General features: G+C 39.4%; 7 protein-coding genes, 2 long non-coding RNA genes and 1 pseudogene across 12 annotated transcripts in view; 5 read left to right on the forward strand and 5 right to left on the reverse strand.

Moving 5' to 3' along the window:
- The window catches only part of LOC106428547 (cation/H(+) antiporter 4), a 17,185-nt gene extending 2,572 nt beyond the window's left edge, over positions 1-14,613 (reverse strand). Inside the window, exons 1-3 of the mRNA XM_013869300.3 lie at positions 14,284-14,613; positions 13,158-14,216; positions 1-13,072 (exon numbers count right to left, since the gene is read on the reverse strand). The exon at positions 1-13,072 is cut by the window's left edge and continues 2,572 nt beyond it. Of these exons, the coding sequence (XP_013724754.2) occupies positions 11,942-13,072; positions 13,158-14,216; positions 14,284-14,547 (2,454 nt within the window). The 5' untranslated portion in view covers positions 14,548-14,613 and the 3' untranslated portion in view covers positions 1-11,941. The remainder of the gene's footprint in view (positions 13,073-13,157; positions 14,217-14,283) is intronic.
- A 239-nt stretch (positions 14,614-14,852) lies between these two features.
- On the reverse strand, positions 14,853-16,441 carry LOC111214963 (50S ribosomal protein L9, chloroplastic-like). 3 transcript variants are annotated; one of them, XM_022717848.2, is made up of 7 exons: positions 16,178-16,441; positions 15,923-16,050; positions 15,797-15,842; positions 15,588-15,685; positions 15,466-15,513; positions 15,210-15,374; positions 14,853-15,028 (listed from the first exon to the last, which is right to left on the reverse strand). In XM_022717848.2, exons 1-6 carry the CDS (start codon positions 16,325-16,327, stop codon positions 15,254-15,256), a joined length of 591 nt encoding a protein of 196 aa, XP_022573569.1. In that variant the 5' UTR covers positions 16,328-16,441; the 3' UTR covers positions 14,853-15,028; positions 15,210-15,253. The 3 variants fall into 3 exon arrangements, with proteins under 3 accessions (XP_022573569.1, XP_022573568.1, XP_048601580.1); XM_022717847.2 differs by having other exon boundaries at positions 14,853-15,035; XM_048745623.1 differs by lacking the exon at positions 14,853-15,028 and having other exon boundaries at positions 15,209-15,374; positions 16,178-16,440.
- Positions 16,442-18,324: 1,883 nt separating this feature from the next.
- On the forward strand, positions 18,325-19,869 carry LOC106428545. The gene is made up of 2 exons (XM_048743963.1): positions 18,325-18,994; positions 19,263-19,869. The coding sequence occupies exons 1-2, from the start codon at positions 18,593-18,595 to the stop codon at positions 19,629-19,631; spliced, it is 771 nt and encodes a 256-aa protein (XP_048599920.1). The 5' UTR covers positions 18,325-18,592; the 3' UTR covers positions 19,632-19,869.
- Positions 19,870-23,729: 3,860 nt separating this feature from the next.
- Positions 23,730-25,886, forward strand: LOC106428544 (protein ALP1-like). The gene is made up of 2 exons (XM_048778949.1): positions 23,730-23,858; positions 24,687-25,886. Exons 1-2 carry the CDS (start codon positions 23,730-23,732, stop codon positions 25,884-25,886), a joined length of 1,329 nt encoding a protein of 442 aa, XP_048634906.1.
- A 754-nt stretch (positions 25,887-26,640) lies between these two features.
- Positions 26,641-29,138, reverse strand: LOC106428557 (pheophorbide a oxygenase, chloroplastic). Its single transcript, XM_013869309.3, has 7 exons — positions 28,632-29,138; positions 28,120-28,355; positions 27,920-28,046; positions 27,692-27,828; positions 27,458-27,617; positions 27,107-27,391; positions 26,641-27,002 (listed from the first exon to the last, which is right to left on the reverse strand). The coding sequence occupies exons 1-7, from the start codon at positions 29,034-29,036 to the stop codon at positions 26,748-26,750; spliced, it is 1,605 nt and encodes a 534-aa protein (XP_013724763.2). The 5' UTR covers positions 29,037-29,138; the 3' UTR covers positions 26,641-26,747.
- Positions 29,139-33,403: 4,265 nt separating this feature from the next.
- Positions 33,404-35,317, forward strand: BNAANNG03470D. Its single transcript, XM_013869295.1, has one exon. It carries the CDS (start codon positions 33,404-33,406, stop codon positions 35,315-35,317), a length of 1,914 nt encoding a protein of 637 aa, XP_013724749.1.
- A 5,176-nt stretch (positions 35,318-40,493) lies between these two features.
- Positions 40,494-43,949, reverse strand: LOC106428562 (BTB/POZ domain-containing protein At3g44820). 2 transcript variants are annotated; one of them, XM_048743377.1, is made up of 3 exons: positions 43,357-43,949; positions 42,991-43,060; positions 40,494-42,909 (listed from the first exon to the last, which is right to left on the reverse strand). In XM_048743377.1, the coding sequence occupies exon 3, from the start codon at positions 42,671-42,673 to the stop codon at positions 40,922-40,924; it is 1,752 nt and encodes a 583-aa protein (XP_048599334.1). In that variant the 5' UTR covers positions 42,674-42,909; positions 42,991-43,060; positions 43,357-43,949; the 3' UTR covers positions 40,494-40,921. The 2 variants fall into 2 exon arrangements, with proteins under 2 accessions (XP_048599334.1, XP_013724769.1); XM_013869315.3 differs by having other exon boundaries at positions 40,494-42,709; positions 43,357-43,942.
- A 2,699-nt stretch (positions 43,950-46,648) lies between these two features.
- On the forward strand, positions 46,649-50,098 carry LOC125607554. Its single transcript, XR_007338716.1, has 2 exons — positions 46,649-47,994; positions 48,059-50,098. It is a non-coding gene; the product is annotated as an uncharacterized LOC125607554 (long non-coding RNA).
- Positions 49,843-54,903, reverse strand: LOC106428536. Its single transcript, XR_001285638.3, has 2 exons — positions 50,701-54,903; positions 49,843-50,237 (listed from the first exon to the last, which is right to left on the reverse strand). It is a non-coding gene; the product is annotated as an uncharacterized LOC106428536 (long non-coding RNA).
- A 2,407-nt stretch (positions 54,904-57,310) lies between these two features.
- LOC106428540 lies at positions 57,311-59,733 on the forward strand (annotated as a pseudogene).
- Positions 59,734-60,948: the final 1,215 nt, after the last annotated feature.

Raw genomic sequence — 60,948 nt, forward strand, 5'->3', positions numbered from 1 at the left:
TTGAAGGCATCCGAGAAAGAAGAAAAAAAATACGAGAGCTAGGGAAATAGAGAGAGACAATAGAATCAATAGTTAAGGTTATGGTTCTTAAGGAAAACTTGTGAATTATATTTTGTTTTTGTAAGGAAACCATGTGAATAAAGAGAGAGAGTTTTGATATTGATTTCATTCTAAGTTTAAGCACTAAGAAAATGTTTAAAACCTAACAAGTGTCATAAGAGCAATCCAAGTTTGATTACAAGTGCTAGGAGGAGATATAGAATCAATATCGGGAAAGTTTGAAGTTGAGAAGTTTGATGGAAAAGGTGATTTTGGGTTATGGAAGTACAAGATGCTAATGCAATTGGAGCTTCTAGGGTTAGATTATATGATTCAGGAAGTTTCGATCACGCCTTCTGATACATGAAGAATAAAGACGAAGAACTGCCAGAAGTCAAAGTAGATCCGCTGAAGGAAAAAAGGCAAAGAATCTAATATGCATGAGCCTAGGAAATTTGGTTCTGCATAAGATGATGAAGGAAACTACTACGATAGGAGTTTGGAAGGCTCTGGAAAGAGATTACCAAACGAAGACACTTCCTGACATGATTTACATGAAGCAAAGGTTTGCGAGCTTCAAGATGGAAGATCACAAGAGCATGGAGGAAAACATGGATACTTTTCTTAAGCTAGTTTCAGATCTTAATTGCAAGTCTAAATATCAACATTAGCGATGAAGACCAGATAATTCAAGTTCTATCTAGCTTGCCCCAGTAATTTGATTCACTAGTTGTATGTAGGCCTGACGCAGAGGGCTTGTATGTAGAATCAAAGGGCAGATCAGATAAAAGAAGTTATGAAGGAAAATCAAATCCATGGAGAGGAAAATCTAACGGCAGGGGCATATCTAAGTCCAATCAAAGATTCTAAAAAAACAGGTTGTTTTATCTGTGGAGAAGGACACTGGAAAAGTGAATGTCCTGAAAGGAGACATTCAGAGTCTGCAAACTTACAATGGAGCCGAAGCAACTATTAGTGTTAACAGCTAGTGCACAAGACACTAACCAAGAATGGATTATGGATTATGGATTTTGGATGTTATGTTTGATTTCAAGGAATTCAATGGTGGTCCAGTGTTAATGGCTGATAACATTCAATGTGACATCAAACAAATTGGAAAAATAAAATTCAGATGGCTATGAAGTGATACTCACAGATGTTAGATACATACTGGAGGTGAATAGAAATTTAATTTCCTGTGGGATGTTAGAAAAATCAGGCTTTTTTAATAGAAAAATCAGGTTGCAAATATAAAAGAAAAAAATTCATGTGTACTTCTACAAAGATAACAAGAAGGTGATATCATAAAAATATCACGATGGAGTTTATTATCTACAAGGCACAATTGATAAGAGTAAGAAGAACATTCCTAGAGTGGAGAAAGAAATCATAAAGAAGAACTCAAAGAAGGTGACGTTTGCAAAAAGTCTGATTTAGGGAGATAGATTTGAAACAAATGACTCATCAGCTCAAGGTGGAGACTCTTTTTCAACAGCAAAAAAAAAAAAATTGAGTCTAAGGTGGGTGGAGGATAATCACCAACAAGAGCTGAAGGGAGACGACTATCACAGCCGGTAAAACAAAGCAGATCACCAAATAAGTATAACATTACAAATATCACCTTAATCAGCTTAAAGAGAAAGAATGACCTTACCAGGAAGTTGAAGTGGAAATGGGTTCGTCGGAGTAACAAAAGAGTCTCCAAAAGGGCACCGGAAACACTGGAAAACGGCATATTTAGAAATCACCATAAGATTTCATGGTCAAAATTCAATAGAGGGTAAAGCTTTGCAACTTCAAGTAGGAATAGTCAAACCTATATCAAGCAGGCTCAAAATTCAGAGAATCTCACCAGAAAGCAGCAGTACGGCGGTAATATGGATTGAATTTATCAACACCAACATGGAAAAACAGATTCACTAGCTGATTTGCCCTAGTATTTACTACTTTAGGCCATATATTAGGTCATATTTAGAGTATATTATATAATTCGAGTCTATTCTAGGTCATTTATAGGTTTAGGTACGTTTTGGAGAACTTTGGAGATTATGGAACAAGTTGAAACTTGATGAGGAGAGAACCCATAGCTGTGCAGAAAGGAGGATCGAGATATGATGTAAATATCTCTAAGAAGCAAAGGCAGAATCCTAGTAGGGATTATGCTTTAATAGTATAGATTTGCCATGAGATCCTCCAAAAGAAATAATACATATTCACACAAATCGACTGTAGAGGAAAATTACATAGATTCGTGGGTATCTTTGATAAGTCTCGTAACTGAACAGCTGGTGGGCATTCAAATAAAATATGGTTTATTGATTCCTTTTATGCTCCACACCTTTCATAGAGGACATCCCATTTTATTGCTCTTGATATTAGGTTATTCCTCATTGGTAAACAACCTGAAATAATTTGCCAAAGAAAGTGTTTTAGCTTTGGTGAACACATATTTTTCATGAGTGTTCTCACATAGCCTTTGTATCCAGGTGTAAAATGGTGCATTTCGAACTCTATAATGGTAAAGTTTTTCTAATTGATAACCAGATTGATCGTATATTTTCTGGATTGTGTAAAGTGTCATCCTTCTTTTTCCATCGTTGGTATCTGACTTAACGGATTGCTTTCTATGAGTGATGCATCTTCTGGTTCCACCAATGTCCTTAAAATCAGTGAATTTCACTTGTGAGATGTAGGTTTGATGAGCTTGTCTACAATAAGTGCATAGTCAAAAAGAGTTGATTTACTGGTTGCTGGTCTCAGGCGGTTGGCTGGGCTCCAAGGATCATTCTATACTGAGATAGACGATCATGTTCCACCCTTTTGTATAGTCGTCTGCTTATCAGAGATCTAGCTGATACAATACTATGCCAACCATACGATGACGAATATGATCGTATTGGTTCTAATGGGCTCGTGTTCCTGACGTATTAAACTTTAAATACTTTAGAAAATAGAAAGTTTGGCTTTTTGATTAATCTCCAGAACTATTTTCGTAGCATTTATGTATTAAAGTCCACAAGGGTCTTGAATCCTATAACTCCCTCCTCTTTTGAAAAACATAGTTTATTTCAAGCAATCAAGTGCATACCCCTTCCATTTCCTTTGTAACTCCACCAACATTGTGATATAATAATACTTGTTAATTTTGACGTAATTGTTTTTGGTCATCTAAAACAGGACATGACATGATTTGGCATAGCCGTTGCAACTGATTTTATAAGTAATTGCTTCCCTCCTTTTCTCAGATATTTAAATGTTAATCCATTCACCCTTTTATGCATCTTTTCATGAAAGAATCCAAAAATCTGTGTGTTTTGAACCTCCAGGATGTAAGTGTAAGATGACACAACAATAAGGTAATGCAGAAAGTAAAGCAAGAGACAAACATCTATAAGCAACCCTTAAGCTTTATTAGAAATCGCCTTATACACTCTATTACAAGTTCTGCTTAATCAGCTTTACACAGTCTGTTATACCCTAACAACTGCTACTGAAAGATTCCTAAGCTACCCGCTTGTGTTTCTCTTCCGTCGAGTACTTCAGCCACTGCTTCAGCACGACCCAGAACACTTCCAAGAGCTTCTCTCTCTTTCTATAAGATCAGCCTATGTGTCTCTGTCTCTATACAGACGATCCCATAGCTATCTTATAGTTATTCTCCATGTTCCCGAAACCCTAGCCTCCAAGGCAACATGTATGGACATCTTCCATATCAATAAGTGCAACTTTCTTTTTCTTGGAATGCACTTATTCCTCTTTCTTTAAGTCATAAACTTGCTACTCAAGTTTATTCCTCTTTCCATATCTCCAAGATACTTTCTTGCTCTCCAAGTCTACACGACTCCAGCTTAGCATCTTGACTCCACATGTTCTTCAGCACTCAACATGACGTCTGTTTCAGCAACTACGTCAGCGACTACTTGAGGGCAGACATCTTACATCTTCAATCTCCTCTTTTTAGTTTTGTGTGCCGATCAAGCACAACACTCTTCTGGTTCAGCAACCACGTTGCAACCATGTTCCTCACCTGGAAACTTTCATACCAAATGTGCTTTTCTCCCCCACAAGATGTGCACCACACTATGCTTTTCTCCCCCATGAGATATGCATACTAAGGACCAGAACATCACCATTCTCCCCCTGCTTGATTGCATACTAAGCTAAAACAAATGCTTAGATGTCAAGCCTTACAGACCCACCGTTTTTTTCTGCATGTATAATCATGACACAGTCCCTGCTGCAGCGGAATAACAAGTACTACATCACGATCTGATCCACCTGTCAAGCTACCTCTCGACCCACTTCTGTTGAGGACCAGGCTTCCGTCATGTGTCTTCTTCTTGACCATGAGCCCTTCCCCATCCGCACCGAGTGCCATCTGCACTCGTTGCTATCGTCTTGGAGTGATTTCACTATCACACCCCTGAAGATCATCTCGCACCACTTCCTGACACACTTCGATCTCCTTCCCCTTTGTGCCACAAACAACCTCGTGTCCTGGCTCCAGACTTGATGCTTCTTGATCAACCTCAAGATCACTCCTACCAGAGCTGCATCAATCTTCTGATGTCTCATCCTTGATCTCATCAAGTAAGCCACTCTTGGCTAAGGACACTTCTTCAACCCTCTTGGGCTTAGTGAACGTCTTGTTCACCTTCTTGGCCATGTTTCTGCTCTTCCTACGAGCAAAACACTCCACCTTCTTGTGTCCAACCTTCCCACATAACCAACAGCACATCCGATGTTGCTTCTTGCTTGGCCTGACACAGTTGCTGATGCACCGATCAGTCTCCTTCCTTGTACCAGTTGCACAACCATGCTTCAGAACTTCCTGTCTGACCTTCATATTCTTGCACTAATGTACTACTTTCGGCTTGTTACTCACAGCTGCGCGCTGTAGAACTTCCTGCCTTACTCCCTGTCGTATGTCCCGACGTACTTCCTGACAAGCTCCTTTGGCTCCTCTTTTTGATGTGCTCCCATGCACGAAATGTATAGCCCCTTCTGTTGTACTTCCTTAGTACTCTCAGCTCCTCGATATCCCAGTCCCCAATTCGCCTTGGCTGGTTGACCCATCGAGAGTATCTTATCCAACTCTTTGGATCCACTGTTGAGCATCCTGATCTGTTTGCGATTCTCAGCCAAATCACGTTCCAGCATCATTGCTCTCTCACGTTAATCAATAGAAACCTCCCTTAATTTGCTAACCTCCTTCTCCAGAGACTCATAATTCTCATTTACAGCAGCAAGTTCTTCAGCAAGATCTTCATACTGCTCACGGCCATGCACCAATTCGTGTTGCAACCTCAGATTCTCATTCTTGAGATTCAACCACTTGTTGAGCATCACGTGATAATCCTCAGAGTCTGTACTGACATCTGAATCCGAGGATCCACTAGATTTCTCCTTGCGTGCACCAAATGCAACCATATTCTTCATCACCTTTCCATCTTCTTCATACTCTGAATCATCAGACGACTGCAATGGAACTCCTTTTCCTTTCTTTGAGTTTGGACATTCACGTCGTGTGTGTCCAACACCTCTGCACTCAGAACAATTAAGTTCTCTTTGCTGTGCTACAGGACAGTCAGCCCTTATATGACTGTTGCGGGCACAGAAACCGTACCTGAACCAATGCTCAGCCAGATAAGCAACAACTGCCACAACTACCTCACTAGAGCTACCTGCGACCAAGGTTCATTCAAAGAAGTGCATCTCAACCACCAGAAGGAATTTTGGCATGAAACCAATTTCCACAGAATGACAGCTCAATCATTCATCACTGAAGCTTGGAATTACAAGAAAAGCTTCGTGGAGCAAGAAGTTATGAATTTTACAAGTTGGAGGTTTCCCAGCCCATCCGTTTGCGAGTATCGGCCCTTAGAAGAGAAAATCAGCCAAACCAAGAAGCGGCCCGGGCCAAACTCAATTATGGATCTCAAGAGGGATCTTTTGTGGATCCGACAAGCCAAGAATCAGGAGAAAAGGCTCAGTGAAGTTGAAGATATAACCATTTTCCCAAACCCGGTTATAAGGAGCCGATTATGGAAAGATTGCATAATCAGTTGGTCCAACCATTTCCAAATCGAGATCAGGCAACCAAGACATACCCTACACGATCCAAGAATTCCAGAAGACATTCCAGAAGAGTTTAGATGGACCAGCATGCAGAGAAACAGGCGAATCTTCATGGCCAACAACTTTCCTTTTTCGGCCATGTTCACACTAGGAGGAGTAAATGAGTTTTCACAACAACTCTTTGAAGACCAACGGCCATATTCTTTCATATGTGGACTAAGGAGTATTTCAGGAAGGCTTCCAGATCATGGGCATATCCAGAAGCTGTCTAGATACAAGGCTCAGTCAAGTTTCCTTTTGGAGAGGCTCAAATCAAGCCTAACGGCTAGATATCTTCAAGGAGCCTAGCTTATGATTTTTCTACTTAATTTTCGTGTACTTTGTTTCCTTTTGAGTCATAGGAACGTTATAGTTGTCCCAGTGTCGAGCCTATATAAGCTCAGGTCATAGTTCATTGTAAAAGACCCTTGATCATTTTTAAAGTAATAAGAAATTGTTTTCTTTTAAACAAAGTTGTGTATTCTTTGTTGTTATTTCTCTAGTTCTTTGTGTGTGATTCACTAAGACCTAAAGAAGCCACGTCCAGGGAGCCTTGTGTGATTCAAGACCATCTGTTCGTCCATTGACTGAGAGAGTCGATCTATATCCATCTATCCATTCCATCCATCGATCCAGCTTGGAAGAGATTCATATCAAGCAAGCCGGATTCCATCCTCAGTCCATTCTCCATCCACTGATCCTTGTTGAGAGAGACACACGTCCAGCAACAAAGATCCCATCATCCATCTTTCTATCCTTCTTATTTGAATTGTTTTCATTTTTGCATATCATTTAGTTTTGAATCTTAAAAGAAAATCCATAAGAATCATATTTGCTTCAGTTTATCATTTCTTATATAGTTTATTTTCTGTTCTTCATATAGAAATCATAAAACTCATAAAAAGGTTCATCCTTGTTTCAGGTATAAACTGGCCGTCCCATTACTCCATCGCAGCCGTCTAGCCAATCTTCCGTCTGTCCGTCCGTCCGATCTGTCCAAGCCGAACCAATACCAAACCTCAGTCAAGCCATCCGTGTAGTCTGAATCCCAGCCTGCAACAATGACCAACTCCTCCACACTCATAGCACTTGAGATTTCTCTCATTCTGCCATTGTCACGATCACCTCCCTGGCGACCATACTGATTCCTCCCACCAGAAGAATTCATCTTACCAAAATTCCTAACCAGCATACCAATGTCATCTTCAATCTTTTGAAACCTATCAGTATCTTTACCAGCTACAAGCACCACACTCCTTGGCGCACTGCTTGATGTAGAGACTGAACTACTGTATGTTTCCATCTCTTCTGCCTTCAGCATACCCACAAGCTTGTCAAACTTGAGCTCATCCGTGTTTGTAGTCATCTGTAAGACCACCTTGTGAGCTCCAAACTTTGCTGGAAGACAGCGTAGTAACTTCTTTACCAGCTTCTTCTCCTTGTACTTCTTCCCAAGTACAAATGCTTCATGCGCCATAGCACTGAGTTTGGCACTGAAGCTCGCCACAGAATCATTATCAGACCACCTGAGATTCTCAAACTGCGACCCAAGATGATCTAGACGTGTCCTCTTGACACTCTCATCTCCTTCAAACGTATTCAGCAGGATCTCCCACGTCTCTTTAGCCGAAGTACTCCCCTGAATCAGCTGAAACTGCTCTGCTTCAACAGCTCCAAAAATCACCGACAACGCCTTTGCATTAAATTTTGATGCATTGCGTTTTGCCTCTGACCAATCCTCTTTTGGTTTAGGCTTCTTCTCACCTCATGTGACTATGGTAGGCTCCTCCCAACCAATCTCCACAACTGTCCACACATCTTCATTGATTCCTCGAATCATCTGCTTCATGCGAGCCTTCCAATGACCATACTGGTCTGCATTCAACACGATCGCCTTCTGCACAGAAATAATCGTGTCCATCTTCACCTTAAGGATAACACCGATAACTTAAGTGCCCCGCTCTGATACCACTTGTAAGTGCAAAGATGACACCACAATTGAGTAATGCAGAAGATAAATCAAGACACAAAATAGATACAAGCAACCAACTATTGCTTTATTAGAAATCGCCTTGTAAACTCTATTACAAGTTCTGCTTAATCAGCTTTACACAGTCTGTTACACCCTAACAACTGCTACTGAAAGATTACTAAGCTACCCGCTTGTGTCTCTCTTCCGTCGAGTACTTCAGCTACTGCTTCAGCACGACCCAGAACACTTCCAAGAGCTTCTCTCTCTTTCTATAAGATCAGCCTCTGTGTCTCTGTCTCTATACAGACGACCCATAGCTATCTTATAGTTATTCTCCATGTTCCCGAAACTCTAGTCTCCAAGGCAACATGTATGGACATCTTCCATATCAATGTGCAACTTTACTTTTCTTGGAATGCACTTATTCCTCTTTCTTTAAGTCATAAACTTGCTACTCAAGTTTATTCTTCTTTCCATATCTCCAAGATACTCCCTGCTCTCCAAGTCTACACGACTCCAGCTTAGCATCTTGACTCCACATGTTCTTCACCACTCAACACGACATCTGCTTCAGCAACTACGTCAGTGACTACTTCAGGGCAGACATCTTACATCTTCACAAGACATTCGGATATTCCCAAATAAAAACCCATACTTCCTATATTTTGGATGGAATATATTTTCCATTTCTTGCTGAATTGCAACATCTATTTTGTGCCCAAACTGAATCGATGATTTTGCAAAATTGATTTGTTCACCAGACACTTTTTGGTAGTTCGTTAAGATTTGTTGAATCGTTTGACACTACTCCTTCTAAGCTTTACAGAAAAAGCTGTCATCTGCAAAAGGGAGATGAGAAATCGTCGGGCAGGCCCTAACCACTTTCAGACCTGTCAATCGTTTCTCACGCTCTGCTTTCAAAATATTGGCTATTAAAGCCTACGTACACATAATAAAGAAATAAAAAGATAGAGGATCATCCTGCCATAACCTCTTTTTGGGATTATGTGACCACGACGTTGGCCATTTATCAGCACTTTATATTGCACTGATATGATACATTTCATCCTCAACTGGATCCCTTGTGAATCGAACCCCGTTTTCGTGAGTAGTGCCTGAACAAAACTCCATTCCACCCTGTCGTAAGCTTTACTCATATTTGCTTTGATCGTCATAAATTTCTACTGAAATGATTTATTTGTCCTCAATCCATGGAATATCTCTTGCGCTATTAATATGTTATCTGATATTTATCTTTTTAAGACAAAAGCAGATTGTGTTTTCGAGATTAACTTTGGTAGGCAATTCCTTAGTCGCTTACATAGGACCTTTCATATAATCTTGTAACCCACATTACAAAGACTGATTGGACGTAAATCCGTTTGTATTTGAGTTTTTGGAATCAAACATATATTTTTCATATTCAGCCTCCCATCCAATTTCTATGTTCTCATGAAATTGTTCACCTGCTCGATAATATCCATCTAGACCATGTGACACGCATGCTAGAAAAAAGCGTTGTCAGGACTTCCTCTAGACCAAAGTCCTGGTGTTCTTACAGGATGCATCATAAGCAAAGCTTGTCAAACTTCCTCTTCTGTTCAGTAATAGTTGTCAGGACTTTGTAGAAAATTATCAAACTTAGATGGATAAATAGATGTGAAAATATCTGTAAAATAATCCACCGCCGCATTCTCCACCTCCTGATCCTTTGTTACCCACTGTCCATCATCCTTATGTAAACCAATTATCATGTTCCTAGACCTTCCTTGTTTTGTCAGTTCATGGTAAAATTTTGTATTTGAATGCCCTGCAGTATGCTAGATATTCCTACTCTTTTGTTGTCAATAATCCTCCTCATCTCTTATATGCCTCATGTAAATTTCTGGAAATTTCTAATATATCCTTTTGAATTATAGTTAGTCTTGTTTAACCTCATCTAAAGCTTTCTGTAACTCACTTATCTTCTTTTTTCCATAAGGAGGGTTATTTTTCTTCCATCTGGAAATTTCGTGTCTACAATTACTCAACTTAGTCACAAAGTCTTGTTCTGGTCGGCCAATATCTGAAAACCATCCAGGGGTAATAGATTCAAGTAGACACTCTTGTTTGATCCATCCTTTGTCAAACCGAAAAATTTCTCTCCTCCTTGTAACTTCGTCCTCAATAGTTGCTATTATCGGTATGTGGTTACATTCTACTAATCCCAAGTTTTCTGTTAAAGAGCATGGACATAAAGTATGCCAGTCCTCGTTTGCCAATGCTTTATCCAATCTGCATCTAACCATTTTGTTCCCTCTTCCTCCTTGCCATGATATCGTATTTTCCAAACCTAAAAGTTCAAGTAGACCACAATTTCTTATAATATTATTAAAACCCATAAAGGATCCGATGTTTTTGTCAGGTCTTTTTTTTGTTTTTCATAATTTCTAGTAATCTCATTCAAGTCTCATATAATAAATCAAGGTTCTGTCTTTGTAGTCCATACCTCGCCAGTCTTTCTCGTACTTGATCCCTCTTGTTTTGAACGACTTCTCCATATACAAGTCATAAATACTTTTTCCCGCAAATTTACACTTCAACTTCTATCATTCTGTTACAGGTGTATATAATGTTGTTGTTGAAATCAGTATTGTAATACAATGCCAAACCACCACTTGTTCCTTGTGGATCAACTATAACCATATAGCCAAAATGAAGTCGGAAATAATGAACAAAGTTGTAGTTTGCTTTGTCTCGGATAAAAAAAAGTCTGGTATTTTTATTGATCATTATTTTTAAGAGACTTGATTGATCATTATTTGTATTGATTGTTAAACCGGAACTAGGATAATAGATGATTCAACGGTTGATTTTATTGATTGATGTTAAGAACTGTTATATATATATATATATATATGTATATACATAGTTATGAGTAGGAGCTATGCGAGAGGGCGTGAGTTCAAAGATGTCTGAGCTTCGACGCTATGGTGTTACGGGCGTGAGTTCAGAGACGTTTGAGCTTCGATGCTACTGTTTTGGGCGTGGTGCAGAGACGTTTGCATTCGACACTATGATGGGCGGGGGTACAGAGACATACTATACTAGCGACACTACGAGTATATGTGCATATCCTTATGAGGAAATGTGTGGTGCAGAGAGTAGCTGTATGCTATTAGCGCATTGATTGTTATTTTGTGTGGTATAATAGACACCGTGTTTGTTTTATGCTAGGGCTTAAGCCTACATAGTTGTAGTGCTATGAACTGAGTCAGTGGTTTGCGGTTTAGCATCACATACCTCGCTGGACAACTCCCATGTTGCTCACCCCGCCTTTCTTTTCCCCTTTCAGGTGAGACCGACGAGCAAGAGTGATTATCGGACCGGTGCTATTGGGTTTTTGGGCTTCTATCGCTTTTATCGTTATCGGATTTTTAGGTTTTTTGGACTTTTATCGTTTATGTTAGATTTTCGGATTTATGTTATCTTTATATTTCTGACTTATGTTGTTATCAGTATTTTCAGTTTGACTTATGGTCATGTATTTAACTTGATATTATAATGCGGAGTTTATGATTCTTTCAGTATCTATTATTATGTTAACTTTGCGTTTATATTATTTCGAGGAAACCGGGTGTTACAGCTGACTTGACATGTCCTGCCAGTCGCCCGACCTCCCAAACAAGCATAATAACCTAACTGTCATCACAACTTCTGAAACAAACTTGTATGAAATATATACACTAATCAAAAACATTGTAATCATTACTTGTATATGAAGGCAACGTTATTTCTAAGCGTTGAATTTTATCATGGTTGTATATTTAAAACCTAAATCATCTGCTGTTGCTGCTGAATCACCAACACCGAAGCTTGGCATTTAAGATCTTGTGAAGCCAAGAGATCTCCAACCACGCCAAGTTCTTCGAACTCACTCCATTCCTCAAGCCCTTCCGTGAAAACACTCTTCCTTCCTTTCTCTCTTCCGACGATGAACAGATCATATTCATTTGCAATCGATTTTAACAGTGTTGATGTTTGTGAGGCGTCATCCACTACTTGCTCGGAGTAGATAATGCTGACACCTTCAAGAACATTGCTCTTCACGTCTCTGAGCAGTTCTAAATCGAGCATTCGATCCCAATCAGTTACTTGATTGGCTCTTTGTTCAGAAGAGACCAGACAAACCACTGTGATCTTTATCCGCGCGTTACGAGCCATGCGCTTGGCGAGTGTTAAGGCTTCTCTATCGTCTTTACCTCCAAGGAAAAGCATGCATACTTGGTAAGATGAGAAGTTTGCAGCCGTCTCTCGGATCGTTCTCCTACCATTGTTGCTCCGGTAGATGAAGATTCCGACAGAGCAAGGAGAGAGCTCGAGGACGCTCTTGTTCAGTTTCCGGATCATGATACTGTCGGAAACAATGGCAGATCCATCAGCAGACCAAGTCTGGTGAAAAGGAAGGATGATGAGAGACGTTGTGTTGTTCAAAGCGAGCATACATATGTCTCCATGCATCGTCTTGGGAACAGATATAGCCGTGTAAGTGCTGACGAAAACAGAGCCGAAGAAATCTTTGTGGAACTGATCAAAGGAGGCAATGACGCTCTCGGAGTTATAAGAAGTGTCCTCGCTTTTTCTTATTTGCAAACGGTGAGAGATGAAAACCGGAGAAGCTCGTCCTATGAGCTCCATCAAGTGAAGGACGTAAGTAGCTACAGGACTTTCTCTTGAAGGACAAGTAGCTTCAAGGAGGTTGATCATGGGATGAATGTCGTCGGTTCTGTAGATACACGACAGAACCCTCAACTCGGAGTTTGGTTTCATGTGAAGCATGTTCCGCTTCTCGTATCCTGCATACATCCTCGAAGGATCGTATATACGTCTCAAGATCGGAGGTATGATTGCAGAGTTCAACAAGATGTAAAGAGATAAGATGGTGAAGGTCACAGGCCTAATAGACTGTAAAATGAAGAAAAAAAAAACAACTCAACTGGTTTGTATCTCAAAAATGTTATAAACAAATGTAATATAAGTATATACTTACTCCTCTTTGGAACCCAAACGCATAAGCGCCGAACTCGAAGATGCCTTTAAAGGACATAATAAGAGAGAGAGCAAGGCAGTCATTTGCGGGCATACGGAACAACAAGGCAGGGAGTGTGGTGAGGGCGAATTTGACGACAAAGGATACAAAGACGATGATGAAGATACTTTTGAAATCTGTCCAAGAGTGTAACATAGAAGTATCAAACTCCTCGGCGCATGTAGCCACGAAGAAGGGAAGGAATGTGCCGAAAACCGCGGACTCGAACTTCTGGACGATGGCAGATCCCAAAGGCGGTCCGTGCGGAACCGCTAGGCCTAGAATAAAAGGTCCGATGAAAATAGTTTGCTTGCACCAGTCCGCAAGAACGGCTGACCCAAAGACAAGAATGATGATTAAATATATGTAGAATTTCTTCACGGGACGACCAGAAGGTGTTCTGTTGATGATAACGAACATCAGTGGCCTGAAAACGTATATGGCGAAACAAACAAAGACCACCACTGTCCCTGCACGCTTCAAAGGACGGTTTCCGACAACAACATCTCCGATGAATATGGAACCAAGCCGAGTTTTCTCTTCCCTGAGTTCCTTTAAGAAGACGAGAACCGCAGAGAGGACCGAGGTGCTGAAGTCACTGATCACAGCAGATGACATAGCGAGGCGACCAAGCTCCGAGTTCTGCAGCCTCAGCTCGAAAAGAAGGTTTCCGATTACAGGAAAGGACGAGAGGCATTGGATGGAGTAGATGATGATGATTTCGAAGAAATTCACAACCGGTTCTCCCTTTTTGGTTCCTACATCTCTTAAGATGACGAAGAAGATGAAGGAGCAAACCGTTATAGAGAGCAACACAGAGGAGAGGCCGATGGTGATGGCTTTCTTCCCTGTGTTGCGGACTAGACTCAAGTCCATTTTCACTCCCATCAAGAACCAGAACATCATGTAAGAACACGCACCAACCAGACCAAACAGAGTGTCTTTGTAGTCTTCTGTCGAAAAGAAATTCCTCGCGGGTGTATTCTCTTTCATAAACGACTTGCTGAGAAGAATTCCTGTCTGCAAACAAAACACATTTAGTCGAGCTTGAATCAAAGTAAGAAACAGTTTTTAAAGATTTACTTACAAGCATGTGGGAAGTGAAACGAATCATGCCAAGACGTTTGAATAAGAAATGGAAGAATTGCCATAGGACGGTGACGATGAGGAAAATGATCTCAACATGTGGAAACATGTAGTTCCAGAACTCAATGTTGGCTTTAGGATCTTGGAGCTTAGTGGATGGCCATATCCCGCTCGAGCTCGGATTCATGGGCAGGACGCCGCAGATTGTGTTTGCTTCTCTCCATGTGTCTCTAAGGTAAAGACTCCTATCATCTCCGAACTCCATTGTGACCCAAAAAGAAAAAAGGGTTTCTAACAAGAACAAAGATGATAGAAACAAAACAAGATCAAATGATTATGAAATTGGAAAAAAGCTACAACTGTTTTAAACAAAATGTTTTGGTTAACGGAATTGGAGTGAACCGAAACAACATCTGCTTTTTGTTTCTTTTGAATAACCAATTCTCTAATAATAGTCAAATCTTGTGGGAACAAGAGGCGGCAACATACATTTATACATTACAGATTTCTGGTTAATGGTTATTTGTTAGGTTATTACAGCTTGTTTAGTTGTTAATTTAAGCGCCCATCTACTTCAACAGACAAATGTATTACAAAATAGCTTCAAGAAAATATTTATAACATTTTCAAGATTCCAAAATATTTTTTTTTAAATAGCAAAAAAGACAAATGCAGCAAAAGATTTAACAAGAAAAACTTCACAAACTTTGATCCTGGCCAATCTCTTCCCCCCTTTCTCTATGTTCCTGCAACCTCAAAACACCAAACACAATGCAATGGCCAGTTAGCATCTGCGTTTGCCCCTAAACCCTAAAACGCTAAACTCCATTACACAACCATGTTTTCAGAGTTAACTACATATTTCAATTCAGACTGAGACGAAACTACCAAAAAGCCATATTATGAGCATGGAGAGTAGAGAAATACCTTGGGGATGCAGCAGTAGCAGTCTTTGACTATTGGAAAGGTTGTTAGTTGGCGAAAACGTTGAGCCTAACGCGAGCAGTGACATCAGGGTGAAGTTTGAGTTCGGCTATGTATTCTCCGGTTTCACGGATCTCCGGAAGAGAGACAAGGCGCTTGTCTATATCCCTGTTAAAACCTCAGCCACAGAAGTAACCATATTAGAGACAAGGCGCTTGACCCATCTGAGAAACTATCAAAATTTTCAGTGTTCTGTTACCTTTGGAGCTGCGCCTTGATGATGTCAACAAGGTCTTGTGCTGTGACACTGCCGTAAAAAGAAATATCAAGTTAAAAAGAGGCTAGAAATGATTCTGAAGGCCACGAACACTCAAGACTTACGATCCAAATATTTGTTTGCCTTTACCGCCCTTGCGTTTAACCTTGAAAGCCCCAACGGTTTCGAATACCGTAGCCAATTGTAGCGCCTCTTCTTTCACCTGAAAAAAAAAGAATATTAAAACAAGAGCTTTTCTTGATCACTCAAAAGTCAAAACACACATGATGAGCAAAGCAAAACAAAAACAATGAATGTACTCATCTCAGATTACCCTTTGCTTTTCTGCCTCTATCCTTTCGTTTGCCATCTTCATTTCCCTAGCAAAACAACAACAAGGGTTTATAAAACGCATGTAAAAGATTTTGATATACGAGTTCTGAAGTTGAATGTGAATTACTTGAGCAGAAGCGGAGTCATGAGCTGAGCCTTTCCAGTGGGCAAGAGGAAGTTTCTGAAGAAACCGGCTTTAACGTCCAGTAATTGCCCTTGCTTGCCCAAGTCCAACACATCCTCTTTCAAGATTACCTTTAACAAACAAATACAACATTCTCTTTAACCAGGAACAAAACTAGAGATATAAAAGATTAGCACTAGGCTTATTCAAATTCTCTTTCATCTAAATAAAAATCAAAATAAAAAAAAAAGACTTTACCTTGCGGAGTTTCTTGGCTTTCTTCTGGGCAACAACCTCCAAAGTAGACCTTCGCTGGGATACTTTTAGGGTTTCATTTCCGACGACATTGAAGGTGTGAGACGAACAAAGCGAGGAGCTCCACGAGAGTGACAAAGACGAAGAAGCCATTGGCGAAGCTTATTCAGTTCCCGAGCAGAGATAAGAGAAGCGCTTTCGAGTCTTATCTTCTTCTTATCGGCTTCCTCCGTAACATATGTTTTTTCTCAATGTTTCGAATTTGACCCCATAAGTTTTTGGTCTTTTGGTTTTCTTCCTTATACTTTCTTAATTAGAAAAATTGTCAAATGTGACTCAAACCTTGATTTATATTGCAAAAGTAAACCCAAACTTAAATCAAATACACAAATAATCTAAAAGACTATTGAAATTACACCAGTCCCTTGTGAACAAACAAAAAAATCGAAATTTTTTTACGTTTCTAACTCTCGTAAGTCGTCTGTCCATACGACTTTGCAGTAAGTCGTCCAGAAGACTTATTGAAAAGTCGTCTGGACTAGTTATACTTAGAAATAATTTAAAATTTTTTTAAAAAATATTTTGACAAGTGAAAAATTGAAGTCATGTAATTAACATATGTTTTAAGAGATATAAATTAAGATATAACAAAAGTTAATTGTTTTTAACATAAACAGGTTCGGACGTAAACGGGTTCGGACAAGCCCGTTTTAACATCCCAGGCACCCAACCATTCGGGTACGTATTGACAAAATTTGTAGTTATGTTATTACAAAATATAATTTACTACTTTGATAGAATAGTAATTCATCATTTCCCTTTGCAGGTTATATATGGTTTTTCTTGCTTTCACTTCCATACGATATGTTCTTCCTAATCTGATATGGGCAACGACATGTTTTTGTTTCCATGTGACGTTATGTGTAAACGCCCTTTGCTATGTGACTGTGGGAAGTTACTAAAGCGCGCGTGCATCAACGAATAAAACAGTGGCGGAGCATGGTGTTTTCTTCTTTTTGCATACAGTTCTTGTAATACTATCTAGAAACATACTTATTTATTTTGCTTGAAAACCAAAAAAAACATATTTATTTATCAAAGTAAGGCCAATTAACTACTGACTATAGACAATTGAGGAAAAAAAATTACTGACTAGACAGGCCTGTTCGTTTGCTCAGTTGAATGATCCATCTGGGTGAAGGTGAGTATTGATGTTCGTTTAGTAGACTTAATCGGTACATCCAGATGGATCAGCTGGGTGAGTTTCGAAAACTCAGCTGAATTTTTTCAAAAAAGCTGGCTGAGTCTTCACCATGCATCTAGCTGTAGCTGATTCAGTCAAAAAAAGTCAATGACCAAAATAACTCCGCTACACATAACCCTAAATTTAGTTTTAATCTCTCAGGCTCTCTCTCTCACGCTCTCTCTCTCTCTCTCTCTCTCTCTCTCTCTCTCTCTCTCTCTCTCTCTCTCTCTCTCTCTCTCTCTCTCTCTCTCTCTCTCTCTCTCTCTCTCTCTCTCTCTCTCTCTCTCTCTCTCTCTCTCTCTCTTTTGGCGGCCAATCTCTCTCTCTCTCCGGCGACCTCTCTCTCCGGCGACCCCTCTCTCCGGCGGCCCCTCTCTCCGGCGACCTCTCCCTCTCGCTCAAGTAAGATTGTGTTGTGAGTTTTCTGTTTTGTTGAATTGCTTACATATGAAATCCAATCTCTCTTTCAGGTTCTCTCTCTCAGCTCCGGCGACCTCAGCTCCGGCGACCTCAGCTCCGGCGACCTCTCTCTCTAACTCAAGTAAGAGTCTCTGAGATCTCAATGTTGTGGGTTTCTGTTTTGTTTGGAATAGTTTTATCACCTCACCATATATGAATCTCTCTCTCTCTCTCTCTCTCTCTCTCTCTCTCTCAGATTCTCTCTCTCTCTCTCAGGCTCTCTCTCTCACTCCGGCGACCTCAGCTCCGGGGACCTTAACTCCGGCGACCTCTCTCTCTAACTAAAGTAAGAGTCTTTGAGATTTAAATGTTGTGGGTTTTTCTGTTTTGTTTGGAATAGTTTTATCACCTCACCATATATGAATCTCCCTCTCTCAGGTTCTCTCTCTCACTCCAGCGACCTCAGCTCCGGCGACCTCTCTCTCTCGCTCAAGTAAGACTCTCTCGCTCAAGTAAGACTCTCAGGGATCTAAATGTTGTGGGTTTTGTAGATTGTTCTTCTTCAAGTCTGTAGTTTATAAGTCTGTACTTTGGAATCAATTATCTTCAAGTCTCTAGTTTATATCCTATAAGTTATGTTATGGGTTTTGTTTGCATCTTCAAGTCTCTAGTCTGTACATTAATAACTTTCATCTTCAAGTCTCTAGCCTGTGTCCCACCTTTCTTTTGGTGTCTAGCAGGTGCAACAAGAAGCTTTCTCATTCTATTAAAAAATGACATCCATCCCTGGATCTGATGTGAGTATATTCCACTCTAATCTTTTATTTGATCTCAGTTTTGTCAAGTGCTTTTCTTATTGTCTTGAATCTTCAAATAAGAATCTTATATGGAGTGACGAGCAAACACGGTTCTTTCTTCAACTAAGACTTGATGAGAGTCTGAAAGGAAACATAAGAAAGCAGATGGTTAATGAGGCTGGGAGACAGGTGATCATGGATAAGTTCTATGAGGCATTTGGTATAAAAATTCCATGGAGAAAATTTGGGATAAAGTACAATACTTGCAAGAAGCAGTACGACTCTTTTAAGAAGTTGACTCGGAACAGAACGGGACTTGGTTTTACTTCAACTGGATCCATCAACATGAGTGAGGACTGGTGGAATGAGCGATGCAAGGTACAAGTTCTATAATTCTCTTAACTTTACTGGTTCAGTTTTGATTGTGTTGTTGGAAAAATAATGATGTGATGATGATTCTGTGTTATGTTCAAGCAAAGAGTGATGAATATATTTCTTTGAATTTTCTTTGAATACAAAATGTAGTCATTTGTGTAGAGTACTAGTATCATCTAGACTCTTTGACTGTTACTGTGTATTTTTTTGAATGTTTCTATGTATTCAAAGTGGAAATACAGTGTTCTCACTTTGAATTTTCTTGTTTCAGGAGTGGCCTGGTGCTAGAAAATTTAAAGACAAGCCGGTAGCAAACATGGATTTGATGGAGAAGGTATATGGGACAGTTTATATTAGTGGAGGTGAAGGTTGGTCTGCTCAGCAAGGTGAAGATGTTTTAGACACAAAGCACACAGATCATGATGATGAAGATGATGCTGAATCAAGGCGTGATGTCCCTACTCAAGAAGCTGTTGGGGATGAATCAAGGCGTGGTGTCCCTACTCAAGAAACTGATGTCGCATCTGAATCAAGGAATGTTGGCCCCTCTTCTTCTAGGTCAAAGGTTAATAAAAAAAGATCAAGGGCTGTACAAGCAGGACAAGCTGTGGCTGATGTGATTAGGGAGAGTGTTGAGTAGAACTGTCAAATGGGCCGTCCAGAGCCCATTTGGGCATGACCATATGGACCATTTCAGTTATGGGCAATATTGGGTGGTCCATATTGGACAATGGTCCAAAAAATGCCCAAGACCAATAAAAACCATGTCCAAATGGTCTAGCCCATGGACACCCATTAATATGTATTTGTATTTAAGTTATATGTTTCACATTCATATTATTCATAATAATTTTTATATTTATATAAATTTCACAAAATCCATAATTTATTTATTTGTACTTATATAAATTTCACAAAATCCATAATTTATTTATTTGTGTTTAATTAAATTTTATAAAATTTGTAAATATCATTTTTTGTAAAACAAGTAATGTTTCAAATTTATTTGTGCTTAATGTTTCAAACATAACAAAGTCTGTAACTCAAACATAACAATTAACAAAGTCTCAAACTCACAGTATCAAATATAATAAAGTCTCAAAAGATAACAAAGTCTCAAACATAATGTGTTGACTTAGTGTTTCTTGATCGTCATTGGAACCGTTCTTCTAAAGTAGCTCTTGGTTTATGGTCTCTGAAGGAAAGGTGAAGAGAATCAACTGCTCACATTGAATGAAGAAACAAATCAGATCTTACTCACACAAGAAAGTTACTTTTATCAGTTTCATAAACAAGAACCGAGAACAACGTCAACAAGTACAACAAACAAACTGCTTCCATTTCATCAGAACCTAACCTAGTATTACGGATGTACAAGAAACTAATGTGTCTAAACTATCATTCGTGATCAGTTGACTTAAAGCAAATACATCATCAAAGAAACTATCAGTTCTAAAGCAAATCATCAAAAAACAGTGCTATGAGAGTTATCACTCAGTTTCAAAGTATTTAGCACTCAGTTTGATTCAGCTAAATAGGAAACAATCCAAACTTAAAGATGGGAGAGCAAACATAATCATACCTCTTTTCTCTTTCTAAGAAGTAAACTCAATCTCATCACCAATTTCTTGAAAGCCACGGAACCAGTTCCTCGCGCAGATCAAAGCTTGAACATTTGTGGGTAGTAGACAGCTTCTATACTTGTTGAGGACTCGGCTACCGATGCTAAAGGATGATTCCGACGCCACTGTTGTGATAGGGATACTGAGCACATCGCAAGCCATTGAAGACAACTCTTTGAAGCGGCTTGCATTGTCCTTCCAGTATGACACAGCATCCAAACTTCTAAAGCTGTCAATATCAACCACTGGCTCGCTCAAGTATGTGTCTAATGCTGATTTCCCACTACCACCCGTCTTTTGAGAGCAGTAAGCATAAAAGCCCTGTAAACAACAACAAAGAAATGATCAGAGTCTGAAACGGTTTAAAAGGAACGTTTCTAAAAGGCTAAAACATCAGCTCAACAACAGTAAGCACTAAAACAAGAATCATAAAGAGATAAACTTACATCATATCCTGAAGGGATGCTGTGTCGAGGAGCATGTGAAGTAGATGCTCTAGTGATGCTTGTGTCTTTCTTATATGCTCCGTAAAGCTTGACCATCTTCTCACGAATATACTCCACGTTCAATTTGGCAGTGTCAGGATCTAGAATATTGTAACAATACTCTAAAAACGCAAGCTTCAGTCGAGGATCAAGTACTGCCGCAATTGCTAATATGCCACTGAACTCTTCCCAATATTTGTTGAACTTCTCCTTCATGGCTTTCACCATTTGACAGATAACTCGATCCTCTGAATCTTCATGAGCTCTCAACCAACACTTAATCGACCATACTTGCATAAAATATAAATTTGCTGTCGGGTAAGATGAACCGGAAATGAGCTTTGTGATTTCAGCAAATGGTTCCAGTAGCTTGCATATCAGTTCTGATCTGTCCCACTCTTGCTCAGATGGAAAGCTCTTGTAGCTCTTATCAACTTCTCCAAGGTTTCTCAAGGCATTCTTAAACTCAATAGCCCTTGATAGCATCATGTGTGTTGAATTCCAGCGTGTTGTCACATCAAAAATCAGACCCGCCTTAGCCGCTTCAGCTCGGACTCCAACTGTTTCGACACAGTTCTGAAACATAATCTCTCTAGACTGAGATGCTTTCACATACTTAACGCTCTCCCTGATCTTATCTAAAGCTCCACTGATAACAGCCAAACCATCTTGCACAATTAAATTTAAGATGTGAGCTGAGCACCTCACATGAAAGAAATCACCATCGCACACCAAATTCCTTTGCAGCTTCCTCTTCAAAATAGCCTGCATAGTATCATTAGCCGATGCGTTGTCTACTGTTAGAGAAAAAACCCTTTTCTCTAACCCCCACTCCTTTAACAACTCCGTCAGCTTCAAGGCTATAGCAACACCAGAGTGTGGAGGCGGAAAAGCACAAAACGATAAAATCCTTGTCTTCAATACCCAATCATCATCTACGAAGTGGACTGTCAAGCACATGTAGCCTTCTATCGTTATGGCTCTCCACAAATCTGTTGTTAGGCAAACTCTTCCAGGGATGTTAGCCAAGACTGCCTTCAGCTTCCTTTTCTCCTTCTCATAGATCTTGTACACATCAGACGCAGCTGTGTTGCAAGACCAAAACTCTATAGTCGGATTCGCATAGGTGAAAGCTTCTCTGACCTTCTCATACTCGACAAAAGAGTAAGGAAGATTGTGCTGAATGATAGCCACAGCAATCATCTCGCGGAACACTTCCATATCCAGCTTTTTAGGAGCACTTCTAGGAGTACTTCCGGGAGTTTTTGAGCAAGTCCTCATATGGCGATTCATGGTATTAGTTCCATTTTGACGCAGATTCAAGCAATAACTCTTTTGACAGTAATTACATCTAACATCAGTTCTACCATCAGAATATTTTTCCCCTACTGTGAAGTTATTCCAGCACTTAGCACGACGTCTACTTGAACTACCACTACTGGTACCTTTTTCTGAAGAAGCAGTTTCTTGAGGCATTGGATCATCCTCATGGACCTCGTCATCATCTTCATGTTCCATGTCTTCATCTTCAACATAAAAGTTATCTTCGTCAATCAGGTTTGGAGTATCAAAGTTCATTGTCCTGTAACAATTAGACAAATGCTTAATCAGTCCACATACACATGTAATAACACAACAGATACACATAGAACAGACGTGTTACGTTCATTTAAAGCAAAGAACATGAGCTATTATTAACATGGCTGTAACATGTAAGTCTCAGGGAAATACCAACGAGCGTAAGCTTAATCCAAAGTATCTAAACCAGACAAGAAGCTTAAGCATAATCCAAATCTCAGAGAAACATGCTAAAAAGTTTAAGAATCTAACCCTCAATGAACCCTTCTTATGAGCACTGAGCAGATGAGGCCTTCAGTTTCAATCCAAAACCTTCAATAAGAAAATGTTTTGGTTTAAAGGGTTTCGATAAAACTATCAATGATCAGTGATCAAGCAAGCGATTCGATACTTACGGATGCGAAGAAGAATACTCAAGCAAGCGATTGACGAGAAGGTGAAGGAGAGAGACAAAAAAGCTCTGGAGGAGAAAACACAGTATGATAATCAAAACACAGTATGATAATCAAAACACAATATGATAATCTCGAAACTTACGGTTAATGCGAAGAAGAGAAGGAGAGAGACGACAGAGCCGAGACGAGAGTCGAGAGAGAGAGAGAGGAAGGGCCGAGACAAGAGAGAGAACTGGAGAATCGCAAGAAATTACATGTGGAGGTGATGATTGATGAACCCACAAGCATAGATCGAGCTACAAACACAGATCGTTTATGGAGGAGAAGTGGAGAATCGCCAGAACCGCGAGAATCACCAGAATCGCGAAAATTATTTTTCCCCAAATTAAAAAACCCTAATTTTTTTAATGGTTTGGGCCGCCCAGAGCCCATTCGGGCAGGACCAAATTGTCCACGGGTGAAAACGGTTTTACGCCCAATTGGACCATTTGTTATTTGGTCAAGCCCATGAACCGCCCATCACAGTTTGGACTGGTCAAGCCCATGGACGGCCCGACCATTTGACAGCTCTAGTGTTGAGTCTCGAGACAAGATTCTTTCTCACAAGAATCATCTAATAGAGAATCATCCCGAGTTTAGTTGTAGTCAACTTCGAGCCATGGAGGTTCTTCACTCCTTGTCTGCTGTAAGGATGTGGTCTCCTCTCTACAAAGCTTCAATTAACCACCTCAAAGAAGATGCTGCGAATCGTCAGACTTTCTTGTTTTATGGAGATGATGAGAACAGGGTTCTTTATTTGGAGTTTGCAACTAGTGAAAGCAGAGATCATTGAGGAGTTGTTTATGTTTTATGTCTCTGTCTTAGTTTAGTATGAACTCTAGAATGAATCATGTTTTAGTGACTGTTTATGACAATATTTTTATGAGTTTCACCCTACTGAAATGTCTATGTTTATTTTTATTTTGAAGTGGCAATACAACTCTTGTGGATAAGCAGTTTCTACGTAGCAGCTCTTATACACTTCTAGCTTAAAGTCTCCAAGATAAAATGAACAGTAAGGTATGTGGTTATAAGAGCTTTTAGTGGATTTGGGTAAACTTATTGCTTGAGAGTTTACAATCTTCTCTGCCCACATTTTCGCATATTTAAATGAATCAGACTAGAGAAAAGAAGAAAAATCTTAGTCATTTTCATAAAGGAGTTGGAGATTTAGTTGAGAGTACGTATAGTCTAGTAGAGAGATAGCAAGCTGTTGAAGGTGGAAACATGAGCACACCCAATAACTAGTGATCCCACATGACTATACGTGTCATTCTTCTATTTAGTTGGTTTCTAAAATTTTCTTATTAATTTTCTAAACACAGTTTTCATTTACATGTCTAGTGTTTTTGTATTTATCTCTGCCCACATTTTCGCATATTTAAACTCAATGATAACACGGCAGTAGCACAATAGTACTAGACTACTAGTATGAACCAATAGGAGATAAGCCACATTCTATTGTTTGTTGTCACTTATAGACGGTATAGTTCATAGAAAATTATATATATCATTGTTCAGAGTACGGTGTGAATATATGATAATTTAATTGGTTGTATGCTTGATGTGGTTTCAGGACACATTTAGGTTCTTAGTTGAAGATGACGACATGGATTTGATACTAGATGAGGAGAAACACATGTTTGCTCTTTTAGATGAAACGTATGGAGTAGCAGAAACAAATACTAACAAACAGTTAGTGAGGACAAACCGAGGTGGAGGTTGGCGTCGAGTGCAACGCTTCATGAACGATTCCGAGGTACAGTGCTATGAGATTCTTCGCATGAACCAAGCAACGTTTAATAGCTTATGTAAGATACTATCAGAGAAGTATCAGCTAGAAGAGACTTGCCATGTTTACTTAGAGGAGAGTGTAGCAATGTTTTTAGAGATGGCTGGACAAGATTTATCCGTACGGGCTTTAGCTGAGAGATATCAACATTCATCTGACACAGTGAATAGGAAGATAGATGAGGTTTTAAGTTCTTTGTTGAAACTTGCAGCAGACATTGTGAAACCTGAAAGGGATGAGTTTGCAAGTGCTAGTCCTATTCTAGTAGATGATCCGCGATATTACCCTTTTTTTAAGGTTTGCATAGGTGCTTTAGATGGAACTCATGTGCCGGTTCGTCCTCCTTCTGGGAATGTCGATCCATTCAGAGGTAGAAAAGGAGAACCAACTATGAATGTCTTAGCTATATGTAATTTCAGCATGAAATTCATATATGCTTATGTTGGGGTTCCTGGGAGAGCACATGATACAAAAGTGTTGACATATTGTGCTAAGGAAGAAGCTTCTTTTCCTCATCCTCCAGTTGGAAAGTATTATCTAGTAGACTCTGGATACCCAACTAGAACTGGTTATTTAGGACCTCACCGTAGAGCTAGATATCACCTGGATCAGTTTGTTAGAGGAGGACCACCGACAAACAGCAGAGAGTTATTCAACCGAAAACATTCTGGCTTGCGTTCGGTAATTGAAAGGACATTTGGAATATGGAAGGCTAAGTGGAGGATTCTTGATAGGAAGCACCCTAAGTATGAGCTGAATAAATGGGTGAAGATTGTGACAGCAACAATGGCTCTCCACAATTTTATAAGAGATTCAAACCATGAAGATTGTGATTTTGCACATTGGGAAAGAGTGGAAGAATATGAACATCATGGGGATGAAGATGATCATGTTGCATACGTACCAGCTGGAGATACAGTCATGGAAGCTATACGAGATTCCATTACTGAAGAGATGGTGAGAGGACGTCGACTACCATACTAGATGTAAGTTGTTTGATAAGTAGTTGTTTGATGGTGTCTTTTGAAACTTTGTAATGTGAATTGATGATCCTTTTGTGGTAAATGCTTATTCTAGTATGGGTTTGTAGTTTTGTTTCCTTTGGACCAATTGATAATGCAAACTTATTATCCTTTTATGTTTAAGTTTTTATTTACCATGATCTATTTAAAGTTTTTGAGATTATCTTATCTTTATTTATTTTTGGAATTGGTTTTGAGTTATCAATATATCAAAACCATTGTTGGATTTTAGTGTGTTAAAATTTATCATATATCAAACAATTGTTAGACTTTTATTTAAATATTTTAATCAAATTTACAAAATTATAGTCATTATTTATAATTTCATTGTCTTATCCATTAAAATAAATTTATGAAATTTAAAACAGAATTTTAAAATTATTTTTTTTGTAATTGTAATTTAGATAAGATATTAAAATTAACAGGATTAGTATAAATAATAATCATGATTTAAGAGTAAGATATAAATAAATTAAATACATGTCCATTTTAGTCATTTTGTCATCAACTGCATTTGGATGCAAATGTAAGTTCAAAAAAAATGAACAAACGAACGCAGCATCTGGATGCTTCATCTAGATGCACTTTCCAAATGTACAAACGAACAACACCCAGGTAGAGCATCTGACTGATCCATCTGGATGCACCTTCCAGATGTACAAACCAACAGGGCCATAATGATCTAGCTAAAGAATTACGCAGGGTGGTAGTAGTGATACTGTAAATTTGTATGATGATTATACATATCTATTCGATTTTACAAAGGTTTTTTCTGTAACTGATGATTTTACAAAAGCTTTTGTATGATGATGATTATACATATCTATTCGATTTCAGAATGCACGTAATCTCTGAACACGAAGTTCTTCTCTTTCTCATGTAAAGCATATGCAGAAGCAGCCGAGATTAGAGCTAAACCGGCCAGAACCAACCGAATCTGGACATCTGAAGGAACACCGGCCGTGGCGGCCAAGAAAACCGTTGTTCCGACAAGGAACTTCTTGACGATCTGGAAACCGTTGTATGCTCCTTTGCAAGAGGAACACACTTGTGTATGCTGCTCAAATCTATCCAGCATCTGTTTTTTTTAAATGGTTCAATTACCACATTCAGACATGTCAGCTCTGACACATGTATATAATAAATCAATGATGTCTAGAACGCATGGATTCAATGGCTTACCTCGCGCTTGGTTAAGACAGTGGAAGGGAGAGGTTGGTTAGCTGCAGTGGAGCCGAACCACTCAGGCTGACTCTTGCCATACCGTCTGAGCCAGTTCCTGAAAGCTAGAACGAAACGGTCTGCTTGTGTTGGAGTGAACGTGAGCTTCGTGTACTGTTTGTTCACATCGTAGTCTGGTGACTCCATTGATTTAGAGAGGAATACTTTCTCTTGTCCCTGAAGTACAATCATGTCTCCGTCGTAGACTAAGTTGGAAGTCCAGTGTTCGTACCATCTTGGTACAACCTAACAAGAAACAACATCAGAAGACTTGTGCAGACAAATGAGATTTGACATGGAACCAAGCTTTACCTGCCACCAAGCAGGTCCTGGTACAGAGAACTGGAAGAAGTTACGGGCGCTGCAAACAATGGAACGGGTCTTCCCTGGAGCCATTGGTATATTGAATGAGCAAATCCATATAACCCATTTTTGGTTACCGACAATCGGTAGCTTCGCATCTATCTCAATTCTGTACACAATCCCAACAAGTAAGGAAACTGTATGCTAATCACTTATGTGTTGTGTGTGAAACTCAAGACTCACTTGTTAAGAGAATAGCAGGGAGCAACGAATTTTGCGGTTATCTTTGGACTGTCGTCATTGGCACCTTGGAAACCCCAAGGACCACTTGACTCCACCTTGAAGGGCAATGGTTTGGCTCTGTCTCTTCTTCCTGTAACCTGCTTACAACATAGCCTATCCTGAGGATGGTTTCTTTAGAGAAAACGTAAACACATATGGGGGCTTTGAGAGAGAGAGAGAGAAACACACCTTGTGATGAGCAAAATCGATATGGGAAGGATCAGATACGTTTTCCATGAGAGTATCATACCCATAGAAAAGATCCCTTTGAATTGTCACCGTTGAAAACTCTGGTTTATCGAAGTCATCCGGCAACCTAAAAAAAAAAAAAAGAGAGTTAAAGATCAGAGCAATATTAAAGTTTCCGCACTACTTGTTTGGGTTGTTACCTAGGGGGTTGAATGGAATTGGCTCTGTCCCATCCATTTTCATCAGGCCACACAAAGAGAAGACCTTGAGACACCATTGTTGGGAACTTAATAGCGCAAGCTCTAGGAGATTTAACAGCGCGAGCTTCAGGACCTGAAGTAGCAGCCTGTGGAATCTTAGTGCAAGATCCACACCCGGCAAAAGACCATCCATGATATGAACACTGCAAGTGTCCGTTCTCATCAAGCCTTCCTTCCTACAAAACCACACAATGCATCAATCAACACATCTACTTCCATATATACACATTACAAAGCTATTCAAATATCCAGACTTAACCAGAAAGACTTTCTTTTGTGCATGTCAATAAATATATAACTGTTGTGATTCTGATGTTAATATTATATTCAAAAACATGCATGAAGCTGACTTGTTATATGAATACAATAAACAATAGTTTTATTTATCTATTCCAAACCAATAGACCTAATTAAACTACTAGTCTTTCAAGAAACAGAGGGAGAGAGATTACAGAGAGAGGAGCAAGGCGGTGAGGACAGAGGTCATCAAAGGCGGCCCATTTCTGATCGTTCCGATCGAACCAGAGGACGAGGTTTCGACCCAGGAGCTGAAACCGGGTAGGCGAATTCGGATCCAGATCTTCAACCAGAGAAACCGGATACCAGTGATCTCTCCACTTGAACTCAGACCCTTCTTCGCCGTGCTCTTCTTCGATCCGACTCTCCTCCGCCGGATCTGAAGTGGGTACTGAGGGTGGCGCCGCCACGCGAAGAGGGCTGTCGAGAAGTTTCCGTCTTTGAGGAGAAATCGAGACTCTGGACGGGAACTTCGCGGAGTTGGGAGATAAGAAGGGAATCTTTATGGATTTAGATTTGGTGAGTGTCGCTGAAGCTGAAGAGACTAAAACAACTGACATTGCTTCTTTCGTAGGAATGATTTTTGCTGAAACCTGCGAGAAGAACAAGGAAGAGATGAAGAAGAGATTGCGTGCAAGTTTTGTGTTTTACCATTTGGTGTTCTTGTCTTTTAACGCCAAACTGTTTGAACAAATGTTTAACACGTGGCAGATTTTGGCACTTGGCATATATGAATGCTAATCAGAGATCTCAGTGTTTTGTTTTTCCAACCAAATCTATGGATGGCACTGAACGACCAAATCTATGGCTTCTGCTTGTTTTCAATTTCAACATTAGCATCTGGGATTCTGGGTTTTCGGACCAGTTAAGCATCCAACAGTTTCGGATAAATGTGTAACGATATGATTTGACAGTCTTTTTCTCCAGATTTAGTTCCCTTAAATAACGTTTTCCCCAACGATATGATTTGCCAATTGTGTTATCTGTAACCTAAGTCCCGCGCACAATTCTTCTGTAGGATCAAGATTTCTTGATAGCATAACTGGTATACTAATCCTCAGCTTTAGCTCATGATTAGGTAGCCCCAATGTCTTTATACTATTAAAAAAACTCTGGTGAAAAAACGAAGTCATCTTTTGAATTCATAAGCACATCACTAAACACTTCTCCCATGTCTGAATCAATGTCAGCAATTGTGCACATCACTATACACTTCTCCACCTATATAAACATGAAAAATTGTTTAAGGAAAGATAAAAGTAAATCAGAGTAAGAACAAATAAGTGTACAGATTTTCTAGGCATTACAATAATCAAACATTTGAGGCACAGATTTTCTAGGTGTGTGAACAAAAAAATTCATCCTTTTTTAAACTCCAATCACCAAAATAGAGGCTTTGAGTCCATAATTGCTAATGATATCTCATCGTGTGGTAACCTACATATATAGAATAAAAAGAAAACTAAAAATACTCATGGTCGATTAGTTTAAGGAAAACATTCCAACAAACATGCCTGAAGTGAATTATTGACTAAAAGTTCATAATAGACACAAAAACTTCCACCTCTGCCATATTCGAATTTAGGTGTGATATCTGACACATTATAGGCATTGGAGATGCCCCAATCTTCAGCCAAAAAATATATATTCAAATATACAATTAGAAACACTACTAATATAAGATCCACCATCAATGAGAAACTGTCTAAATCTGTAAATATTTAACTTTTCAAATTTTAATCTTTCTAAACCTCAAAACACAAATCAGTGAATGTTGACTACAAACCTGAATATCATCAGCAACATCTGTTGCAAATTGACCCCATAATACAGGTGGGAGACGTTCGTCCCTAATTCAAATAGAAGATGTTAGTCTTTTAAAAATTGTATTTGATGTTGTGGTTGAATATAAGTCGTGTTTTGTCTTCGATAGATACTCAGGTTGAGAAGTTCAATAGAAATCTTGTTGGTGTCTTTTCCATTGACCGAAACAACCTCAAGATGGGTCACTTTTACTATTTGTCCGATAACATTTAGAAAATTAAAATTCAACTTTTGGTTTATGAAAATGCAACATATGCTAAAATTCAACTTCAAGATGGTATATGTCAATAGTTTTTTCTGATTAACTAGGCGACGAAGTCACTGATGCTGGATGCATTAGTCGTTATTACATAAGACATGCAGAGTGGTGGGTTACCATGTGGATGCAAGATATACTGAGATGGAGAAGGATAAACTGAGGGTTTATGTCTTGATGTAGTCGTTGAAGTAGTTGATGAGGCAGTGTGCGTCGGAGAGTAAACCAGGAGGCATGAGGAGTGGTAGAGACCATGTGGACGCAAGGTGCTGAGCTGGTGTGGGATAAACTTGAGGAGCAAGTTTATACCATGTGGAAAAAGTAAGAGATAAACTTGGTGAGCAAGTTTATGCCTTGAGGAATAAATGCATTTCAAGAAAAAGAAAGTATATTTATTGATATAGAAGTTGTCAATATCCATGTTCCTTGGAAGCTAGAGTTTCAGGAACATAAAGATCACTATAAAAGAGTTATTGAGTCGTGTGTATTCCATAAGATACCGGCTATTATTATAGATGAAGGGTGAAAATCCCTTAGGGATGTTCTTGGATCGTGCTGAAGCAAATGCTGAAGTACTGACGACAGGGAGACAAGTTTGGATAGATTAAGAGTCTTTCAGTAGTAGCTGTTAGGGTGTCAATAGGCTGTGTAAAACTGATAAGCAAGTCTTGTAATAGATTATTTAGGCGGTTTCTAATAAAGCATAGTTGGTTGCTTGTATCCGATTGTCTCTTGATTTATCTTTTGCATTACTCAATTGTGGTGTCATCTTTGCACTAACAGTTTAGAATATGTAGCATATATAAAAAAAAAATAGAATAGTGAGGAATGATACTAACCAACCAAGTAGTCCCGGTTGAAAGTTCCATCTAGTATGGTTTTGCAATTGGCCAGTCACTGCTCTTGGTAAATCTTCACAGATTCTCACACAGGTTGTTGACATGACGTTTATCTTGTAAATGTGATTCGTAGTACGATATGATCCACTTGAATGGTTCATATAGAATTTTATGAAAAAAATTGACCTGCCTTCAGCCATGAAAGAATCAAATTGGTTCACTAAATCCTTTTTCACACTTGTATGAATTTTGTAACCTTATTTAAGAATTAAGTCAACACATTCATGTTAGATCACATAGCATATAGAACTGAAGTTAGAAATAAATTCATGTTAGACCATGTTATCAATCATTGCATTCCATATATATAGGCATTACAGTGAGATAAGTAAGACATTAATGTTACTTACATTAGCATCGATGAGCACCATTTCAACGATGAGACCACTGACCGCCAAGTACTTCTTCTGAACATGTGTTTATTTAGAGTTTCTTTCTTTTTACATTAATTATATGTAGATTCAAGAACCAAGGTTTCCACATTTTTAATGTATTGGAATGTCTCTTTTCAAAACAAATACTACATAAACAACATTACAAAATTTACCGAAGTAAACAAAAAATTCAATCTAAAATAGTTTTTTTTTTACAGCCTATCTAAAATAGTTATTTTCATATATTTCTAAAGTTTAATGGCTCAAATTATAATATATGATCAGTAATAATTTTTATTATGCATGTTGTTGACCTGTTTATAGCTCAAACTGTAAGATCTAATCAGTTAATGCGGTTTTTAGTTAAAATAATGAATATTAATGATAATTATGTGTTGAAGTGTTATTTAAACAAAAAAAGTTTTATACATGTTTCAAAACTAACTAGATATAAAACATAAAGAAATTTCTCAAATTATAATATATGATCAGCAATAAATTTTATTATGCATGTTATTGATCTGCTTATAGCTCAAATTGTAATATCTAAACTACTTAACGCATTGATGAAAAATATATGTTGAAGCATTATTAAAAAAAAGATTAGTAATGTTATAAGTAGAGAAGATAGAAAGAGGAATTGGTGTGTCTTATTCATTGAGTAATATATCATTTTATATAGGATTACAATAGTGTGGAGACAAAGTCTAACTTGGAGTGAGGAACAAGTATATTTAGGACTTTCCAAATGGACATCACCACAATATTTATAACACTTACCCTTGATGTCCATTATACCAAAGTGCTTTCAAAACGCCGTAGATGCTGTTTCGTTAAAGACCTTATCAAGAAAACCCAATGGGAAAAACCATGATTAAGGAAAAAAGAGTATAGCGCGTAATGACTTTCCCTCATGTGTACATACGTCAAGATCTTTGAGATGATGTAGTCTGATAAGATGAACTAACTTCTTGAAAGTAGCAGTGGTTAGCGGCTTGGTGAATAAGTCAGAGAAATTGTCACTTAAACGAACTTGTAGGACGGACATCGACATTCTTCTGCAGTGTATGAGTCTTGATATGATTTGATATTTTTCTTCAATTCTCTTGACTTCAAAATTTTAGATCTGTTATAGACTTTCAACTTTGAAATTATAATAATTCTTTCGGGTGTCTATCATTTGTGTGTTCTTTGTTTAATGTTTAGGGTTTTTGCTCAGGGTTAGGGTTTCGTACTGATAGCGTATTATAAGTAGAGAAGATAAAAAGAGGAAGAAGTTGGCAGGACAGAAAGAAATGGATGGAGCGAGAGAAAACCCTAGCCGCTAGCGACCCAAAAGGTGATTCTCAGATCTGAAGCCCCCCATCCCCGACGTCTTCTCCGATCTGACCCTCCGGCCTTTCCAGACTCACAAGGGAGACTACCAACACTCCTTGTGTTTTCTGTCGTCTAGATCTCCTACGTATCTCTCTGGCTTCTTTGCCACGTCTACTTTTTTCATCGTTCTCTCTCTCAGTCTGTCTCTACTCCGGCCTCCCTCTAGCAAACTGCTAAGCCCCAGTGAACCCTACATCATGTCTCTATCATCGATGATTGTGCGTAAAGGTGGACCCTCCACCGTGCGTCGCAAGCTTGACTCGGAAGATGAGATCATCCGAATCCCGGACTGTGATCTTGATGCTGTGGCCGATCGCTTCCGTCTGACTCTTATTGGACGAGTTTTTAACCTTCAAGGACGAAGCATTGATGCTTTGATCCACCTTCTCCCTCGTAACAGGATCTGGAATGTTGAGGGGCGAGTCAGAGGGATCAATCTTGGCAACGGGCGTTTCCAGTTCGATTTTGACAATGAAGCTGACCTCCTTTCCGTCCTAAACAAGCGTCCTTGCCACTTCAACCAATGGAGTTTCGCACTCGAGCGATGGGAACCTTTCACCAGTGAATCTTTTCCCAATACAATTCCTTTCTGGATCAGTGTAACAGGAGTCCCAGTGCACTTCTGGAATGATCAGACTTTCATTGCAATCTCGAAGCCCTTGGGAACTTGGATCTCCCTCGATTCAAAAAGAGCAAGGATTCAAGTATCTGTCAATGTTGACATGCCCATACAATTTGAACGTCGCATCGAATTCCCAAATGGAGATATAGGAAGGGTCTCTTTCTTTTATGAGGGCCTCCACCGATCCTGCTATACCTGTCATATGATCTCTCATGATGAGAATGTTTGTCCCCAGCTTACACCGGAGGAGCGTGAACTTAAACGACAACAACGAGCAATCATTAACGCTCAAGGGGACACTCTCTCTATCCAGACGGGACACGACGGTCGGGTTCCGAACTTGAAAAGGCCTCGTTCCCCTCTCCATGAACGCAATTCGCCCCCTCCAGGGCGACAGAGGACCTCTCCATCCAACCTATCTGAGCGAGACTATCGCAGGGAAGGAAAAAGGCACACTCACTCACCTCCTCGTGATACCAGAGCGTATCGCCCTACCCAGAAAGATTATCCAAGAGATAATGATAACTTGTATCGCAACAACACTCGTAAGGAAGATGTCTGGAGACGCTTAGAAGTACCACCGCGTGCTTCTTCCGCATATGGAAAGATCAATTCCTCTCGTACTTCACGTAGAGAGAATCCTTACCCCCAAAAGAACAGAGAGAACAAGCAACCGATGCCGTACAATGGACGTTACTCAAGCAAACGACAACAGGATACACGTGAATGGCGCCCTCGTTCTCCTCCGAAGATCATCCCTTCCACTGATATGGTGCCAGTCTCTTCTCGCACTCCTCATATGGAGCAAGAAGGCCCTTCTCGTGCTGTCTCGGACTCCCAGAGAACTATCTCGGATCAATTTGGACACCTCGAATTGGGTGAAATATGCAAGGAAGATCAGCCAAAGAGCCCAATTGCTGAAACTGATGAAGAACGTCTAAGACGTATCAAGGGGAAAGGCCATATCACTGATACTCCTACCTCGCGTGAACGTGAACCAGGACGTATCCGATCTTCTACCCTCATCATCCGAGAACCAGCAACTGATACATTAGATCGCCAACCAATCAAAACTCCGCATACTGCGGCTCCTCCTCCTGATCATACGGATAAGAACCCCAATCCCCTAGACATGGAGCTTGATATCGATTTTGATCAGGAGCTGGATATTACTCTCACTGAAGAAGAGATAGCTCTGGTCGATAGCCTGGCCAAGGATGCTGAACTTGTTGAAATGGATGCTGAAATGATGGAAAACGATGACCTCCTAGACGAGATACCTGACGAGGCTGCGGAAAAAATCGACGCCATCTCACAGCTCTCTCCAACAAATGTTGAGGTTACAACTGATATGCAGGAGGATCTTTTGGCACCAACCCGAGCTCAAACCGTAACCAACCGAACAGGAGCAAATCACACCAAGCCCCTCCTACTCTGCCTCCTGCAAAAGGTTATCTCAAAAAGCATGTCCCCAAAAGCCCCGATCTGAAAGGTGCAAAAGCGGCAAAGGCATCCAAAAATCTCAGTCAGCTCTGTGGTCGTAGCTCACCTCGAAAACGTAATAATTCGGGTAATCATTCTCTTGTCATGTCCTCTGCTGTCCCTCGTAATGAGGTGTTCCCCTCTGCTATAAGCAAAAAAACTTTGTCTCTCTCAGGTTCGGTGGTGTCCCATAAACCACCCAGTAAGAGAATATGAGTGCTATAGCTTGGAATTGTCAGGGCGCCGGAGCTTACATGACCAAGAAACATCTCCGGGAATTGCATCGTTGTTTTACTCCTTCTTTTCTTTTTCTTTCAGAAACAAAAATAGTTATTCTTTTCTTCAGGATTTTCAATTTGAATTTGGTTATAATAAATTGTTTACCGTGGAACCTGAAGGGCGAAGCGGTGGACTTGCACTTTTCTATTTAGATTCTCTTGATGTTACTATTCTTTACTCCAATAATCGTATGATCGATATTGAGGCAACCATAGCAGGACATAAAGTTTATATTACCTTTGTCTATGGAGATCCGGTTATTAATTACCGAGAAAATGTATGGGAACGCTTGACCAGAATGAGTCTCACCAGGTCTGGAGCTTGGATTATGGTTGGAGATTTTAATGAAATTACCAGCAACCTAGAAAAAAAGGGTGGCCGCAAGCGTAGTGATGCCTCGTTCCTACCCTTCAGGAACATGCTCGCAAATTGCGGAATGATTGAATTCCCATACTCAGGCAACCCTCTCTCTTGGGTAGGCAATAGAAGTAATGGCAAAGTACAATGCAGACTAGATCGGGCAGTGGGAAATGAGGATTGGCACCACTGTTTTTCCCACACGAATGTGGAGTATCTTCGCCAATGGGGTTCAGACCACCGTCCCATCCTCTCTCGTTTCCTCTCGCGTAAGAAAACTGGCAGACGTGGTTTTAAATTTGACAAAAGATGCATTGGCAAAGAGGGTTTCCGTGAAACCATTCTCCATGGCTGGAATGATCCAAGCGCTTTCGACCGTGATGACCTTCATGACCGGATTGAGCTCTGCAGAAAGCACATATCTCGATGGAAGAGAGCTAACCCCTCTAACACGGCAAAGAAGATTGAAGAATTCAAAGACCAGCTCGAGCAGGCCCAACTCGATGACAATTTCTCAAATGAGGCGATCCTGAACCTTAAATAGAATCTCTGTGCCGCTTTTAGAGATGAAGAACTCTATTGGAAACAAAAGAGTCGAGCTAACTGGTTACGTGAGGGTGACCGTAATACAAAATTCTTCCACGCTACTACCAAGAAGCGGAGAGCAAGAAACCGGGTTCTTAGACTCCGACGGGCAAATGGCTCATGGGCCGATACCGATGAAGATTTGGAACAGGTGGCGACTGGGTACTTTCAAACCTTGTTCACTTCATCAAATCCCTCAGACTTTGAGGAATCACTACAGTACATTATTGCAAGAGTAACCCCGGCCATGAATGCAGCCCTTACAAGTACTCCATCTGATGATGAGATCCAACGCGCTATGTTCGACATAAACCCTGATAAAGCCCCCGGGCCAGATGGAATGACAAGTCTCTTCTTCCAGAAATATTGGGGAATTACGGCTGAGGTATTACGGAGTACTGTGAAGGACTTCTTTTTGACCGGCACCATGGATCCCGCTTAAACCAGACCAACATCTGCCTCATCCCCAAGACGGAGAGACCATCTGAAATGGCTGAATTTCGACCAATAAGTCTGTGCAATGTCTCTTATAAAGTCATCTCAAAACTCATGAGCAAGCGCCTGAAGAAATGCCTCCCGAAAATAATCTCGGAGACTCAATCGGCCTTTGTGGCTAGACGTCTGATCACAGATAATATCTCGTCGCACACGAAGCTTTCCACGCCTTGCGAACCAACCCGGGTTGCAGATCAAGGTTTGTAGCTATCAAAACGGACATGAGCAAAGCTTTCGATAGGGTTGAATGGTCCTTCCTCGAAGCGCTCCTCCTGAAACTAGGTTTCTCTACACAATGGGTATCCTGGATCAAAATCTGTATTTCATCAGTTTCTTACCAAGTCCTGCTAAATGGAGAACCAAAAGGAAAGATTACACCATCCCGTCGCATTCGACAAGGCGATCCCCTATCGCCTTTTCTATTCATTCTCCTAACGGAAGCTCTTATCTCCCAAATCCAAGGGGCAGAGAGGGAAGGAAGAATTACTGGACTCAAAATCGCCAGAAACAGCCCACAAATCTCCCACCTTTTATTTGCCGACGATAGCCTCTTTTTCTGTAGAGCAGACATACAGCAATGCTCCAAACTCGTGAGGATCATCAACACGTACGGCTTATCCTCCGGTCGGCAGCTGAATGTAAACAAGTCGTCCATCCTCTTTGGAAGTAAGGTTCCCCCGGACATCAAATCAGAGCTCAAGCGATCGCTCGGAATATCGAAAGAAGGTGGTATGGGAGTCTATCTAGGGTTGCCGGAGAAAATATGTGGCAGCAAAAAAACAGGCTTTTGCTTTCATCCAAGACCGGCTCATTAACCGTATAAACTCATGGTCTGGGAAACTCCTATCTAAAGGAGGAAAATAATTTCTAATCAAATATGTTGCTCAAGCCCTCCCTACCTATGTCATGTCATGTTTTCTGCTCCCTCTAGATATTACTAGAAAACTTACTAGTGCAATCTCCCGATTCTGGTGGAGTACTAAACAGGATAACAAAGGTCTGCACTGGATTGCCTGGAAAAGTATTTGTACCCCTCTAGAGAAGGGAGGCCTCGGCTTCCGCGATTTTTGAAACTTCAATCTCGCATTACTTGCGAAGCAACTCTGGAGACTAATCCAATATCCATCGTCTCTTCTCGCTAGAGTCTTAAAAGGCAGGTACTTCCGCCTCTCGACTCCAGTGGACGTTACTAGGGCAAGCTCGCCATCTTACGTATGGCGTAGCCTGATGGCAGCTCAACCACTCCTGAAGGCCGGCTTAAGGAGATCAATTGGGACGGGCAACAATACCATGGTCTGGTCTGATAACTGGCTCCCGGATGCCAAGCCAAGACCTGCTACTCCCTGCGGTCCTTCCTTTAACCCGAACCTTCGAGTAAGCGATCTTATTGACCCGACGTCCCATGCCTGGAACCTTACGAGGCTCCAAAGCATAATCGCAAAAGAAGATGTGCTGTTGATCATGAGCCTGCGCATCCCCCGAACTCAGCGCCTCGATAGCTACTGCTGGGCTCCCACAAAGTCCAGAGCTTACACAGTCCAGCCGGGGTATGTTCTCGCGATGGAACTCGACTCCGCACATGCCCCCCGTCTGTCTCCGAGCCTAGTACTACCTGCCTAAAAGCAAAATTCTGGACTCTTAAGACCTCGAGAAAAATTAAACACTTCATTTGGAGTGCATTATCAGATAGTGTCCCCGTTTGCAGTCGTCTCTCCGACCGTCACTGCAGTACAGACAGACACTGCCCAAGGTGTGGCGCCGACGACGAATCAGTAAACCATTTACTATTCGAATGCCCACCTTCTGCCCAGACATGGGCTCTCGCTCACATATCCCATTCTCCGGGGCTTTTCCCGAGCTCATCGACTTACAGTAACCTCAATCATCTCCTCTGGCCGGCAAAAGGACTAGGCGTCCCGTCCTCGATCCTAGATAATGTGCCATGGATTTTGTGGTTTATCTGGAAAGCCCGAAACGATAAAATTTTCAATGGAACAGACATCTCTCCGCTTGATACTGTCCAGATCGCCTTATCTGAAGCAGATAACTGGAGGCTCGCACAGATCATACATAAAGCTCATGATGATGAAGAGATTTTAACTCAAACCAGCGCACAACCCCTCGGCCCCCGTTGTTCTTTTGATGCCTCATGGCACCAAGACGACGCACTCTTTGGCGGAGGAATGGTCCTGACGGATAAGGATAGGGAAACGACCTTTGGTTCATTCACTAGTAACCGAGGCTTAACCCCCCTACACGCCGAGCTTCATGCTCTGCTGTGGGCCATGAAATCCACACTCCAACTGGACCACCTAGATATGACCTTTGAAACTGATTGTCAACAACTGGTCAAGATCATCGAAGACGAAAAAGAAGAAGACTGGCCATCCTTAATGGTCGAATTTGAAGAGTTTTACTATCTGCATTCTATGTTTAATTCTTGCTCCTTATGTTTTATTCCCCGTTCCTGCAATGTCCGTGCCGATGGCCTTGCAAAAGGCGCTCGAGCCCGTGGCGTTATCTTTTCCCATGTAAACTCTAGACTCCCTTGCTGGATGGCTCAAACCAACCACATGGAGCTTTCTTAATAAATTATGGAGTTTTTGATGCAAAAAAAAAAAGATAGAAAGAGGAATTGATGTGTATTATTGATTGAGTAATAGATCATTTATATAGGATTACAATAGCTTGGAGACAATGTCTAACTTGAAATGGAGAACAAGTATATCTATAATTTTCCATATAGACATCACCACAATATTCATAATAAGTAACATATTTTAAAAATAATTTGATTATATAAAACATACAGCTTTGTTCGAGATTCCTAAGAATCGAGTTGTTAGTTGGGGTTTATATAGTTTAACAAAAAGTTGGAGGTAAATTAGAGAGTAACTAGAGATTTATTCTGAATGTTTAATATACTAGCAGTGTTTTTAAAACCGGAGCGATCCGATAATTAAACCGGGTTCGACTATGAATCGGTTACATAGCCGGGTTGGGTCTAATAAATGGTTCGACCATGAACCGGCCACGTAACTAGATTAGATCTTAGAGTTATTAAACTGATAAAAACCATTATAACTGTCAAAAATCGATATAAACATAAAACTAGTTTATATTTATAATATTTTATGCTTTAAATTTATTTCTATTTTAATTATGTATCATATTTGCTAACATTACTTTTAAATCTATATATTACAATATATTAAACCAGATTATTGAACCAAGTTTGACCCGGTCAAACCATATTGAACCGTGGCCCAAAAATTATCCGATTCAGCTTCCGGTTCGGTTTTAAAAACACTGCATGCATACTAGGATTTAATCCTCATTACAGAAACATTTCGTTAATTTGTTTCAATAAACAAAATATTTTGTCAAACTTTTAAAATAATATTCCACTTCATACAGTTTTTGGGTAGCGTAGTTCGTTTATGAACCATTTAAATGCATCTGAACAGTATAAAAGAATCTATATTTATTGACAGAACAGCAACATGCTTGCGGATGATAAGATGACTAAGAAAGCGTTACACACAGGTAGACACAATAACACATCTACAAAGATTCCACAGAATCATATCAAATGAGACAAGAATTATACCCTCTTTTCTCTATAGATCCTAACTCTAGTTATTTACTTTTACAGTATACCCATTTTCCCAAACACCACCAAGATCACAAAGGCATGACGTGTCCGAAACCTTTGATGGTAAGAGTCTTCAAAACAATTACCTTCAGAGAAAACCGCGGCAAATACTCTTAACCGAAGAGTAATCGAGTTAGCTGAACAAAAAGAGATCCAGTTCCAAATGACCAGCTTCTGCTCCTCTTGAAACAATGAAACCCCTTCCTGAGTAAACAGAGAAGACAAGCTTCGGAGAGAGATTTATCCGAAGAATGAGAAGCTTTTACGGTGTTTGGAATGGCGGGAAGAGCGAGGCAGTGCGTGTTCAGCAGCAGCAGCAGATCTTGGAGTGCTGGACACAGATCCATGGGCTGTATCAGAGGCTCGTGGAAGAAGAAACTTGCAGCCCATCTTGACCAGCCGAGGCGAGCTCACTGAGCTAGAGGGCTTGCTCACTCTCTTCTTCATTTCCCGCTTCATATTCTGAAACTCCTCTTCCAGTTCTCCAACCCTTGACCTCATTTTCTGCATATCAACTTTTAAAACCTGGTTTTGGCGCACAACCGTCACCCACCCATCCCTCTCAACTATCTCTTGTCCTGGAACGGTCATTGCATGAGCTGTTCCGGTGTTGGTACCCCCTGCAAGTGCGGTTCTGAGATGCATTTGTTCGAAGAATAGGACTTGAAGAACAACTCTGAGGGGTAACCTGTCGTTATGGGAAGCATGAGCGCAAGCGTCTATTGAGAGTCTTTGGTAGTCCATCATGTTGCAGAGTTGTTCCTTGTCTTTATCTGATAGCCATGGATGCTCCTTGAAATAGATATCAAAGGCTCTGTATAGACCATCGTACAAGGGTCTTGAACCTTCTGGAAGAGCTGCCGCAAGAGACCGCATCTTATCAGGTTTCAGATTCACATCAGAAGCAACCTCTGCCATGTAGCTATCGACCAGCTTAGCCACTTTCCTCAAAGAGGAAGGAGACATCCCTGGATCCAACGATGGAGGCGAGAAGTCAGATAGCTCTGAGGATGACGATGATGATACAAAGTGGCGGATCATTCGTTCTACACAATCTACATTGTACAAAGTCTCTGAATCGGAATAGTTAAGTATCAGAAGATTCTCGAGCGTTGCGAGCTCCAACTGCATCCCTATCCTTCTCTCTAACTGCTTCACGCAGCTCCCATCAACTCCCAAAATGAAAGCAACACGGAGAAGACATAGCAAGAACTTGCAGAATGATCTTCCTCTCTTTTCAGGGAGAAGACTCAGAATGGTTTCAAGCAACGCAATCTGATCAACAGGAGACATAAACGAAGAAGCTGCTGCCAAACTAAAACTCACAACACTTGTTCTGCTTTTGTTGTTGTTGCTGCTGCCACTTGTTCTTCTGCTCTGCCACCGTCCCAAACCAGGCAAGTACTTTCTCGCATAATACACCATAGCACCCACTAAGCTTTCCGCGCGTATACCTTTGGTTTCCATCGTCTTGATGAGCCTTCTGAACAAATCTACACTTAGATAAGAGACATCTTCGTACCACCAATCCGAACCAGAGCTTCTCATTCGCGCTCCTGTGTTTATTCCGTTCCATAGAATGCTTCCACCAGGACTCTGCAACGTACCATACATCATCATAGGCCATCCGAACAGACTAGGGTCAGTACACACCATCGTTGAAACAGCGTTCATGAGTTTGGGTATTGTCTGAAGCTTTTCAGCAGATTTCAACACATGGCTGGAGCTTTGTAAGGCCAGGATACAGTCTTTCCAATTGCGAAGCACGTGCTTGTGCAAAAATGTTTCCACTTGGGATATCAAGTTATCTTCCCCGTACTCACTTGTCATGTCGAGGTACTCAGCTGCGCAGTGTGTGGAAACTATGTTCTTCGAGGTCAAATCTACCCGAGCCCCGTAACAGAATCTTGCAGCCGTCAGGAAAGTTTCTGACCCACCTGGGAAATCTTCGAGAACTGTTGTCCAGAGAGATTTCTTATCATCTTCATACATCCGTGCTAGCTTTCCACATTTTGACACTAGAGGAAACTGCAAATAAACCCCCCTTGTAGTTCTGTAAGAGGGTCGCTACCAACACTCATAGATACTCAATTCAAGTACATGCACAGAACTAGTTAATGAATCTATGTAGCTTAACATCTAACAGTTCCGGCATACTTAAAACCACTAGCTAGAGGGTAATCTCCATGGTTCATCTTAGAGATTCACACAAATTCTAACCGTCAAACCTAAAAAGATAAAACGGCAATTGGATACAAAACTCAGGAAGAAAGCAAAGCATCATGATGAGTAATAAAAAAGCTATATACCTTATGAAGATGGAACTTCACATCATCAACAACAACAGTTATGTCACTTGGAAGACCTGTTCTGCAAAACCTGCAAGAATTTTTGTAACAAAACTTATAAGGGAAATTCCATCTGGAGAAGATCTTTTTGTAAGATCTATTCAATTTTTGAATCCGAAACAAAAAAAAAACATCAAAAAGCCAAATGATTTCTGAATCCTTGTCTCACTGAACATCTTTAAAATGAGAATTGAGAAAAAAAGCTGCAAACTTTAAGGTGTCCGACCTACCAAGACCATAGAATTGGACAACTGAATCAATTCAAGACAGAACTACAAAGACACATACATGCAGATAAAGAAGAAAGAAAGACAAAGAGTGATTTACCAATCATTTCCTTCTCTGTGAAACTCAGAGACTTTGGCTGCAGGTGACATGCCTCTGAGAGAGATGATCCAACTTCCAGCTCAGAAATATGATCAAAATTGACAAATTTCACATCTCACATAGAAATTCAAAAGAAAATTAAAACAAAAAAAAAAAAAACCCAGAAGTTTCTCAACGGAGAATTATAATAATAAACTGAAGAGAAAATGATCACCACTAAAACTCCATCAAAGAAATAATTGGTATTCAAATCAAAAGTCACATAGAGAGAGAGACGTCAAGAAGGGGGCATTTTGTGGGCAATGGTGTATGTGTGGCCCTTTACAGCTAAAATCAACCCAAGACCGAAGAACATCCAAAAACGATTTAAAGTATAAAATTAAAATATAATAAATACTTTCTTTTTTTTCACCAAAATTGAAAACAAACAATTTCTCTCGAGTTTGGTCGAAGCTGCTGGCCTCTTTCCACTTCACTCGTCTTCACCAACCAACCCAAGAGAGTAAATGAAAGCAAAGCAATAAAGAATAGATTTTTTAGAGTAAAATCAGGGAAAGTAGATGATATATTAGTTTTATAGATCCCAAGACGAAAATGTTTTTCTTTTCACTTTTAGTTTTACGTTATGTATATTTTTCAGCAGAAATTAAAATAGAAAAGAAAACATATAGGAGGGAATTAAGGAGACAAAGAGACAAAAGCAACTGTGTGTATGAGTTTCGACATTTTTTTAAGGGATAGTCAACATTGACTTTAGAGATGTAAGACCACCTCCAATAGGTAGAATTTGGAGTTCTTAAAATATATATCATGTATGTATATATGTATAAATATTTATGGGGTTCATAAATTTTGTGGAACCCCATAGACAAAAGCTTCTAAAATCTTATTTTAAAAACTTTTGTTTATAGGGTTTCACAAAAATTGTGAATCCCACAAATACTTATACACATATAATATATATACATATATACATACATGATACATATTTTAAAAGTTCCAATGAGAAGAACTCTCATTAGAGGTGTTCTAAGGGCATTCACAATGCAGATCATTAGCATAAGGTCCTTACCAAAAAATAATAAAATATTGCATGGGTCCCGTTGTTTTTAAAAAAATAGATCTTTTAAATTGTTATATAAGAACTGATTTTCACTTGTTTCTTGCACTGATCGCGGGTCCTACTGATAAGTGGCAGCCCGCAATTGGTTCGACTTTTTATTTATTTACTTTTTATCAGACAAAAAAAAATAAAACAAAAGAAAGTTTCTTATGAAACCGGGTCGGAATTCTCAGCGATAATCATGGTCTAAAAGGGTAAAGGTTCAGGTAGACAGCATCACGTATCCAACGTGGCTTTCGATACGTTATGTTAGTGTTGGAGATATATTACATCTCTTGGATAATACTCACTAAACAAACAGAATTCAGTCCAATTGAATTCAAGTCAGCCCAATCGAAGATGAAGTCGGCACAATTTCAAATCGATTTGATAGAAAAAAATAAAAAAGACTTGTATATAAGGAGTAAGCCACCGAGGAGTCGGTTATCAAAGTCGGTAGCACAAAAGTTCTAATTGTGACATCGGGTCGGTCCAAGTTTTTATTTGCGTTTTGCGTGCCTAAGGGAGAGATATATAATTGATTCCGGTTTTGGCCTTTTGACTCAATAACTTTCAACTTGCGACCCACATAACTTCATTTTTTAACAATTTGAAAACGACCCAAACACTTTCGGATCCAACGAAAAGCAACTCCACACACGTGCGAGTCCGACCCCACCTTCCGCCGGAGGAAATTTTTTTTTTTCGCAACCCGTCAGAGTTACTTTATGTGACTGGTAACTGTTGGGGAAAAATACTCAGGTATTGAATCCTCCAAACCCCAGGCATGACACCGGCCTCTGGATCCCCGCTGGAAGGAACCCGGTTCCAGGATCTCCGCTAGAAGGAACCCCGGTTCCCCGCTGTGGAGTTTTCTGGGTCCGGTCCAAGGATCGCCCCCCTTCCTCCGGGAAATGGAAAACTTCCGATAAGGAGAACCTTCCATATTTCCGAATATGGAAGAGTTTAACCTACTCCAATCGACTAAGGCCCGCCTTAGGAAGACTATATATGGGGAATCCAAACCCTAAAGCAAGGGATCGATACTTCGAGACATAGAGATTAGAGCTAGGCGGCTAGAACTAGGGTTCTTACTCAAAATTGTTGTAGTTCCACCTCTTTGATATAATAAAACGTCTCCTTCTACTTTCGTACTCGCAAATCAATACAAATACAAGCCTTATCCATCGTTCCGTAGTACTCACAAAAATTCTACACAAAATTCCCCCAACAGTTTGGCGCTAGAAGGAGGGGAGTAATCTAAGCTACGTGATAATGGCGGTGGATGAGCATGACGAGCTACCCGAAGCTACCCAGAGAGAAGCCGAACTCCAGAGGCAAATCGACGATCTGCAAGGTCAAGTAACCGGGTTGGATCGAACTCGAGAAGAGACCAATCCCGAGCTTTCCTCGGAGTTCCAGATCCTGAAGGAAAAACTCAACGAACACTCGAAGCAACTGGAGTAGAGCGCCGAGAAGCTCAGCCAGCTCGAATCGGAGAATCTCACCCTCTAAGACGAAAACCAAGCCCTTAACACTGCAAGCAACAAGAAGCGTCGATTCCGGACTCGGGTTCGCCCCATGCCGACTCTGGAAACACCCAACTCCGAGACAGGCGCGAAGCCCCCAATTACGACGACGGGAGGAGACGCGTCTACGCAAGAAAAAGCCAAGGATGCTCAGGCCTATGACGTGGATGATAGCGACTCGGAGCCCGAGCCTAATAAGGAAATATCAGATGGAGCTGCGAGAACAGAGTCTCCTATGATCGCTCACCTTCACCAAATGTTCTCCGATAGGCTCGACGCCATGCGGTCCATGGTAAGAGAGACTCCCGGGGGTAGCTCCCTCCATCCGGAAGAGCAACCCTGATTCCTACGCTGATACTCCTTTCATGGATGAGATCACCTTGATCGAGATGCCCATGAAGTTCTCTTTCCCCAGCATAAAGGCCTACGATGGTACCACTGATCTGGACGACCACGTCGCCCAATATCGACAAAGGATGCTCGCCATTGCACTCCCAAAGGGGTCACGCGAAGCTACCATGTGCAAAGGTTTCGGCTCCACCTTGACCGGACCCACTCTGCAATGGTATATCAATTTGCCCTCCAGGTCCATAGCCTCCTTCGCGGTTCTCAGTTACAAATTTGTGGAGCAATTCGCCAGCAGCAGGGACCTGGGGAAAACTTCTGACAGCTTCTACGAAATCCTCTAGCACCGAGCGGAACCCCTGCGAGGCTACATAGCCCGCTTCAATCAAGAAAAGGTGGTTATCCCCAAATGCAGCATCCCCACTGCTATCTCTGTTTTCAAGAGAGGTCTGCTCCCCGACGGAGACCTCTACAAGAAACTGACCAAATACAAGTGCAAAACTAAGCGGATTGTCATTCCGAGTTATTTTCTGAAAGTTGTGTTTGTTTTCGCGAGAGGTATTGCTGTAGTCTTTGTATGCGACCAGCCTGGAGGTGAAGCCATTTTGGTTGATCAAATGGTGGCCGATCGTAGTAAAACCGGTGGCTATGGACAAAGAACATATAGTACTGCATTCTGACCGGAGGGATCGAATGTTTAACGGTCAGTTCTTGAATTATTCATCTGTTTTCTCAAGGCTTCAGGTCTGCCGAAATCCTCATATTTGTCTATTTTCAGAAAGTTCAGGAGTTGTTATTTTAGAGCCGTTAAAGTCCATTCGGTGTGTTCTCAGGTTTTCTGAAGAACCCGTGGCAAAGGTAAGGGTCTTTTCCCGAATTTCTCTTACACGGCTTAGGACTTCGAATAAGTATAATTTATTTCTAATATGTTCCGTCTGCGTGAAATCTAGTCTGTCATTGCTTGTTTAGTTTTTAGGTTCTTTGCTTAAACCGGAATTAGGGTGTTAGAGGATTCAACAATGATTGTTTCATTTAAAATTGGTAAATAAAAATAGTTGTATTATTAAGAGTTATGTGATTGTTTGAGACGGATACAGAGACGGACTTTTGTATGCCGGATTGTGTGGAGGTTACGGTCAGCTATAGTCGAACGGTTAACGCGTAACCCAGGAGGTCGATAAATCGTCTACGGGCGTGTGTTACCGAGCACTTGTTCGGTGTGTGTATGAACCGAGCACCTTTTCGGTGGTGTTTTTGGCCTGTTAGTGGACAGCGAATGTGCACCTCGCTAGGACTATTGTTTGATCTCTGGATACTTTAGGTACCGTGTTTGCAACGTGTTAGGATTAAATTATATTTATTCGGAGTGCTCTGTCCGGGTCCATGAATTTCGGGTTTAGTATCCCATACCTCACTGAGTGACTTCCCCGTTACTCATCCCTCTTTCTTTCCCATTTCAGATGAGACAGACGAGTATATGATATTTGGACGGATTGGTACTACTGGATTTTTTATTCGGATTTGTATTTGAGCTTAGAGTGAGTTGAATCGTGTATATGGACTATTGTGTTATGAGACATTGTTGGTCGCACGCTGTTCTCCAGATAGGAGGTGACGGGTGTCACAGATACCTTTGCTTGCTCTTGAATACGAACCTCCTAGGTAATGATTCTTCTTTACCTTCGAAAAGAGTTTCTGCTTTGGCTTGATTCTTTTGTTTTGTTAGGACTAATTCATTCAAAACGGTGGAAGCCTCGTTGAGAATTGATGGAGTAGCTAGTGCTGGTTTCAAGATTTCGCGGTCAAAGCTAGTTAATCTGATTAGGTAAATTAGCTTTCTTTTCTTTTTGATCTTCCATTGCATTCTCATGTTTGCTGAGAAAAAAAAAATCATTCTTCTTTGTTGTTACCTCGCAGTAGTGGGGACATTCGGGTTAACTGGGCAACGGTTACCAAGAACGGAACCATGGTAAAGACTGGTGATGTTGTCTCTGTTACCGGGAAAGGGAGACTCAAGGTAAGACTGTAAGAGGGAAAATGGCCTATTCTTCTATGAACTAATTGTTCCCGGCTTTTTCACACACGGATTTTTAAGTCATGCCAAAAACCACATGAACAACAGAAAAGTGGTTTATTCCCCTATGAACTAGTTTTTCCTGGTTTTTCACACACGAACTTTTAAATCATGCCAAAAAACACATGAACAACTCTATTTTTGAATAACATACACAAACTATCGATTTTTAAACTAATTCCTCTAAAACTGTAAATGGTGTTATTTAAATGTTAACTAGTTTGTGATAGGTGGAGAGCCGGTTTAATTTGGATTAATAAAAAAATTACTATGTAGTTTTATCTTTTTTTCTCTTTTTTTTTTGTCAACTGTTCTTCTTTTTCAGAAATAGTTTTACTTTTCGTCATCAATTGGAGATAAAATTTATAATTTTGCAGAAGAATAAAATGTTTTACATGATGCATAAAAAAAGAAAAGCAGTCCACTAGGAACTATAAAATCGGTGCAGTATCCCCAACTGATGATGAAGAGTAAAACAATTTCTGAAAAAAAAGCAATTGACAAAAAAAATAAAGAATAAAACGACAGTATTTTTTTATCAATCCAAATCAAACAGGCTTTCCATATGTCATAAACCAAATTGATTGTGTTATTACTAAAATGACTCATATTTTTTGAAAATTATTAGAATATTTTTTGGTCGAAATTGCCCCTGCCCATAGTTATAACAAAAAAAATTATTACAAAAATACCCTTACATCTGATCGACGGCAGAGTTTTTTTTTTTTTTCAAAAAAATAAATCTATCGAATAATAAGTCTGTTTATAAAATCTGTATGAAAAAATAAATCTACCATTAAAGTGGTGACAGACTTTTTTAAAAACGTCAGATTTGTTTACACGGCAGAGTTAATTGTCCGATTTAAATAGAAAATATATTTTTATGAATATATCTGTCAAATGAGGTAGCAGATTTGTTATGAATGGTAGGTTTTTGTGGTCAACTTATTTTCTTATGTTCGACTTATTTTTTTTACGGCAGAGTTATATATATGATCTAAAATTGTTGGTAGATTTTTTGCTTATATGGTTGTAGACTTTTTGATTTATGTTGTGGAAGATTTATTGACGAAAATTTGGGTTTATGTAAATCAGATTTAATTTAATATCTAATTTTGATCCGGTTTACATTAATTTCAAATCTTGTTTATTTTTAGATTAATTAATATCAGAATTAGGTAATTTTTGGTACTTGTCATCATCTTTTTTATCTTTCTTTTCTTCTTCGTCAAGTTATTCTCTTTCGTGGTGGTTTAATCACTTCTATAGAGATAATGAATTTGTTTAGAGATGCTCAAAGCAAAAATAAGTTTAAGCTACTAAAGCTAATTAAAAATAGTATACTTAGCACCACGAACTGTCAAGCAATGCAGACAGTTCATTATATAATATTAGTTAATTTCATAGTAATCAGTCAATATTCAGTAGCATGTAAATGTGATAATCGATCATTGATTTCGACAAGAAAATAAACGAAACAACTCGGCTACATGAATGTTACATGTTGAGAAACAGATGACATAACTAAAAGAAACAAGAACAGATTATCATCTAAACGAGTTTCCGCATTCCTCATACAAGTATACATTCTCTGGCTTAGCTCTTCGCACGTCAGCTCGTGATTATTTATGTTTCCCATTTGAAGATGCAAACTGTAGACGAGCCTTTCTCCATGAGACCTAGAAGATGAAACATCAACAAGAACAAACCCATCTTCTTCCGAATCTGGGCAAAGCATAAACCGGAGGACATATCATAGAAGCACCAAGCACTGTCAAAGCGATGCAGACACAGAGTATTTATTCGTTGCATGGACAGTGACAGCTCGCACCTGAGAAGACATCATTGTTTTATTGTTATAACAGAACAAATGCAGGTAAAATTGTATGCGACTGTTGCCTAAGTTTTTCAATTTCATCATTATAAGTTTAAGTCAACTTTTTATGGGGACATGTAACACCAGGATCACTTTATATCAGTTTTCAAAGATGATGACTTTACAAGAACCAGATTTCACAGTAGCTGCGTGAGCAGCAACTAAAAAAAATCTAGACTTTATATAAACAAGTTCAGTATCTCTAAACTAGGAATTAGAGTCTACAAACTTTCACAATCAATAAAACAATCTGTCATAACCAAATTAATTATGGAACAAAAAAAAACAGGCTATCGATTTCAAAGGGGAAGGAATGTTGAAATTGGGATTTAGGGTTTTTGAAACTAAACGCTCAACCAAACAATATATGTTAAAAATGTGTAACAACAACTTGAAATTGGATAGATTTAGCACTTACAATTTCAATTTCGTCGATTTAAAAGGAAAGACAAATCAGACCTAGGGCTTACACGACAGGGACGATGGCGACTTGGCGAGGAGGTGCCGAAATTAACGACGACAGCGTCGGAGTAGATATTGCAGGAGTGGGATAGGGATGACGGCGACTCTCGATCGGAGATGGCTTCACCTCCAGTTTCGTCGACGCCGTGACTCGTGAGAGAGACCCGATAAACTCTTTTCTTCTTTTCTAATTTTTTTTTTGTCGTCACCTTCTTTTCTAATTATTATTATTTTTATTATTTTAACCTATATTTTCCATTTTTTTAACTTACTATAAAGGCAAACTTGTAGTTAATCAAGTTAGAAATGGGTTTTCGGTAAATTTGCTTGTATCTCATTTTAGTCTAGTAATTAAAATTTAATATGAGTCATTCTAGTAATTTTTAGATTAATTAGATTTATTCTAAGTAATTTCTCTTTAATTTATGATAAACGTACAAGAATCAATTTATGACTGAAAGAGTCGAGAAATCAATTTATACAATAGCTAATTATATTCTAAAGAGCAATATGCAATAAGATAATCAATAATTCATACACCATAGGATAAACCAACCAAAATGCAAGAACATTCTACCACAGCTGAAAAGTACATAAAGACATTACTGTTTATATGTACATAACATCAAAATTCAAATGATCTTTAGTTTAGACAGACAACAACTAAGTTTATTTTTCGTTAAAGATTACAGCTGAATCTTATCTACAATAGCATGACTCTCCAATCACATTATGCCGTTCCTTAGATGATCATATAACACATCCGAGTCTTATTATTTTAGTATGTAATAGTAATTCAGTGTGATAATTTGACGGACAACAAACAGAAAATTGGATGGTTTTGTACATAAACTAGAGTCAATAATTTTCAGAAAAAATATCTGACATCACATTTAGTCGACCTAAAGAGAAGAGAAGACCAGAGCACCTATTCCAAATGTTTACAACTACTAGACTTTACATACAACTACTTTCTTGAATTTGACATCAATCATAGAAACTTAAGAAGATTCATCGGCTCTGTACGACTAAGAGATCACAGGATAGACACATGTATATAACATAGAATTCTCGATCACTGTTATAGTAAAACTCAATTCAACATTTAAATCTATAAATGTAACGTGTTCATCAGCATATGATGAAGAATTCCATAAATTGTGAAAATTAAGTGATGTATATTTTTGACAAGACTCACAAACCAAGGCATAGATACAAGTACCATAACAATTGAAATTTTCAAGTCAACATATACAATTTAAATAATCTAACATAGTAATCATCAGCGTAGAGATGTCATTTCACATGTTTAAAATGATCACCCAGGGTAAAGAGCATTAAAGAAAACATAACATTCAAGATGCAAAGAAACTACTACCACCATCTCTAGTCTTTCAGATATGTTGAATCTACAAGAGATACATCTATTTCATAAAATGAGAAACCTTGTAGTAGATGAAAGCACCAAACTAAAGAGAATACTAACACTGTACATGTTTAGAACGATCATTCAGGGTTAGGAGGAGTATTGACACAGAAACAGAAACATTTGAAATTCAATGAAACTACCACCCGAATCTGCAGGAGAGCCTCACCTACTTTGATCTACAAGAGACTACAAGATACATCCATTTCAACAAATTAGAAACCTTATAATACATGCAATAGAGAGAGATTACACAAAAACAGAAACATTCGAAATTCAATGAAATTAGCACCACAAATCTGCAGGAGGCTCTCACTTACTACAAGATACATCCATTTCACAAAGTGAGAGACCTTACAATGCATACAAGTACCAAACTATAAATAGTTTTATTAACACTATTTAGAATGATCAGTGAAGGTCAGGAGAATAACACAAAACAGAAACATTCGAAACTTAAGAAAACTAGCACCACAAGATGCAGGAGTGTCTCTCACCTACTTTGATCTACAAGAGCTACTAGGTATATTTATTTGACAAAATTAGAGACCTTATAATACATGCAATAGAGATTACAAATACTGAAAACAAAAAAAGTAATGCTCCAAAATCAAAATAGAAAATCTACCTGTTCATCAGTGGATATGTTAGGAATTAATTTTCTAGAATCTCACGGATGCTAGCTAAACCAATGATAGAAATGTTGACTAGTCAGATTAAATGGAGCATAGATATTCATTTCCAGTTTCTTTTATCTACGCATATATCACTTAGCTTTGTAAATTTTCGTAAGTAAAGAAACCCATTTATACAAGAGCAAAGTCAAGAAAAGCATATACCTGAGAAAGCCTTTGCCTCAATGAAGATATGAGCAGTTTATGAAGCACAAACCTGAACAGATGAAACTAATCTTTACTTCATGTTTGTGTCTCAATTTTCATAATTGTACCAACTAAATTACAAACAAATTTGAAATGCACATACCTGTCAAAGAAATCTGCTACACTTGAAATCTTCTATAAGTCTCTAACAATTTGAAGTAGCACATACATACCTGCAAAATTCAGAATTAATCAGTCTCTGCTTCACTTAAATGCCTCATTCTTACCTTGTGAATTTTACGTTGTGAGTGGTAAAGTAATGAATGTGTTAGACATTCATAGTCTTTTTCTTATCTAACAAGTCGAATCTTTGGTCTAAAGACTTTCTATATCCCATTCATAGTTTCGGGTAACACTATTTGAGAACTTTTTTAAGTCCCGGATAGTAAAGCACATAATCAGTTTTCAGTTCATTTGTCTCTGTCTTAAGACTTGGTTTAAGTTGTTAGTCACTTTCCCCATCTAATAAGCCAAAAACCAACTCAATTTCGGTTCATCATAGTCTCTGTCTTAAGATTTGGTTTAGGCCATTCAGTTGGTCGTTTTCTCCTTCCATCAAGCCAGAAACGAACTCAATTTTGGCTCATAGTCTCTGTCTTAAGACTTAGTTTAAGCCATCGGTCGTTTTCCCCTTCCATCAAGCCAAAAACAAACTCTACTTTGGGTCATAGTCTCTGTCTTAAGACTTGGTTTAAGCCAGTGGTTGTTTTCCATTTGTCTAAATACTTTGCCAAGGCTTGTGGTGAAGTAAGGAGTCTGTTTTTGATTCATATAACCTGTCTTAAACTCTTTTTCAGCTTTTGGTCCTTCTCTGTCTAGTGGTTATTAAGCCTTTTGATTATTGTTTTGGTTCATAGTCTATGTTTAAGTCGTGTTTACCATACAACAACTCAAACAACCATTGTCTTTGTGTAAGACTTTTCTAAGCCGCAGGTAGTTTTTTCCATCCAACAAGTAGTAGGTTTGTGTGCAATTAAACCGGTGGTCGTATTTTTCCATCCACGGTTAGTCGTTTTTACATCCAGTTCATAGTCTTCATCTTGAAGACCTTTCATGAGCTGTGTGTAGCAAGAAACTCAATTTTTGGTCTATACTCTCTGTCTTAAGACTTGGTTTAACCTGTTGTTGGTAGTTTTTCCCAGCAATCAAGTCAAAACCAACTCAATGTTTGTTTCATAATCTCTGTCTTAAGACTTGGATTAAGCCATTGTTTTCCATCCACGGTTAGTCGTTTTTACATCCAGTTCATAGTCTTCATCTTGAAGACCTTTCATGAGCTGTGTGTAGCAAGAAACTCAATTTTTGGTCTATACTCTCTGTCTTAAGACTTGGTTTAACCTGTTGTTGGTAGTTTTTCCCAGCAATCAAGTCAAAACCAACTCAATGTTTGTTTCATAATCTCTGTCTTAAGACTTGGATTAAGCCATTGTTTTCCATCCACGGTTAGTCGTTTTTACATCCAGTTCATAGTCTTCATCTTGAAGACCTTTCATGAGCTGTGTGTAGCAAGAAACTCAATTTTTGGTCTATACTCTCTGTCTTAAGACTTGGTTTAACCTGTTGTTGGTAGTTTTTCCCAGCAATCAAGTCAAAACCAACTCAATGTTTGTTTCATAATCTCTGTCTTAAGACTTGGATTAAGCCATTGTTTTCCATCCAACAAGCCAAAAACTGACATGTAGTCAGTCATCTGTCTATTTTCATACTCTGTGTTTAATTTCATACTCTCTCTGTCTTAAGAGTTGTGGTCAAGTATGTCTGTTTTTGATTCATATCAGCTTGTGGTGATGTCGTTTTCACATCCAAATCATAATAGTCTTCAACTTTAAGACCTTTTATAAGCCCCTTAAGACGTTTCCAGAGCTGTTGGTCGTTCTTTCATCCAACAACTGCAGAAACTAATTCATAGGATTTTTGTAAGCCGAGGGTTCAATCACAATTTGTCTAAGCTGTTTGTTGTTTTTCTAAGCCGTGGGTACTGGTAAAGCAGGGAACCCGTTTCAATTCTCAGTCTTTGCATTTAGACTTCGTTAAGACTAACCCCTAGTCTTTGTCTGAAAACATTCTTTAAGCCGTGGGTAGTCTTTGCTAAAACATTCTTTAAGCCGTGGGTAGTCGTCAAGCAATAATTCTGTTTGGCTTAAAGACTTCCATAAAGCCGTGGGTAGTTGTAGTATTGACCCATAAAGACTCTTCTCATAGAGCTGTTGTTGGCCAGATTCAGTCTTTGTCTAAAGACTTTACATAAGTTGTGTGTAGCAAGAATCTCAAAGTCTTTGTCTAAATTTTTTTCATAAGCCGTGGGTAGTCTTTGTCTGAAAACAAACATTCTTTAAGCCGTGGGTAGTGTTTGTCTGAAAACATTCTTTAAGCCGTGGGTAGTCGTCAAGCAATAATTATGTTTGGCTTAAAGACTTCCATAAAGACTCTTCTCATAAGCTGTGTGTAGCAAGAATCTCAAAGTCTTTGTCTAAGAACTTTTCATAAGCCGTGGGTAGCAATATTTTCTAAAGCCTCTTAATCAACTCATGGACTTTGTTTAAAGACTTTATAAGCCGTGGGTAACTCATAGTCTATGTCTAAAGACTTTACAGTGTACCGTTGGTCGTTTTATCCATCCCAACATTCATAGTCTTTTTGTGTCTAAAGACCTTTGTGAAAGCCACAGGACATTTGATCCAACCAAACATTCATAGTGTTTGTCTGCCTAAAGACATTTTTTTTGCAAGCCACGGGTCGTTTGATCCAGCCAACCTTTGTCTAAAAACTTTATTGAAAGCTCTGTCTAAAGACTTTTCTTAAGCCGTTTTTGTAAGCCGTGGGTACAGTCTCTGTCTAAAGACTTTTCTTAAGCCGTTTGTTGTGTTTTGTAAGCCGTGGGTAACAAAATTCTGTCATACTTTCCATCGTTCACTTAGACATGCACTACCACCAACCAATAGAGTTGTTGGACCCATGATTTCAAAAACAATTCAGGGTCTAGGCTTCACGCAACGGGACAATGTCCCCAAATAAGAATCTGACAAAACACTATTAGATTAGTGTCTGCCTTATGATCTTTTTGGGGTTTGATAGAACCAAAACAAAAGTAAGCAAGAATCGGCAGTGCGGTACTGAATCTCAAACTTGGAAACAAAACAGTAAAAGAGAAAGTAAAAGAGCTTATCTGTTTTATTGCTGCTACTTCTTTGCCTCCAAGATCCGATCTTATCTTCAATTGTTTCAGTGACTCTATCAAGAGGTATGATGTAATGGAATCTGTCAGCAACGGTTTCTCCACACAAACATACTAGTGTAAACAAAAACAGAGAGAAAATATTACTTGTATGGTCAAAACAGGTGAAAGAACAAAACTTGGAACTCAAAACAAATATGCAGTCTCAATATTGATTCCCTATGTCTATTTGCATGAACATAATCTTTTACTCTCACAAATACGCTATTAAGGAATCAACAATGGTGCTAGCACAAGAAAGAAATCAAATAGATCCGCGTATGTGTATATAAGTATCTACCTCTCTATTCGCTTTATATAATCGACTTTAAGTCCCAATGATATCCATAACTAAAACTCCAAATTAAAGCACAATCACGCTTTACAATAGATCAAAAAACTCTAGCGTAAGCGTAAGACAGAGAAGTACCTCAGCGCGGGGGGGCGTTCACGAGTGATTCAAGCGCTTCCATGTAGATTCAACATCACTGCAACAAATAAAATAACGAACGATTTAGGAAACTTGAAACCCTAAAGCAAAATCGCAAAGAGGATTACGAAACCCAACGGATCGCACGCGAACTCCAAACAAGATAACAATGGATCAAAATCAAATTCATGATCTACATATTACATGAATCGAAAAAGAAACAAACTGATCTAAGAATCTCACCAGTTCCTCGGAGAGAGAGAGACCTCCTCTGGTTTTATTATGTGCATCGTTGCGTCTTTGGTAGCAATAATTTTCTAACGGATACATTTACGGTTTACTAATACATTACGATCAAACACCAAACCAAACCGGATTAAGATCCATCAGATACTTTAATTAGGACTGTCCTGCATTTCCCGGTTATATCACACGATTTAACTTTTCCATCAACTATTAGATGGGCTTCAAGAAAGCCCATTAAAGCCAATTAATTCAAATTGCAAAATCTAAAGTCCGACTTCCTCTCCGGCCACTTCGGAGTCTAGGTCACGATTCGAAAGCTCTCTTCTCGAAGCTCTCCTAGGGTTCCGATTCAACGTCCGCGAGGTCGAAATGGGGACGCGCCGTCCTCTAATTCTCCAGATGGTTCATGATACTCCTGGTTTTGTTCTTAAGGTAGCTCTCTCTCTCTCTCTCGACCACACCTGATGAAATTCTATCGATGGTCAAGTCTCTGGCTTCTCCTCCACATCGCATCCTCTTGTGGCTTGATGCTGTTCGTGAAATTGATTCAAGCTTTCGGAGGACAATTATTGTTGTCTCCAAGTTTGATAATCGCCTCAAGGTACTAGAGTGTTTGAACACACAATCACTTAAGTTGATGTTTCTTTTTACTAATTTGAGTATCCGCAGGAGTTTAATGATCGTGGTGAAGTTGATCGTTACCTCAGTGCTAGTCGGTACCTTGGGGAGAACACTCGTCCTTACTTTGTGGCCTTGCCTAAAGACAGGAGCACTGTCTCAAACGATGAGTTTCGTAGACATGGACGTTATAAGGCATTTGCGTGAGGGTGTCAACGGAGGATTTGATGAAGAAAAGTTCCGTTCTCATATTGGTTTTGGGTCGTTAAGAGATTTCCTAGAGTCTGAGCTTCAGAAGAGGTACAAGGACGCTGCTCCAGCAACACTAGCGTTGCTTGAACAGCGATGCTCTGAGGTAACTGATGATATGCTCACAATGGATATGAAGATTCAGGCTACTTCTGATGTTGCTCATCTCAGAAAAGTTGCAATGCTATATATGCATGGCTTCTATTAGCAATCATGTGGTGAGTAAATTGTAAAAGTACAGTTTCTAAGTCTTTAGTAAATGAGTTGAGAAATTACATTGTTTTGCTTTGGTTTGTTAAGGGAGCTTTGATTGATGGAGCTGCAAATCCAGCACCTGAGCAATGGGGGAAAACAACCGAAGAAGAACGTGGCGAGAGTGGTATTGGAAGCTGGCCCGGCGTGTGTCTGGATATTAAGCCGCCTAATGCTGTTCTTAGACTCTATGGAGGAGCTGCTTGTGAAAGAGTCATTCACGAGTTCCGCTGTGCTGCCTACTCAATCGAGTGCCCTCCAGTGTCAAGAGAGAAGGTACACTTCATCTGCTTTACTCAGTAAAACAACATTTTTATACTTTCCATATAAACTCAAAGTTAGCCTCAATTTTTTCAGGTAGCAAACATTCTGCTGGCTCATGCTGGGCGGGGAGGTGGTAGAGGAGTAACAGAAGCTTCAGCAGAGATTGCTAGAACCGCAGCACGGTCGTGGCTCGCTCCTCTTCTGGACACAGCCTGTGACAGGCTTGCCTTTGTGTTAGGAAGTCTCTTTGAAATTGCTCTCGAAAGAAACCTGAACCAAAACTCAGAATGTAAGAATACGATCCTTGATTTTATAAAATCTCATAGATCCCCTGCATCTCATGAAGTTTCTTTGATAGCAGATGAGAAGAAAGCTGAAAATATGGATGGATGCGTTGGTTTTTATGCTGCTCTACGGAACTGTTACAGTCGTTTCGTGAAGAATCTTGCGAAACAGTGCAAGCAACTAGTAAGACACCATCTTGATTCGGTGACGAGCCCATACTCCATGGCCTGCTATGAGAGTGACTACCACCAAGGAGGATCTTTTGGCTCTTATTACAAACCTAACCAAGCCTCTGGTATTGGTTCGTTTTGCTTCGAGCTCTCTGATACAGGGCGTGATGAGCCAATGAAAGATCAAGAAAACATTCCTCCTGAGAAGAGTAAGGCCCAAGAGACAACACCAGGGAAAGGAGAGGAAACACATATAACAGTCCCTGAGACACCATCACCAGACCAGCCATGTGAGATAGGATGATATGGTTTGGTAAAGAAAGAGATTGGCAATGGTCATCATCATGATGGTGGTGGAGCCAGAAAAAGAGTGGCGAGAATGGGAGGAAACAGGAACATACAGACACTTGGGATTCAGAACGGAGAAGGTGGGCTTCTGTTTGGTACCACGGAAAATGGAATGAAATCAAGCTCTGCTTACACTGAGATATGTTCATCAGCTGCACAACATTTTGCTAGAATACGTGAAGTTCTTGTGGAAAGAAGCGTAACGTCGACCCTAAACTCAGGGTTTCTAACACCTGGTAAGTTCTACTTGTTTCATGCTGAAGAAGACATCGTTTGCGTCTGATTTGATTTGAGTTAACTTAAAATTGATTGTTTTGTGATTGCAGCCGAGACAGGCTAGTGGTTGCACTTGGTGTGGATTTGTTTGCAGTAAACGATGAGAAGTTCATGGACATGTTCGTTGCACCTAGAGCTATTGATGTGCTGCAAAACGAACGTCAACAGCTTCAGAAACGTCAGAAGATTCTTCAGTCTTGCTTGACTGAGTTCAAAACCGTGTCTCGTTCATTGTAATGGAAATGAATGATCATTTGTTTCTAATGATGTTCCTTTTCTCTGTAAACACGTGATATTCTTCTTGAAATGACAAAACTGAGGTTGTTGTTTTTTGTTTGTTCTGTAATAACCAAAAAAAAAAAAAAAAAGAAATTCTTGGGTTCATCTCCTATTTTATATACAGATCTTTTTTAATAAGGAAACAGAATATTTAGAATTTATTTTCTAAAATAAAAGGATAAATAAATAAATAAATAAAATGTAACAGCAATAAAAAAACGAATTTTTTAACATTGTTAAAGTCGTTCATACTAAATTCTAAACACTAAATCCTAAACCCTTAACCTTTAGGTAAAATATAAAAAATAAATAAAATATGGTAGCAGCTGTAAATTTTTTTTTTAATATTATTAAAAGCGTTCATACTAAACTCTAAACCCTAAATATTAAACCTTAAACCCTTAGATAAACCCTAAATCCTTGGATAAAGAGATATTCCAAAGGTTATGAGTCATATCAATGGATTTATGATATATCCAAGGGTTTAGGGTTTAGGGTTTAGTGTTTATCTAAAGATTTAAAGTTTCATGTTTAGGGTTTAGTGTTTAGTATGAAAGGCTTTAACAATATTAAAAAAATCATTTTTTTATTGTTATTATACTTTTTTATTTATATTCTATCCTTTTATTGAAAAAAATAAATTCAAAATATTAAAAAGAGATATAAACCCTAAATCCTTGGATAAAGAATATACGTCAAAATGGGTCATGACCCATGGGTTGACCCAACCCAATTTGATCTATTAACCCAAATGAACTGTTTATTTTTGATCCAATAGGTTAATGGGTTAAAAGGTTAATGGGTTAACAGGTTAATGGGTTAACAAGTTAATGGGTTAACAAGTTAATAGGTTTATTGGGTTGGGTCAACTCTGACCCATTTTGTTTTCAATTAAAAAAAACCATGAGTAAACTCAATTCTAAGGTTTGATAAAATTGAAAAATCATGAATTTCTCTAAAATCCAATCATTTATTTGGTGGTAAAATGTGTTTACCACCAAAACCGCAAAATACGTTTTTCCGCCAAAACGTGTTTTCCCGCCAAAACTACAAAACAAGTTTTTCCGCCAAAATTGCAAAACTCGTTTTTCCGCAAAAACGCAATTTCCCGCCAAAACCGCAAAAACGCATTTTCCCGCCAAAACCGCAAAACCCCATTTTCCCGCCAAAACTGCAAAAACGCAATTTCCCGCCAAAACCGCAAAAACGCATTTTCCCGCCAAAACCGCAAAAACCCATTTTTCTGCCAAAACTGCAAAAACGCAT

This window comes from Brassica napus, chromosome A1 (genome assembly GCF_020379485.1).
Source record: "Brassica napus cultivar Da-Ae chromosome A1, Da-Ae, whole genome shotgun sequence".
NCBI lineage: Eukaryota > Viridiplantae > Streptophyta > Magnoliopsida > Brassicales > Brassicaceae > Brassica > Brassica napus.

Coding starts and splice junctions, on each gene's coding strand:
- LOC106428562 (XM_013869315.3), bottom strand. CDS start 43,406: ATGTCACCTGCAGCCAAAGTCTCTGAGTTTCACAGAGAAGGAAATGAT. Junction 43,061..43,356: donor CACAGAGAAGGAAATGATTG/GTAAATCACTCT, acceptor AAATTCTTGCAG/GTTTTGCAGAACAGGTCTTC. Junction 42,710..42,990: donor TGAAGTTCCATCTTCATAAG/GTATATAGCTTT, acceptor GTTTATTTGCAG/TTTCCTCTAGTGTCAAAATG.
- LOC111214963 (XM_022717848.2), bottom strand. CDS start 16,327: ATGGCTTCTTCGTCTTTGTCACTCTCGTGGAGCTCCTCGCTTTGTTCG. Junction 16,051..16,177: donor AAGCCAAGAAACTCCGCAAG/GTAAAGTCTTTT, acceptor TGTTTGTTAAAG/GTAATCTTGAAAGAGGATGT. Junction 15,686..15,796: donor TAGAGGCAGAAAAGCAAAGG/GTAATCTGAGAT, acceptor TTTTTTTTTCAG/GTGAAAGAAGAGGCGCTACA.
- LOC106428557 (XM_013869309.3), bottom strand. CDS start 29,036: ATGTCAGTTGTTTTAGTCTCTTCAGCTTCAGCGACACTCACCAAATCT. Junction 28,356..28,631: donor ACCGCCTTGCTCCTCTCTCT/GTAATCTCTCTC, acceptor GTGGTTTTGTAG/GAAGGAAGGCTTGATGAGAA. Junction 27,829..27,919: donor TCGATTTTGCTCATCACAAG/GTGTGTTTCTCT, acceptor TGTTGTAAGCAG/GTTACAGGAAGAAGAGACAG.
- LOC106428544 (XM_048778949.1), top strand. CDS start 23,730: ATGGAGGTTCTTCACTCCTTGTCTGCTGTAAGGATGTGGTCTCCTCTC. Junction 23,859..24,686: donor ATGGAGATGATGAGAACAGG/GTTCTTTATTTG, acceptor ATGTGGTTTCAG/GACACATTTAGGTTCTTAGT.
- LOC106428545 (XM_048743963.1), top strand. CDS start 18,593: ATGACATCCATCCCTGGATCTGATGTGAGTATATTCCACTCTAATCTT. Junction 18,995..19,262: donor GGTGGAATGAGCGATGCAAG/GTACAAGTTCTA, acceptor TTCTTGTTTCAG/GAGTGGCCTGGTGCTAGAAA.
- BNAANNG03470D (XM_013869295.1), top strand. CDS start 33,404: ATGTCTCTATCATCGATGATTGTGCGTAAAGGTGGACCCTCCACCGTG.